The sequence below is a fragment of the Chiloscyllium punctatum genome, chromosome 34, assembly GCF_047496795.1.
Source record: "Chiloscyllium punctatum isolate Juve2018m chromosome 34, sChiPun1.3, whole genome shotgun sequence".
Taxonomy (NCBI): domain Eukaryota; kingdom Metazoa; phylum Chordata; class Chondrichthyes; order Orectolobiformes; family Hemiscylliidae; genus Chiloscyllium; species Chiloscyllium punctatum.
This window is the reverse complement of record NC_092772.1, coordinates 58,910,481-58,982,569: the sequence shown is the minus strand read 5'-3', so window position 1 is coordinate 58,982,569 and position 72,089 is coordinate 58,910,481. Positions and strand designations below refer to the sequence as shown.

At 44.1% G+C, this 72,089-nt stretch overlaps 1 protein-coding gene across 2 annotated transcripts; it reads right to left on the bottom strand.

The window, feature by feature from the left end:
- Window positions 1-25,132: 25,132 nt before the first annotated feature.
- LOC140459027 (uncharacterized) lies at window positions 25,133-42,731 on the bottom strand. Of its 2 annotated transcripts, none has more exons than XM_072553742.1 (10): window positions 42,673-42,731; window positions 39,372-39,587; window positions 37,489-37,599; window positions 31,740-31,877; window positions 31,376-31,519; window positions 29,801-29,950; window positions 29,610-29,714; window positions 27,722-27,859; window positions 26,800-26,934; window positions 25,133-26,701 (listed from the first exon to the last, which is right to left on the bottom strand). In XM_072553742.1, exons 2-10 carry the CDS (start codon window positions 39,418-39,420, stop codon window positions 26,112-26,114), a joined length of 1,560 nt encoding a protein of 519 aa, XP_072409843.1. In that variant the 5' UTR covers window positions 39,421-39,587; window positions 42,673-42,731; the 3' UTR covers window positions 25,133-26,111. The 2 variants fall into 2 exon arrangements, with proteins under 2 accessions (XP_072409843.1, XP_072409842.1); XM_072553741.1 differs by having other exon boundaries at window positions 39,372-39,584; window positions 42,673-42,718.
- Between the last annotated feature and the right edge of the window lie 29,358 nt (window positions 42,732-72,089).

The following is a 72,089-nucleotide window of genomic DNA, read 5'->3' as shown; positions in this document are numbered from 1 at the left end:
TTGTTTTACGAAATGGTTGCTCAGCAAGGAGGGCAAACTTTTGACCATAAAATGTCTTTCTGATAGATTATGTCAGAATCTTTTCAATGTTAGATTTAGAATAATTTTAAGCTGAGAGCAGAGCTTTTTATCTTAAGCACAGAATCATTCTGTGCCTGAGGCTGAAATGTTACTGCAAGGTTTTATTTAAAATGATTAATTAGTCTCGAATTAAACATGCCTTCTTTGCAAGTTTGTGATTCAAATTCAAATAAGACATAAGATCTGACAGTTGGGCAGTCTGTAAGGTCTGTAGAGTGGTCTGCAAGAACAGCAAGTAAGTTGATGCTTCATCAGTCTTACCTTTTACAGAGTTTGTATTTCATAACTGGTAATGGCTACTCAATATCATCATAAAGTCCCAAAATGCAATTAAATTCAATCCATAGAAGATAAGCACTAACAGTTAACTTTTTACTGGCTTCAACAGTCTCAGCACTAAAATGGCCTCTCTCTCTCTCTCTCTCTCTAATGTCCTTTTGAACTCTCAAGTCAGGGTTTTGTAACAGCAAAGATTTTTTTTCTGCGTCCACTCCGCTCACAAGGAGTAATTAGAATCCATTGTAATTGGCAGCATCTGACCGTTAATTACAAAGTATTTGATAGTACCGAGTTTTGTTTCAGAATCAGATTCAAAATCTGTCATTAATTTCACAAGGGAACAGCTGTGAATGTTATCACTTGGTGTCCTGTTCATATAGATTCACTGATGCTGAGGCAAATGTTTGTAATTGCCTTACAACATCCTGTTATCACTTGGTGAGCCCAGATGTCCCTATCTTCTGCATTCCTTGAGAATTCCTCCCTTTTTCTGAGTCTTTCTGCTTGTCTATTTTTTAGTGCAGTAAATGTGTTCTATAATTCAGCACTACATTTTAGTCTAAATGTTTGAAGGCAAGTTATAAGACTATAGACTTTCTCATACAGTTTAACAAAACTGGTTTCACTTTGGGGATCTGACTTGTCCAGCAGTCCCATCAGCTGTGATCATAACATGTGGCATGGTGGCTCAGTGGTTAGGGGAGTGGAGTGGGCCTGGGTCGGATACTCTTGGAGGGTCAGTGTGGACTTGATGTGCTGAATTGTCTGCTTCCCAGCAGGTACTCTGTGAAGTCAAAGGTCTTTACCTTGCTCTGAATTAATTGAATTTCAGAGACATCTGTGTCTTAAGTTGCTAGATAAGTTTAAAATCTATCCTCTTTAACACAGTGAAAAACATGTACAGGGTATTCTTCGTGTGAAAACAGGACTTAGCCACCATGAGGAGTGTACACTGGTCATTCAGACTGATACCATCATCGCGAAATGCACCTGCAGCGTGCAGATTGGCAAGGATGAGTTCAGGTATCTCTTTCCCTTTTGTTAGTTCCCTCAGAAACTGATGCAGACCCAGTCTATCAACTGTGTCCTTCACAATTTGACCAGCTCAGTCAGTAGTGGTTCTGCTGCTAAAGCATTAGCTGATGGACATTGAAGTCCCCCATGCAACAGAGTACACTCTGTGCCCTTGCCACCTTAAATTAACTATACAGAGATCTATATCCTATCAACAAGTCGGCCTTGATTTGCACATGTGCAGTACTAAGGCCAGCCACCTCTGAGTCAGTCCCAAAAGTGAGGAGACTTTCATTCCCTAGTTTACTGGTGGTGGTTTAACTGGTGTGTGGGGGGATGGTGGAGGAGGAGGGGAAGGAGAAAGGGGGGTGGATGGGTGGAGGAGAAGAGGGGGAGGAGAAGGAGAAGGGGGGTGGGGAGGAGGAAGAGAAGGCAAAAGGGGTTGTGGGGGGGTGGAGGAGGAGGAGGAGAAGGAGAAGGCAAAGGGGTTTGTGGGGGGGGGGGGAAAGAGGAGAAGGGGAGTGGGGGGGAGTGGAGGAGGAGAATGGGAGTGGAGAAGGAGGAGAAGGTGGGTGGGGAAGGAGAAGGAGAAGGAGGAGAAGGCGGGTGGGGAATGAGGAGAAGGGGGGTGGGGAAGGAGGGGAAGGAGGAAAAGGGGGGGGGGAGTGGGTGGGGAAGGAGGAAAAGGGGGGGGGGTAGTGGGTGGGGAAGGAGGAGAAGGGGAAGGCCTAACTGCGTTAGTGCTTATTTTTCCCCCCAGCACCCATGCTATGTGTGTGCAGGTGTGAGACACAGTGAAAGACAGTGGTGCACAAATCTTTATTCAAATTTCCACCACCAGGAAGAAAGGAAACACCCGAGTGCCTTTCACATCAAAGAGCAATCCCTAGATTTTTTTTTAAAGCACACTGGATGTGGGGCAGCTGGTCCAGAGACTGTCCCCTTCCCCTCTGACACAGTCAAGGAGGAGAGTCCTTGCAGGACACGCACACTGGCCCAGCTCCCTCAGAGTCAGCTTTCAGAGCGAACAGAGCCTCTGACTCTCATTTATTTTCTTTTTTAGAGTGAACAGGATGTCTGATACCTCCCGTACTTTTTTTTCCCCTTTTTTATCCCCACACTACCACCTAACTGCGGTAGTGCTTATTCTTCCCCCCCAGCACCCATGCTGTGTGTGCGCAGGTGTGAGATATAATGTGCACAAATCTTCATTCAATTTCCACCACCAGGAAGATAGGAAAACATCTGAGTGGCCAGTGACAAGCACTGCCCTTCACATCAAAGGGCAATGCTGTGTGATCAAACAGTGAAGGGGAGGGCAGGGATTGAATCAGAATAGAGTGGGAGGGGGAAATAATGCACTCCACTCCCTGTGGCACCCACCTCTCCCTGAACAATTCCAGGGTGTTGGTGGACACCGCATGCTCCTTCTCCAAGGACACCCGGGCTCTAACGTAACCCCAGAAGAAGGGCAGGCAGACGGCCCTAACGACCCCCTCCACGGCCCGCTGCCTGGACCTGTTTATGGCCAGTTTGGCCAGGCACAGGAGCAGACTCAAGAGGAGGTCTTCAGGCCTGCCCTCCCTCCTCTGTACCGGGTGCCCGAAGATCAGGAGCATGGGCTGAAGTGCAACCAAAAGCAGAGGGAGGTTTTTTTAAGAAAATCAAGAAGGGAGTGTAAACGCCCACACCCAATGTATACATGGTCCACGGACGCCACAGCGCCACAGAACAAGCAGTTGGGCTGGGAGTCCGTGAACCATCGCAATCTGCGGTTGCAGGGGATCGCTGTGTGCAGCACTGTCCACCCCAGATCCCCGAGAGAAAGGGGGAGGACTCCCGCATAGAGAGCCCTCCACTGTGGCTCCCCACCACCCGGTGGCAAATGGGCACACCAAGGCGTGTCCGGACGGTGGATGAGGGAGAAGAGGTGGACGGTGTGCAGCAGCAGTCGATACAGGGCCCGCCTTTTTACATACTTAAAAAAAAGGACAGAATGCCCCTGGTGCTCACCTTCCACCCTACCAACCTTCGCATAAACCAAATCATCTGCCGACATTTCCGCCACCTCCAAACAGACCCCACCACCAGGGATATATTTCCCTCCCCACCCCTTTCCGCTTTCCACAAAGACTGTTCCCTCCGTGACTACCTGGTCAGGTCCACGCCCCCCCTACAACCCACCCTCCCATCCTGGCACTTTCCCCTGCCACCGCAGGAACTGTAAAACCTACGCCCACACCTCCTCCCTCACCTCTATCCAAGGCCCTAAAGGAGCCTTCCACATCCATCAAAGTTTTGCTTACACATCCACTAATATCACTTATTGAATCCGTTGCTCTCGGTGCGGTCTCCTCTACATTGGGGAGACTGGGCGCCTCCTAGTAGAGCACTTTAGGGAACATCTCCGGGACACCCGCACCAATCAACCACACCGCCCCGTGGCCCAACATTTCAACTTCCCCCTCCCACTCTGCCGAGGACATGGAGGTCCTGGGCCTCCTTCATCGCCGCTCCCTCACCACCTGACGCCTGGAGGAAGAACGCCTCATCTTCCGCCTCGGAACACTTCAACCCCAGGGCATCAATGTGGACGTCAACAGTTTCCTCATTTCCCCTTCCCCCACCTCAGCCTAGTTCTAAACTTCCAGCTCAGTAACTGTCCCCATGACTTGTCCAGACTTGTCCTACCTGCCTATCTCCTTTTCCACCTATCCACTCCACCCTCTCCTCCCTGACCTATCACCTTCATCCCCTCCCCCACTCATCCATTGTACTCTATGCTACTTTCTCCCCACCCCCACCCTCCTCTAGCTTATCTCTCCACGCTTCAGGCTCACTGCCTGATGAAGGGCTTTTGCTCGAAACGTCGATTTCAAAGCTCCTTGGTTGCTGCCTGAACTGCTGTGCTCTTCCAGCACCACTAATCCAGACCCTAAAACACACTGTCTGACTAGAGGTGTCAGCTTTATTCTGATAAAACTTAGTTATCTTTGGGCAATGGCTTGAAAGAAAGTCTGGGATTTACAAAGTAATCAATTGAAACCTGCACCTCCATTCTAAGTGATTAAAGACTTAAAATGCCAAGACCACGCACTTATCTATATTAATCTCCACTTGCCATTTCTCAGCCCACTGTTCCAGTTGATCAAGGTCCTACTGCAATTTCTGACAACCTTCCTCAATTCACGATACCGCCTATTTTAGTATTATCTGCAAACTTACTAATCGTGCCTTATACATTCTCATCCAAATCATTGATGTAGATTACAAACAAGAATGAGCCCAACACCAACTTTGAGCTCCACCATGAGTCACAGGCCTCCAGTCTGACAAGCATTCTTTCACTATTATCCTCTGCTTCCTACTATCAAATCAATTGTCAATTATCCAATTTGACAGCTCTCCCTGGATTCGATGCGATCTAACCTTTTCAGAGCAGCTTACCATTTAGAACCTTAACAAAGGGCTTAATGAAATCCATATTGACTACGTCTACCGCCCTGGCCTCATCACCATCCTGGTCACTTCATCAAAGAACTCCAACAAGTTTGTGAGGCATGATCACTCAGACACAAAGCCATGCTGGCTGCTACTAATCAAACCAGTTCCCAAGTCTTCATGTCTTACTCCACAGTAAACACAGAAGAAATATTCATTGAGGACCTTACTCAACCCTTGCAGTTCCACACATACACTTTGGTCTTTGAGGGGTCCTATTTTCTCTATCTCATTATTATTTTTCTTTAATATACTTAAAGAGCTTATATTTCAGATTCACCCCTAGTTTTCTCAGCCAAAGTTTTCTTGTGTGCCCTTTTTGTCCTCCTGATTTCCTCCTTCAGTAAACTCCTGTATCTTCTAAATACCTCTAGGGATTCCCTTGATCCCAAGTGTCTGTACCTGAGCCATGCCTCCTCCTTTTTCTGGTCAAAACCTCAATAGCGCTTGTCACCCAGGGTTCCTTATTCCAGCCAACCTTGCCCTTCACCCTCACAGGAACATTATAGACTCTAGCTATCACACTTTTAAAGACATCTCACTTGGCTGAGGTCCCTATCCTTGCAAACAAACTGCCCCAAGCAACCCCTGCAAGCTCCTGTCTAATTCCATCAAAATTTGCCTTGCCCCATTTAGAACTTGAACCTGTGGACCAGTTTTGTCCCTTTCCATAACTATTTTAAAATTAATAGAACTGTGGTTGTTGGACCCAAAGTGCACCCACTCTGTCATGTCAGTCACCTGTCCTACCCTGTTTCACAAATTTTTCCCTTTCCTGAGTAGGACCCTCTCTATAGACTGCTTGTGGAAACTTTCCTGAACACAATTAACACCCCATCCAAGCCCTTAATGCAATGGTAGTCCCAGTCTGTTGGAAAATTAAAATCCTCTCCCATGACAACCCTGTTGCTCCTGCAAGTTTCCCCAGTCTCCCTGCATATTTGATCCTTTCATTCCCATTGACTAATTGGGGGCTTATAGTACAACCTCAATAACGTCTCCATCCTCTTCCTATCTCTGACCTCCACCCACAAAGCCTCACTGGATAACCCTTCTGTATTTCACCCATGACTACTGCTGTGATGTTCACCTTAATCAAAAAGGCAACATTCCCTCCCGTCTTTTCTGCACCTCTGTTCCCACCTAAAGCGCTCGTACCCTGGCACGTTAAACTGCCAATCCTGTCCTCCCAGTCACACATGTCGATCCACACCCTGAGTCCATTGGCCTTATCTGTCAGCCCTCTTGCATTGAAATTAATGCAATTTAAGTCAACAAGTATTCCAAGCTTGCTGTTGTGTACAGCCTGACCCCTCTTCAAATAGCTATTTCTGATTACTGTATCTCCTTCCAAACTTGCACGTCCTCTCTGCTTTTGAGGATTCTCCTGCACTGCCGGCCTAGTTTAAATCCTCCCTTGTAGCAGTAGCAAACCTGGCAACCAATATATTGGTTCCCCTACGGCTGTCCCCCTTGAACAGGTCACCCATGCCCCAGATGATCCACAAATGATCTAGAAATCTGAATCCCTGCCCACTGCAGCAATTCTTTAGCCATACATTCATCTGCCATATCCTTCTGTTTTAGCCTCACTAGCACATGGCACTGGAAGTAATCTAGAGATTACCATCATCAAGGTCCTGGTTTTTAACTTTTATTCTACCTCTCCATAATCACTCCAGAGGACCTCATTCCTATTTCTCCCACCTTGAGAATGTTCTGCAGCCACTCTGAGACAATCTGGACCCTGGGGAGACAACACACCATCCTAGATTCCTGTTTGCCACCACAGAATCTTCTGTCTGTATCCCTAACTATCGAGTTCCCTATCACTAATTGTTTAAGGGATCGCTTTGGATTCCCTTTGAGGGATTTCTTTTGTGCCTCACTGAGTAAGTGGTCTCTTTGGATCCTCAGTGTCTATGGGATCTCTTTTGAATCCTCATTTTCTAAGGGATTATTTCTGATCCAAACCCCATATTGCTTTATTGTTGATGCTGATATGGCTTTGTCCCTAAGGTTAGCACTCGCCCTAATACAGCAGACCCTACTATAAAAAAGATAAGCGCCTCTAGCCTGAGCTCTGCATGTGGCAGAGTTTCCTCTGTGGTCCATAGCTTTTACAGATGATCGCACCCTTTTCGTGCTTCAAATGGAACTTGGCCTCACACTGAAGGCTGATACCAGAAGCCAGTTATTTCTTGACCATCTGGAACAACGATGACTTCAGCAGGAAACTGAACTGTTGCTGGTTAGCAGCTTGATTCACTGGATTGCAGACTTATGCGGCACTGATAGAAACTATTCCACCCATCGTGCCTGGGTCAGCCCTTCGATAGATCTCTCAAATTAGTCCCCATGAACTCCTCTTTCTCCCACGGCCCTAAAAATGTGCCATTTTTCAATATTCCTCCAATTCCTGTTTTTCAAACTTTCTCTGCAATCTGATTCCACCGCCCTCTCAGTCAGCGACTAAGTCATTTACTCTGGATATGCAATGTTCTCAGAGTTTGTGAAATTTACACTGTACAGTAGTATAGAGGCAATCGGGATAACTCTTGTATATCCTAGGCACTGCTGTGGGACATTTGGACTAAAACCAGAAAAAGAAACAAACTTCAGGCCACAGGCTATCAGAGGCCTGGCGTCAAGATCAACACCACCCTTCAGTTTTTAATCCACACTTCTCAAATGTCCCTATCATGCCACACGCACTGACCTACGTTAGTACCTTATCTGTCAACATCTTGGTTTTATGAATCTCTCCATCTATTTCCAAACCCTCCACTCCTACTCGCTAGCCTTGTAATCTCAACCAACCCTTAATCCTTCCGAGATCTTTGTTCCTCCAATTCTGTTGTCAGACTGGGAGATGATGCATGTCAGTGAGCACAATGGTGACAGGTGAAACGGCGTTGGTATGAGTTTGGACACTGTCTTACCGCTGAATTGGTTCCCAATCAAAACTCTATAAAGAATGATCTTACTCAAAACTATGAACCAGAAATCTGTCCGAGCTGGTGATGACATTACCTTGAAGTAACGGCAGGAAGTAAGATTTCCAGATGATATCCACTCCCAGATATTTCATCAGCTTCTGAAACAGAAAGGAAATGACAAGACCTCCCCTCTGGTTCAACAACTCTTGATAGATCGGAACTGCTTTGAAACAAGATCCTCGTGGACTTGAGCTGATGTTACTCTAAGTAGAAATGTTTCAAAGGCACCAGTCACTGGAATCAATTCTTAAAATTAAGATAACAAGAAATAGAAACAGAAGTAGGTTATTTACCCCCTCCAGCCTGCTCCATCATTCAATTGGATCATGATTAATTCAACATTTCTCAGGTTCACTTCCCTGTGTTTTGTCTGTAAACCTTGATTCTTCCAATGATCAAGAATCTATTTCAGCCTTTGATATAGATAATGACTCTGCCTCCACATCTCACTGTGGCAAGAAGTTCCAAAGACTTACAACTCTCTGAGAGAAGAAATTCCTCCTTATCGGAATTTGATTTTGTACCCCTTTTATTCTGAGACTGTACCTTCTGGTCCTGGACTCTCCCATGAGAGGAAATATGCACTCAGAATTTACCCTGTCAAGCCCCTTAAGAATTCTCTATGTTTCAATCAGATCACCTGTCATTCTTTTCAATTCCAATAAATGTAATCTCAAACCTGTTTAGTCTTTGCTCATAAGACAATCCCTACATACCAGGAATCATCCTGGTGAATCTTTTCTGAACTTTCTTCAATGAAACGGTACTTTTAAAATTTGACAACATCCAAAAGGAAGATGGTGGTCGTGAAAGTGAACTCTAACCATTTTGTTACTTGCCCAGGACCTGCCTGACAGTTCGCCCAGAAAGTGAGTGCCAAGATGCTCTGTTCGGGTGAATTGGCATATTCTTGCGCTGTTCCGTCTGCATTTTTTGTTAGAAAGAGCTGACCGACTGAGTCAAAATGAGGAAGTAAGCCAGTGATAAATTCCCTGACAGTTTGTGGTATAAGCAATTTATTGATCATTTGAACCAAACTCTGAGTTGGGCAGCTGTTCACATGGAGGTGGTCTTGAGGTGGAAATTCAATTGCTGCCCTCCCCAGTCCAGAATCTAAATGCCACGATCCAGGTTGACAATCGCACATGATATTTGAATATTTATTCGTAGAGTGTGGACTTCACCGCTTGTCCACAATTGCCCCGGTGAAGATGCTGTCCATGTGCTGTGCATAGACGACAATGTTTTTGGAGAGGGATTTTCAGGATTTTGAAAGTGATACTGAAGGGCAAGCGATTTATTTCCAAGTCAAAATGGAGAGTGACCCTCTGGCCATAAGAAATGGGAACAGGAGTAGGCCATTTTGGCCACTTAAGCCTGCTGCACCATTCAAAAAGAACATGGCTGATCAGACATATCTCAAATCCACTTTACTGCCATTTCCCTAAGTGACTTGGTGGGGAACATGCAGGGGATGGTGTTTCCATGTTTCTACTGCCCTTATCCTGCCAGACACACATGGTCTTAGGTTTGGCGATACTGCCTAAGGAGCCTTGTTGCAGGATTGAGGGAGTGGATCAGTGCTGAGGGAGTGCCGCGCTGTCGGAGGGTCAGCGCTGAGGGAGTGCCGCGCTGTCGGAGGGTCAGTGCTGAGGGAGTGCCGCACTGTCGGAGGTCCAGTGCTGAGGGAGCGCCGCACTGTCGGAGGGTCAGTGCTGAGGGAGTGCCGCGCTGTCGGAGGGTCAGTGCTGAGGGAGTGCCGCGCTGTCGGAGGGTCAGTGCTGAGGGAGTGCCGCGCTGTTGGAGGGTCAGCGCTGAGGGAGTGGGGACTGTCGGAGGATCAGTGCTGAGGGAGTGCCGCACTGTCGGAGGGTCAGCGCTGAGGGAGTGCCGCGCTGTTGGAGGGTCAGTGCTGAGGGAGCACCACACTGTCAGAGGGTCAGTGCTGAGGGAGTGGGCACTGTCGAAGGATCAGTGCTGAGGGAGTGCCGCACTGTCGGAGGGTCAGTGCTGAGGGAGTGGGCACTGTCAGAGGGTCAGTGCTGAGGGAGTGCCGCGCTGTCGGAGGGTCAGTGCTGAGAGAGTGCCGCGCTGTCGGAGGGTCAGCGCTGAGGGAGTGCCGCGCTGTCGGAGGGTCAGCGCTGAGGGAGTGCTGCGCTGTCGGAGGGTCAGCGCTGAGGGAGTGCCGCGCTGTCGGAGGGTCAGCGCTGAGGGAGTGCCGCGCTGTCGGAGGGTCAGCGCTGAGGGAGTGCCGCGCTGTCGGAGGGTCAGCGCTGAGGGAGTGCCGCGCTGTCGGAGGGTCAGCGCTGAGGGAGTGCCGCGCTGTTGGAGGGTCAGCGCTGAGGGAGCACCACACTGTCGGAGGGTCAGTGCTGAGGGAGTGGGCACTGTCGGAGGATCAGTGCTGAGGGAGTGCTGCACTGTCGGAGGATCAGTGCTGAGGGAGTGCCGCGCTGTCGGAGGATCAGTGCTGAGTGAGTGCCGCGCTGTCGGCGGGTCAGTGCTGAGGGAGTGGGCACTGTCGGAGGATCAGTGCTGAGCGAGTGCCGCGCTGTCGGAGGGTCAGTGCTGAGGGAGCACCACACTGTCGGAGGGTCAGTGCTGAGGGAGTGGGCACTGTCAGAGGGTCAGCACTGAGGGAGTGCCGCGCTGTCGGAGGGTCAGCGCTGAGGGAGTGCCGCGCTGTCGGAGGGTCTGTGCTGAGTGAGTGCCACGCTGTCGGAGAGTTGGTGCTGAGGGAGTGCCGCACTGTCGGAGGGTCAGTGCTGAGGGAGTGCCGCACTGTCGGAGGGTCTGTGCTGAGTGAGTGCCACGCTGTCGGAGAGTTGGTGCTGAGGGAGTGCCGCGCTGTCGGAGGGTCAGTGCTTGAGGGAGAGCCGCACTGTTGCAGGATTCACAATGTTCCCCATCACACAAGCCAAGATAGGTACAAGTACATGTGTTGGTTGTAATCATTGACACCTACTTCACAACAAGGAAGTTGAAGTATAAAAAAAATCATATAAAACCTTGGGTAAATCTCAAAACAAGAATTTGTGTAAACACACCTGTGCATGTCCCTGGTGAAAGTGAAGGGATTTTGCCTGAACTGTTGATTTTCCTGCTCCTCAGATGCTGCCTGACCTGCTGTGCATTCCAGCGCCACACTCAACTGTGTGTGTCCCTGCTCAATCCTATTGAGCGAGTAGAGTAGCTTTTATTTGTCATTTCTACCATGTACGACTGATATAGTAAAAACAGGACTGTGTTCCCCCATGACCAAGGGTGCTACATGGACAGCACAAACTACACAATCATGCACAGCATAAAATATGTAAGAAATGCAAAACGTGCAAGTTACAGCATACCAGAAGAAGAATAAATAAGACATTTTTCTCACAGCAGTTCAAAGTCATGCAAAGAACTTCAGATGGGAAAAGTCTGATCAGACTGGGTTAAGGATCCCGATGGCTTGGAGGAAGAAACTATTGCACGGTCTGGCCATGAGAGACCGAATGCTCCAGTATCTTCTGCCATATGGCAGGAGGGAGAAGAGTTTGAATGAGAGGTATGTGGTGTCTTCCACAATGCTCTTAGCCTTCCGGATGCAGTGTGTGGTGTAAGTGTCTGCAACGGTGGGAAGAAAGACCCAGATGATCTTCTCACCTGTCCTACTATTCATTGTCGGGTCTTATGATCCAGATGGTGCAGTTCACGAACTAACAGTGATGTATCAGCTCCGGCTACTCTCATTGAACCCTCTTTAGAATGTGGTGAGGATGGGGGCTGGGAGGTGAGCTTTCCTCAGCCTGTGCAGAAAGTAGAGACGCTGCTGGGCTTTCTTGGCTATGGAGCTGCCAATGAGGGTCCAGGTGAGATGCTCCGCCAGGTGTCCACCAAGATATTTGCTGCTGGTCACGATTTCCATGGGGGAGCCATTGATGTCCAGCAGAGAATGATTGTTCCATGCCTTCCTGAAGTCAACAACCATCTCTTTCATCTTGTCCACTTTCAGAGACAGGTTCTTGACTCTGCACCAGTCCATTAGTCACTGCACCTCTTCTCTATGTACTGACTCAACATTTGTGCTGATAAGACTCACTACAGTCATATCATTAGCAAATCTGATGATGTGATTCCAGCTATGCATCACTGCACAATCGTGTGTCCATAAGGTGAAGAGCAGTGGACTAAGCACACTGCCCTGGGGGGCCCCCGTGATCAATATGCTCGTTTCAGAAATGCTGTTTGCAATCTAGATTGACTGAGGTCTCCCAGTCAGGAAGTCCAGAACCCAGTTACAAATGGAGGTACTTAGGCCCAACAGACTCAGCTTTTCAATCAGGTGCTGAGGAATGATAGTGTTAAATGCAGCATTGAAGTCTCTGAACAGTAGTCTGATGTAGATGTCCTCCTTCTCCAGGTGGTTGAGGACCAGATGGAGGGTGATGGAAATGGCATCATCTATTGAGCAGTTGGGTCAGTACAAGAACTGCAGGGTGAAATGAGGGTGAAGGTTCATAAGCACTCACAATTGGTCTGATTCTTTAAGACTTCATTCTTAATTTCTTCATACGGCTGAGTACAGAGCATCTGGCAACACAGAGGTTGTATATGTTCGTATTCCTCAGAGGAGCTGCACATATTGCTTAAAACAAAGACATTTTAATACTTTTCATAAAGAAAGGTACAGGCTATGATCGCGTAGTACATTCAGACAATTACCAATCAATATATGATGTTGCTTTATTTGACAGTTACTTGGTCTAATGATATTTCCTGGGAACCAATTTTGTTTTCCAACACTCAGGCCACCCTTATCTCACTCACCGAGTCTTTGCATCTGCACCTGAAGGTCAGTTAGGATGGCCAGAAATGTCTTATCTAGTCTAGTTATTTCTATGCTGTAAATGGAGCACTGTTTGTTAATCTCTATTGAGACAGACTGTGGTGGGCTTTTGCCCGAAACATCGATTTCGAAGCTCCTTGGATGCTGCCCGAACTGCTGTGCTCTTCCAGCACCACTAATCCAGAATCTGGTTTCCAGCATCTGCAGTCATTGTTTTTACCTCACAGACTGTGGTTAGTCAATTATGCAGCTATTGGCAGAATTAAAAGCCATTTTATGCAGTTTTTAGCAGAATTGTCAGTTTGCAGCCTCGAAGCCATTTTGTCATATCTTTTGCATCGAGAAGCCATTTTATTGCTATCTAAGTTATTAGGAACATCTGTTAAGCGGTTGTTCCTGACAACAATTAGTTACCTCAGCCTGTATTCAGGTTTCAGCTCCTCAGGAAGGCAGCAGGGTCTTAATATGACTCATCATGAGCCTGTCGTAGCACCTCATGATGATAGGTGTAAGTGCAAAAGGGCGGTAGCCATTGAGACAGGGCGCTGAAGACTTCTTCAGCATGGAGACAATGGCAGCAGCCGTGAAAGACATTGGAACTATGGTGCGCCTCAGGGAGATGTTGAAGATATCCCTGAGAACATCCACCAGTATGTCAGAGCATCCTCTGAGCACTCTGCCAGGGATGTTATCTGGTCCAGCAGCCTTATGTGGGTTGACTCTTCATGGCGTTTTCCTCACATCAGCTGTATTAAGACACAACACCTGGTCATTGGGAGAGGGGGTGGACTTCCTCACTGCCATGTAATTCTGTGCCTCGAACCGTACATCAAAGTTGTTCAACTCATCTGGGAGGGATGCACCACCAGCACATGCAGGCAATGATGTTCTGTGGCTGGTGAAGACCTGGATGCCCTTCCATATTTTCTGCTTATCGTCGCTGTCCTGAAGGTGGCTGTGTATTCTCTGTGCATATGCACTCTTTTTGCTTCTTTGAGGGTCAGGTTGTCCCTTGCTCTTGTCAGGGCCGCCTTGTCATCCGCTCTGAACCATGGGTCATCAGCAGCGCACACACTTTTGCGGTCCTCCACGGCTTCTGGTTGGAGTGAGAAGTAATGGTCTTGGACACAGTGACATCTTCAATACACTTGCTAATGTAACAAATCACTGACGCCATGTGCTCCTCCAAATTGATGGAATCGCCATTGGTTGTTGCCTCCCTGAACACGTGCCAGTCAGTCCACTCAAAACAGTCTTGAAGAGCAGAAATGGCTTCTGTCAGTCAGGTTTTCACCTGCTTCAGAACTATTTTGACACGTCTGATAAGTAGTCTGTGTGCTGGGATTATCATAACAGAAATTAGTTAACAATTTGTCTTGGTACTCCCAGGGTCAATTAAATAGTGATTCATTTTCTTAATAGGAGAAAGTGAGGACTGCAGATGCTGGAGATCAGAGTTGAAAATGTGTTGCTGGAAAAGGGCATTCCTGAAGAAGGGCTCATGCCCGAAACGTCGATTCTCCTGCTCCTTGGATGCTGCCTGACCTGCTGCGCTTTTCCAGCAACACATTTTCAGCTCATTTTCTTAATAGCACACTTCTGCACAATAATACTTTTGCCCATTTTACTGCCCTGACTGTATCATCCAGATTAGAATTCTCATCACGATGTGGTACTTTTCCCAAGATTGATGTGAGCTGTGAAATTGTTTTCCTGCCCACACCCAAAACTCAAATAACTTAAAAATTGCAAAGAGCAATGGATCTGAAGTAGATCCATCTGAGAAGGGGAGCAGCCGCAAGTTGTGGTCTACATAAGCACCAACGACATAGGTAGGAAGAAAGGTGGGGATCTAAGACATGAATTCAGAGAGGTATGGTGGAAGTTTAGAGCTAAAATACATAGAGTTGTTATCTCTGGTTTGTTGCCCATGCCATGCGCTATTGAAGTGAGGAACTACTACAAAACCTATCAACACACTAAAACAGTAGCTGATGAACTTGAAAGACCCAATGCATCCAACAAACAAAAGTAATGTAATTTGCAAAATACCTTGCACGAACTACATTGGACAAACAGACAGAAAACTAGCCACTGGGATATATGAATTTCAATTAGCCACAAAAAAATGACCCACTCTCGTTACTATCTTCAGATATAGATGAGGAAGGACACCACTTTGACTGGGCCAACACATCCATCATAGGAGAAGTCAAACAGAGACATGCGCTAGAATTCCTAGAAGCATGGCACTCCAACCAAAACTCCCATCAACAAACACATTGACTTGGATCCCATTTACAACCCTGAGAAAAGGAATAGGAAATGACATCACCACAGGAAATGGCATCACCAACCCAAGGAAACCTAAACACATAAATAAAAAGTGGGCCGTACCACCAATGCATCACCGGCAGCTCACTGATGATGTTACCTGGTATGGTGATGAAACATCTGAAAATGAACCTCAGTTCAGTGCGCAAACTTACACCCAGAACCTCAACCTGAGCTACAAATCTTGTCAAAACCTGCCTTCAGGATGTTGGTTTCAAATGTGTGTACTCCAAGGCCAGAAGCATCCGGAATAAGGTGGGTGGACTTGCAGCATGTGTTGGTACCTGGGATTTTGATATTGTGGCCACTTCAGAGACGTGGCTAGAGGAGGGAATGGTTGTTGCAGATTCTGGAATTTAGATGTTTCAGTAAGAACAGAGAAGATGGTAAAGTTGGGGGGGGGATGGTGTGGCCTTGTTAATCAAGGATAGTATTACAGCAGCCGAGACTCATCCACTGAGGTCGCTTGGGCTGAGGTTAGAAACCGGAAAGGAGAGGTCACAATGTTGGGAGTTTTCTATGGGTGTCTGAATTGTTCCAGGGATGTAGAGGAAATGATAGCAAAGATGATTCTTTATAGGAGCAAGAGTAACAGGGTAGTTGTTATAGGTGACTTTAACTTCCCCAATATTGACTAGGAATATTATAGTTCAAGTCATTTAGATGGGTCAGTTTTTGTTCAATATGCGCAGGGGGGTCTTCTGACATAGAATGTAGACGGGCTAACAAGGGGCGATTCTATATTGGATTTGGTACTGGGGAATGAACCTGGTCAGGTGATAAATTTGGAGGTAGGTGAACACTCTGGCGATAGTGACCACAATTTGGTTATGTTTACAATAGCAATGGGCGGGGATAGGTATATACCGCTGAGAAAGAGGTATACCTGGGAGAAAGGCAATTATGATGTGATTAGGCAAGAGTTAGGAGCATAGAATGGGGAAGGAAACTGCAGGGGATGGACACACTTGAAATGTAGAGCTTACTCAAAGAACAGCTACTGCGGGTCCTTGATAAGTATGCACCTACCAGGCAGGGAGATAGTTATCGAGAGAGGGGTAATGGTTTACGAAAGAAAGTTGAAGCTCTTGTCAAGAGGAAGAAGAAGGCTTATGTGAGGATGAGGCATGAAGGCTCAGTTAGGGGGCTTAAGAGTTATAAGTTAGCTAGAAAAGATCTAAAGAGAGGGCTAAGAAGAGGAAGGGATATGTGTAATTGTTGGCGGATAGGATCACAGATATATCAGGAATAAAAGAATGACTACAGTAAGATGAGAGCCAATCAAACATAGTGGTGGGGAGCTGTGTGTGGATTCTGAGGACATGGGGAAGTGCTTAATGAATACTTTTCATCAGTATTCACATTGGAAAAGGGCAATGTTAGTGAGATTACGGAGATACAGGCTACAAGATTAGTTGGGATTGCACTTGACAAAGAGGAGGTTTTAGCAATTTTGGAAGATCTGTAAATAGATGCGACCCCTGGGCCAGGTGGGATTTGACCTTGGATTCTCTGGGAAGCCAGGGTAGAGATTACAGGGCCTTTGGCTTTGATCTTTATATCGTCATTGTCGATAGGAGTAGGGCCAGAAGACTGGAGGACAGCAAATGTTGTTCCCCTGTTTAAGAAGGGGAGTCGGGACAACCCTGGTAATTATAGACCAGTGAGCTTTACTTCGGTTGTGGGTGAACTATTGGAAAAGGTTATAAGAAATAGTAATTATAATCATCTGGAAAGGAATAATTTGATTAGGGATAGTCAACACAGTTTTGTGAAGGGTAAGTCGTGCCTCACAAACCATTGAGTTCTTCAAGAAGGTGATAAAACAGGTGGTTGAAGGTAAAGCGATTGATGTGGTGTATGTGGATTTCAGTAAAGCATTTGATAAGGTTCCACATGGTAGACTAATGCACAAAATACCGAGTTTCGGGATTGAAGGTGATTTAGCAGTTTGGATCAGAAACTGGCTAGCTGAAAGAAGACAGAGGGTGGTAGTAGATGGAAAATGTTCATCGTGGAGTTCAGTTACCAGTGGTGTGTCGCAAGGATCTGCTTTGGGTCCAGTGCTGATCGTCATTTTTGTAAATTATCTGGATGTCGGCGTAGAAAGATGGGTTCGTAAGTTTGCAGAGACATTAAGGTCGGTGGAGTTGTGGATAATGACGAAGGATATTGTAGGTTACAGAGAGACCTAGATAAGCTGCAGAGTTGGGCTAAGAGGTGGCAGATGGGGTTTAATGTGGAAAAGTGTAATTATTCACTTTGGAAGGAGTAACAGGAATGCACACTGTTGGGGTAATGGTAAAATTCTTGGCAGTGAAGATGAACAGAGAGATCTTGGTGTCCAGGTGCATAAATCCCTGAAAGTTGCCACCCAGATTGATAGGGTTGTTAAGAAGGCATATGATGTGTTGGCATTTATTGGTAGGAGGTTTGTGTTTCAGAGCCACGAGGTTATGCTTCAGCTGGACAAAACAATGTTAAGGCTGCACCTGGAGTATTGCATACAGTTCTGGTCACCACAATACAGGAAGGATGTGGAAGCTTTGGAAAGGATTCACAGGAGATTTACTAGGATGTTGCCTGGTATGGAAGGAAGGTCTTATGAGGAAAACCTGAGGAAACTGAGGCTGTTTTCGTTGGAGAGAAAGTTGAGAGGTGACTTAATTGGGATATGAAATAATCAGAGGGTTAGATAGGGTGGATAGTGAAAGCTTTTTTCCTCAGATGGTGAAAGTTAACATGAGGGGATATAGCTTTAAATTGAGGGGTGATAGATTTAGGACAGATATCAGGGTAGTTTCTTTACTCAGAGTAGTAAGGGCATGGTACAGCCTGCCTGCAACAGTAGTAGACTCGCTGATTTTAAGGGCATCTAAATGGTCATTGGACATACCTACGAATAATAATGGAACGGTGTAGGTTAGATGGTCATCAGATTAATTTCATAGGTTGGCACAACATCGAGGGCTGAACGCTGTAACATTCTATGTTCTGCATCTCTATGACTGTATGACTTGATCATGTATTTCCCAGAGTTTTCTGGCAAGTTAGGGAAGTGATTGCTGGGCCCCTTGCTGAGATATTTGTATCATCAATAGCCACAAGTGGGGAGCTTGAAGACTGGAGGGTGGCTAATGTGGTGCCATTGGTTAAGAAACATGGTACGGAAAAGCCAGGGAACTATGGACTGCTGAGCCTGACATCAGTGGTGAGTAAGTTATTGGAAGGGCTTCTGAGGGACACGATCTGCATATATATGAAAAGGCAAGGACTGATTAGGGACAATGAGGATAGCTTTGTGCGTGCGAAATTGTGCACCGCTAGCTCAATTGAGTTTTTTGAAGAAGTGACAAGATTCATAACGGCAGAGCGGTGGACATGTGGCCTTCAGTAAAGTGTTCGACAAAGGTGATTAGCAAAGTTGAATCATATGGAATCCATAGGGAGCTAGCCATTTGGATTCAAAACTGGCTGTAAGGTAGAAGACATGTCTCATTGGATAGCACTGCTGCCTCACAGCACCAGGGTCCCAGGATTCCAGCCTCGGGTGGCTGTCTGTGTGGAGTTTGCACATTCTCCCCATGTCTGCGTGGTTTTCGTCCGGGTCCCCCAGTTTTCTCCCGCAGTCAAAGATGTGCAGGTCAGATGAATTGGCCATGCTAAATTGCCCGTAGTGTTAGGTGCTTTAGTCAGAGGGAAATGGGTCTGGGTGGGTTACTTTTCGGAGGGTTGGTGTGGACTGGTTGGGCTGAAGGGCCTGTTTCCACACTATAGGGAATCTAATCTAATTAAGACAGAGGGTGGTGGTACAGGGTTGTTTTTCAGACTGGAGGCCTGTGACCTTCGGTGTGCTTCAAGGATAGGTGCTGGGTCCATTCTTTTTATCATTTATATAAATTATTTGGTTATTACATTTGCAGATGACACTAAAATTGAAGGCGTAGTGGGCACTGAAGGTTATTTCAGAGTAAAATGGTATCTTGATCCGATAGGCTGAGGACTGGCAGAAGGAGATTAAATTAGGTGAATGTGAAGTGTTGCATTTTGACTAGGCAAATGAAGGCAGGACTTCTACATTTAGTAGTGGGATCCTGGAGAGTGTTGCCAGGCAAAGAGACCTTAGGGTGCAGGTTCACAATTCCTTGAAGGTAGAGCATCGCATTGTTTTGGCCACTTTTGGAATACTGCATCCACTTTTGGTCTCCCTTCTAGCGGAAGGGTGTTGTGAAACTTGAAAGGGTGCAGAAAAGATTTATATGGATATTGCTGGGGTTGGAGGATTTGAGCTGGAGGGGGAAGCTGAACAGGGTGTGGCTATTTCCCTGGAGCATCAGAAACTGAAGGGTGACTTCATGGAGATTTATAAATTCATGAGGGTCAAAAATATGGTGAAAAGCCAAGGTCCTTTTTCCCCAAGGTCAGGGAGTCCAAGACCAGTTTTAAGGTGAGAGAGGGAAGATTTAAAAGGGACCTAAGGGGCAACTTAATTCCGCAGAGGGTGGTATATGTATAGAATGAGCTGCCAGAGGAAGTGGTGGAGGTTGGTATAATTACATTTAAAAAGCATCTGGATGGGTACATGAATAGGAAAGGTTTAGTGGGGTATGGGCCAAATGCTGGCAAATGGGGATAGATTAATTTAAGATGTCTAGTCAGCATTGATGAGTGAGACCAAACAATCTGTTTCCGTGCTGTACAAATCTGTGACTCTATGATTGGCAGACTGAGATAGTGATGCACGGTTGCAGGGTCAGTACTGATGGGTGATGCATTATGGGGGGTCAGTACTGATGCAGTGCTGCACTGTCAGACAGTCAGTTCTGAGGGAGTGTTGCAGGCTCAAATACTGTTTTATGTGCATAACTGTGAAGATATCTGTCTTGGGAGCAAAAACAAAAAGGCAGATATTGATCTGAATGGCAATAGATTGGAAAAGTGAGACCTGGGTGTGCCTGTACACCAGTCACTGTGAGTAAGCATTACACATTGCAGCAGGTGGTGCAGAGGCAAATGGAACATTGGCTTTCGTAGCAAGAAGATTCCTGTACAATGATACAGCAGAGAAGGTGGGCATTTTTCCCCTTTCATTCCTTTGCTGTCTCATTGAAAGTCCTCTCCTCACACCCTCATCTTTTCTTTCCTCAAGGTAAAAACAAGGACTGCAGATGCTGGAAACCTGACTCTAGATAGAGTGGTGCTGGAAAAGCACAGCAGGTCAGGCAGCATCCGAGGAGCAGGAGAATCGATGTTTTGGGCAAAAGCCCTTCATCAGGGGTAGAGGCAGGGTGCCTGCAGAGTGGAGAGATAAATGAGCGAGGGGTGGGGTGGGGAGAAAGTAGTATAGAGTACAATAGGTGAATGGGGGTGGGGATGGAGATGATAAGTCAGAGAGGAGGGTGGGGGAAGGTAGCAAAGAGTACATTGGGTGAATGGGAGATGAAGGTGAAAGGTCAGAGAGGAGGGTGAAGTGGATAGGTGGAAAAGAAGATAGGCAGGTAGGACAGGTCATGAGGGCGGTGCTGAGCTGGAAGGCTGGAGCTGGGGTGAGGTGGGGGAAGGGGAAATGAGGGAACTGGTGAAATCCGCATTGAAGCCCTGGGGTTGAAGTGTTCTGAGGTGGAAGATGAGGTGTTCTTCCTCCAGGCGTCAGGTGGTGAGGGAACGGTGGTGGAGGAGGCCCAGGACCTGCATGTTTATTCCCCTTCATGTAAGCATGCAACTGTCTTTTGAAATTCTTGCTGAATCTTCCTCCTTGCTGTTTTTGTTATTGCATTCCAGATGACAACAAATCCCTGCATTAAATAATTTCCCCCTCATATCATTTGGCTGTTCTGCTGGCCATCTTCAAAATGTGTTTTTTTTTGGTTTCCGACTTTCCTTCCTCTAGAAATAGTTCCTTGTTTTCTCTGTTAAGATCTGCCATGATTTCTAAAATGTCAATGATCTCACTTTTTAACAACCTGTCCACTAAGGAGAATAATTCTAACATCCCCTGTCTCTCCACATGAACCAAACTCCCCCCATCCCTGGTACCATTCTGTTCAAACATCTTTCCAACTTCTCTAAGGACATGATCTCCTTCCAGACATAGAATCAGTCACAAAGTTCCATCTGCGATCGATCATAAAATTTATCCAGTATCTGGCAAAAAAGAACTTTGCTTGTGTGCTCTTGAGTGTAAAATGCCACACTTTGTTTGGAACTATGAATTGAAACAAATGTTGGACTTCTAAGCTGAAAAAAGGAGCATTTTCTAACTTGAACATCATGTTTTCTGTTGAGCTGTGTGGTACAATGTCACTTTTTGTAGCAGAAAGAAGGAGAATTCAAGGATGATTTTCACTTTGAGTTCAGACAATTCTGCCTGAAAACATCCCTCTGTTTAAGCTGCAGAGTGCTTACATGTTCCCAGGGCCAGGACAGCACCAGAGAGAAAGAAGCACTCAGAGTCTCTCTCGCTCTCTCCCCTTTTCTCCCTGAGTGGAAAAGGCAGGAAAACAAAGAAAGCTGAATTTGTAGAATTCTCAAACGAATATCATCTTGGTCCAAATGGTCAACCGTCAAATCGACGAATCATCTTTGCGACATGGCCAATGGCATGTCATCATTGCAAAAATCAAAATGACTGTGAGAAAGTCATTCCCATGCTGTGCTCTGAAAACTCATGTTCGATGTAAACATCGTGTTATCTAAATTGGAAGTTCCCTTTCCACATTCCGGTCTCTTGCATCCTAGTCCTGATGAATGCAGGATAGAATGCTTCAGCATTTATGCAACTATTGAGCAATGATTATGCCCGTCCTACTCAACAATCTTTTAAATAAGGGTCTGTCGGTGTGATAGAGTTGTGGGTGAAGACACACAAGAAGTGTGGGCCAGTTGGTCTGAATGTCCAATTTCCACACTGTGTAACCTCCATAGTTTACAGCAGGGGCCTCAAGATTAATTGTGTGACATCTTGCCTCAAGCAATGGCATTATACAAGATGACAGAGGAACTTCATTTGGCAACATTTCGCCAAAAGCAGTAAATTCAACATACACATTGTGTACATGTTGTATACAATCTCTCTCGCTCTCACTCTCGCTCGCGCTCCCGCTCTCACTCATTCTCACTCTCGCACACGCACACACTCCCACACTCTCACTCAGCGTTCCTTCCAAGGCAGCTGGCATATAGAAGTACATATGTTTGTCTTAACTCTACAGGGACTTGGTGAGCACACACCTAGAGTACAGTGTACTGTTTTGACATCCTTATCCGAATCTCTTTACCTACCTGAGACCATGATACATTGAAAGGTCACAAGACTGATAACTGGGATGAGCAGGTTGCCATATTAGAAGACATTGAGTAGACTGGGCCTGTATTCTCTGGGAGTTTCGAACAATGTGGGGTGATGACATTGAAACATATAAAATTCTTAGAGTTTCACCAGCTGAACAGTTTAAAGTAAGACAGGAGTGCTTTCCAGTGTCCAACAGACATCTTCACCTTCCTCCAGCACTCTCCATCCACTGGGACCTTTCCCTCTGGCCTCTTACCTACATTTGACCTGTTCATTGAGAATTGTCGACATGATATTGGTCACTTTAATTTCCCTCCCAGCCAACTCACCCATTCAACCCTATTTGACCCTGAACTGACTGCACTCTGTGTTCTCAGATCCAACCCTGGCTTTCGAATTGTGTTGACCCACAGGGTGCTGCTGTTGTTGACTGGCACACTGACCTCTACATTGCAAGCGCTAAATGCCAGTTCTCAGACATCTCTCTCCATTTCCCCTTCGACAATGACCCCAACGTAGAACATCAATGTATTGTGTCCTTAATGGTCACTAATCTCATTTTATCTGGTAATCTCCTCCCCAACTGCCTCCCAGCTCAGAGCCCACCCAACCAAGTCAGTTCTATCACCTTCCCAAAATCCACAAGCAGAGCTGACTGGGCAGTCATTGCCTATGCCTGTTCCTGCCCCACGGAACTCATCTCTTTCTAACTCAACCGGACTTATTCTCCCCTTGTTCAATCCCTTCCCACTTCCATCCACAATTCCTCTGACGTCAGTTTCAGAATTTTCACTTGTCTGACTCCAGTTGCCTCCTCTTTACTATGAGCATGCAATCCTTTTGCATGCCCGTCGTCCATCAGGATGGCCTCCGAGATCTCTGCTTCTTCCTGGAAAAAAAAGGCCTTCTCCTGAAAAAATTCTCTTTTTTAACTCCTTTCACTTTCTTCAGGTCAGAGGGATGGCCATGGACACCTGCATGTGTCCAGGTTTTTTCCTCTCACTTAGTGGGGTGTGTGGAACACTCCTTGCTCCAGTTGTATTCTGGCCCTTACCCACATCTCTTTCTCTGAGACATTGATGACATTGTTGGCACTGCTTCCCTTTCTCGCCTGGCATTGGCAAAGATGATCAATTTTGGTTACACTTTCCACCCTACCTAACCTCTCCTGTTCCACCTCTGACTCCTCCCTTCCCTTTGTCGACATCTCTGCTTCTATTTCTGGGGATAGGTTGGCTATCATTACACCAGGATCAGTCACCCTCAGGGGTCAGTCAGGCTTTCAGTCAGTGTCACCCCCAGGAGTCAGCAGGGAGCTCGGTTAGGGTCACTCCCTGGATCAGCAGGGTCCAAGATCAGGGTCAGCCCCAGGCGTCAGCAGGGAGCTCAGTCTGGGTCACCCCCAGGGGTTAGCAAAGAGCTCAGGGTCACCCCCAGGAATCAACTGGGAGCTCAGTCAGAGTCAGTGTCACCCCCCCAGGGGTCAGCAGGGAGCTCAGTCAGGATCACCCCCCAGGGGTCAGCTGGGAGCTCAGTAAAGGTCACCCCCCCCCCCCAGGTGTCAGCTGGGAGCTCAGTCAGTGTCACCCCCAGGGGTCAGCTGGGACTCCAATCTGGGCCCTCAGGAGAGGTAGAGGACTTGGTTGTATGGGAGCTGAGTCTTCAGGAGAGAGGGGGCAGCAGTTGGTGAATTAGGAACCTGTGGGATAAATGAACCTTCCTCTCTTTTTAGAAACAGCTTTGTAGCTGTTCTGCATCTCCTCCGCAAGTAACAATCCTGTGTCAATGTCACACCAACTTGGCTACTAACTTGGCTAGCCCGCCATCGGATATCTGAATTACCCCTTTTCTCTCAAACCTGATGGGTTTATTATATTCCTTGAGATTTCAGTTCAAAATTAGGAATGTCTTTATCAGCCACTGGCATTAATCTCTCTCACACACTCTGTCTCTGCATCATTGCACTGACTCACATTCTCCATTTGTTCTTATCTTTCTGCTTCAATCACTATAATCTGTGACACCCACTTCTCTTTCAGCTTCTGCTGGTGCATTTCTATATCCTTATATTGATTTGTTGGCTGTGGGCATTGCTGTCTGGTCCAGCATTTATTGTCCATTCCTAATTGCCCCATTGACAAGGTGGTGGTGAGCTGCCATTTTGAATCACTGCAGTCCATGTGCTGCAGGTAGACCCACAATGCCCTTTGGAAGGGAATTTCCATTTTCCGATCCAACAACACTGAAGGCTACATTTGGGGTGGTGAGTGGCTTGGAGGAGAACTTGAAAGGAATGATGTTCTCAAGTCCCTGTTGTCCTTTGTGTTTTGCTGTCTAAGAATCTTTGATGAATTTCTGCAATTCATCATGTCGATAGTACACACTGCTGCTACTGAGTGTCGGTATTGGAGGCAGTGGATGTTTGTGAATTTGGTGCCAATCAAGTGAGCTGTTCTGTCCTGAATGGTATCAGGCTTCTTGAGTGTTATTGGAGTGGCACTCATCCAAGCAAAAGTGGAGTATTCCATCACATTCCTGACTTGTGCCTTGTTGATGGTGGATAGGCTTTGGGGAGTCAGAAGGTGAATTCCTCACTGCAGGAAGCCTACAGAGTAACCTCCTGCCTCACTGTAACCTACAGGGGTAGGGAAAAATGATGCATATTCAGGCTCATTTGCAGAGCTCATTGTTTGTGGAATTTGCCAAGATGCAAATGCATGTCTGTGAATTGTTTGTGCTTTCAAATCTTGCCTGAGATAAATAATCACGTGGCCCATTTGTACAACCACTCTCATATCTTCTGACTGAAGTTCAGCATTGATCAGTTTATTGCGGAATATTCAATTAGAGTCCAGCGAAGTTTAATGATCAGCTTTCTGAAAGTGATTTGCATTCAATAATTGTGTTACTTTAACACCTTGCATTCTGAACTGAAATTATCCTGAACTGTAAATCTCCAGGAAATCTCCAATGGGAATGATAAACAGAGCTGGTACACAGTTCATAGAATGAACGCACCACCACTACACCACCAACTTTCCCTCCCTACCCCCAATCCACACCTCCATTCCTTTCACGAACCTCCAATATTTACAGCCCTGTGTCAGTACTGTCCCTCTGACAGTGTGGCACTCTCTCTCTGTTGACTCTCTGATGGTGCGACATTTTCTCCACACTGTTCCTCTTACAGTGTGCTGTACTTCACTGTTGGTATCAGCCAACATATTCTGTTCAACTTCCTGCAGTGCTACTCAAACCCACCATCCACTGAATCAGAGGCTTCAGTCACCAACTGAACCATGGTCAACACAGGAGAATATCTGTAAATATTGTCAGAGGAACAGAGGAATGACAGACCTGGATTAAAGCCAAGGTACAAACACTATGGAAGGCTAAGTACAGATAATCTGCAGGGATTCCAATCAACTGAAAGATGGAGACCCCAAAATAAAGTTTTGTTTGAAACGAGAGAAGAAAGACATCCCCATGTTATATTAGTGATTCCAACAAATGATTCATTGAGTCTTCAAGCAGCCATAACTTGCTAGCTCAAGTGTGCTATGCAGCAAGTCCCACTCATCCCAAACCCTGTGATTTTTTTCATGATAAAACGTTTCTCCAATTCTCCCTGTGTCAAGTTGAATCTGCATCCCTTGCCCTTTCAGGCAGCATGTTCCAATTACACAACAACTTGCTGTGTTTCAGGAAAACCAAAATCTTCCCCTCTCTGACAGGATCATCTGCTAATCTCCCACAACACAGCAGAGTTCCCTCACAGCCCTGACTAAAACAAGCCCTGTACAAGGACAACTAATGGCAGGAGCAGAAAGGTCGCTGTCTGTACTGTGCTGCCCCCTGAATCTGTGGGCATTGCTGTCTGTACTGTGCTGCCCCCTGAATCTGTGGGCATTGCTGTCTGTACTGTGCTACCCCCTGAATCTGTGGGCATTGCTGTCTGTACTGTGCTGCCCCCTGAATCTGTGGGCATTGCTGTCTGTACTGTGCTGCCCCCTGAATCTGTGGGCATTGCTGTCTGTACTGTGCTGCCCCCTGAATCTGTGGGCATTACTGTCTGTACTGTGCTGCCCCCTGAATCTGTGGGCATTGCTGCCTGTATTGTGTTGCCCCCTGAATCTGTAGGCATTGCTGTTTGTACTGTGCTGCCCACTGACTCTGTGGGCATTGCTGTCTGTACTGTGCTGTGCCCTGAATCTGTGGGTGTGCTGCCACCTGAATTCCTACGGTTGCAGCCGTTGTCTTGGCAACAGTAGAAGTCTTGTTTTGGTTGGAGGTTGTAAAACTTCATGAAGTCTGAGTTTCTGCAGAAGCTCTCAGATGCACAGCCTTGAACGATTACATTGTGCTCTGGGGAATCTGAAAAGAGGTAAAGTCGGCGTGAGGAGAATGATACGTTGATGATGCGTCAGTGTTACGTTGGGAGACAATGGATACGGTAAAACCCAAGAACTCACCTGTAGCTGAGTAGTGAAGACAGCGTGTCTGATGGCCGACACATTTCACCAAGTTCCTGCGATCTACGCAGCTTGTGTTGCTAAATGGCATGCATCCGTAACACTCCAGCCCATTCAAGGTGGTGTTTGTTTTTCCTGAGCAACACACAAGAAAGGCACATGTCAGTTTCACTGTGCAATTTCCTCAATGGGTTCTTGTATCAAAAGTCCTAAGGGAGCATCCTTTGTTGGAATCATAAGGAAGTCATATTCATATTGGATAATAGCCTTCAGCTCCATTTTGACAGCTAAGGGGAGTGCTCAGGTGGATAAGGTCAGATGATGTAGCCATATTTGCATCAGCCACAACTGCATCATTGAGAACAGTTCTGGTCTCTGTCATCAAAGCATGTAGAGGCACTGGAGAAGGTGAACTTGAGATTTAGAAGATTGCCTTCAGAAGCTATTGGATTTATCTGTAGAAATCTGGTTTGCAAGCTCTGGTTTGGAGCAAGCTAAGAGGGAATTCTGTTTATTTTCTCACATCAATGAAAGGTGTTGATAGGGTAGAGAAGATGTGGGAGACACCAGACCCAAGGACCATCAATATCAGAGACACAATAATCCAAGCAGGACTTTAGGAGAGTGGTCCTAATTGAGGGACTAGGAGAATGTGGGCTTGTCACCTTTGAAAGTGGTATCATGCCAGTTTAAGTTGGAAGCTCGATTAAATCCATGGGGGAGAAAAGAATCTAAGACTATAGCAATGGGGTGAGCTGAGGGGGGGGATGGAGGATGTCCATGTGGAGCATGAAAGCACCAGCGTGCAGCAGATGAACTGAATGGCCTCTATCTTTGCTACAGATACTTTCGTACATTTTGACATGGACGTAGCATGCAACCTGTGTGTGTGTGTGTGTGTGTGTGTGTGTTTATGACCTACCTGGGATTACTGTGTCATTGCAGAGCTCTGATTGGCAGCAGGACTCAGATGTTTCCACTGAGAATGTCCCAGTATTAAAGGACAGATTGCCAGTACAGTTCCCACAACCACGAACGCCAAACTGTCTGATCGTCCCATCTGTACAAACAGAGTCAGGCATTTAACTGAGACAAAACTCAGAGGAAGGATCATGCAGGCAGATGTCTGCCCTATTGTTCTGGCTGAAGTTCGTTCCTGGAATATTGTACTTCCAATATTAAAGGCTTCCCTCCATGAGTCCCACCACTCATCCTTATCTCTGTAAACTCCCACAGCCTCTCTACCCCTCCATACCTGTGTAACCTCATTCAGGCACTACATGCCTCCCTATTTCTGTAACATTCCCCAGTCCTAGACTCCTCCCTATCTGTCACTTCCTCCAGCCCCTAAACTTCTCTCTATCCCTGTAACTTCCTTTGAAGATCTGAAACCTGAGTACAGGTGGAGGTGACTCGTTGTTATCAGGGGTAACCATTTAACAGATGCTGTTAATAACCTAGGTGGCAACAAGATGGCTTCTCAATACAAATAATATAACAAAATGGCTTCTCGGCTGCAAACTGACAATTTTGCTAAAGCTGCATAAAATGGCTTTTCAGTTACTAACTGCTAATTCTGCTATAGCTGCATAAGTGATTAACCACAGTCTGCTTCAATAGAGATTAGCAGACAATGTGCCTTTTAAGGCATAGAAATAAGTATATTGGTCATCCTAACAGACCTTCAGATGCAGATGCAATGGTGTGGTTAGTAAGATAAGGGTGGCCTGAGTGTTGGAAAATAAAGTTGGTTCCCAGGAAGTAACTGTCAAATAAAGCAGTATCGTGTAGTGATTGGTAATTGTTTGAATATACTATGTGATCATGGCCTGTACCCTTCATTAAGAAAAGTAGAGAAATGTCTTTGTTTCAAGCCACGTGTGCAGCTCCTCTGAGGAATACGGAAGTACACAACTTCTGTGTTTCCGGATGCTCTGTACCTAGCCGTATGAAGAAATAAAGAATTAAGTCTTAAAGACCTGGACTGATTGTGAGTGCTTATTGACCAATCACAGAATAGATGACCCACCCACCCCAAACCACCCATGGGGGTCCAGATCTTCACCTCCAGCCCCAGAAAGCCTCAGAGGTCCCTCAGACCCTCCAGTTCTTTCCTTTTAAGTTGTCCCCAGTTCCCATCGCTCCACTTGTGGTAGCCATCTCTTCAGCTGCCTGGGGCCCCAAGGTCTAGGATTCCCTCCAAAAACCTCTGCACCTTCCTCCCTACATCTGTCTCTTACTCTATCTCTGCACCTCCCTCCTCTTTCACCTTTATCTCATTTAAGATGCTCCAAAGGTCCTTCATTTTCCACATTACTCTCTGTGGCCGGTTGTAATATCTCCATTTCTTACTTGGCGTCAAACCAAGTATTAGGTAATCATGTCAAATTCCTTAAAGGTGTTACACTATGTTAAAGGTGTTTTATAAATGCAAGAGATTGGTGTTGGTACAGTCCTTGATTGCTTCAAGTTATCCTCCAAACCACTCACTATCCCAACTTTAAAGTATATCGCCGTTTCTTCACTGTCATTTGGTCAAATTCCTGGAATTTCTCCCTATTGAATTGTGGGTCAACCCATTAACATGTGGACTACAAACGGTTCAAGAAGGCAGTACATCATGACCTTCTCAAAAGGCAACCAGGGATGGGCAGTAAATGCTGGGCCAGTCAGTGACACTCACGTCCCACAAATGAATGAATTAATTTTAAAAAGTGATGTATCCCAGAGTCAAACATATAAAGTATCAATGATTTAGACTGAAAGAATCTTCAGCTATTTGAAGCAGACTTTGTTCCTGGGTTACTTACTAGTGTCTTCTTTGATCAAGATTGCTTTACACTCTGAAGAGATGCATTGTATTGGAGTGGGTTCACAGCTTCCAGATGCACTGTCACAGGATTGACATTTTCGTCCTTCACAGGGAATGAAAACAAAATATTAGACGGAATGAATGATGCTATAGATTTCAGTTTCCCACCTACCCATGCTGCATTCGTACCTGGGAGAGGTCCTTCATTGTTACACAGATTCCCTTCACATAACTGGATGTCAGAAACAGTTTGTACTCCGAAAACCGACGATGATTTGACTAGCTGATGGACACTCTCAGATACACATCCCTTGACGATAACCGAACTGTGTTCTCCAACTGTTGGTGATAGAAAGTTCCAGGTATTTTCAATTGAGCAATTGTATAATAACCTGTTTATTCCACTTGCTTGTTCCTGAAGTAAAATCACAACCAGCAGCAATCCTGGAAAAAGGTCTTTAGACTCAAACATACATTTATATTCTTCTAAAGATAAAACAAGACAAGCTGCAAAGATTGGGACGAGACTTCAGGAGAAATCTGAATCCACACGAGAGACTTCCCCTCCACTTGTCCATGTCTGTGTTACTTCCTCACTTCCTGCAACATTCCCTAGATCTGTGTTTGCATCCAGCCTTTACATCCACCTATCACTGTAATCTCCTCCAACTGCCAAAACCCTCCCCATCGCTGTAATCTTGTCAGCTGCCTCCCTATCTCCGTAATTTCCTCCAGCATCTGTACCCTTCACTATCTCAAACCTGCTCCATCCCTCCATTCCCTTTTTCCTTCAACATTGTCCAGTGTCTCCAACCATCCTTATTTACGTAACTCCTCCAGCCCCTGTACCCCTCCCTACCTCTGTAAATTCCCCCGTCTGTATACCGTTCTCTATCTCTGTAATCTCTGCTAGCCCCATCAAGCCTCCCTATCTCTGTAACTGCCTCCACACCTGACAGTACTCCCTATCTTTGTAGCCTCCTTTAACCACTATTTCATCTCCCAACCCAGCCCCTAACCCCTCCCTAGCTCTGTAATCTTCTCCAGCCCCTCCACCTCTCCCATCTCTGTCACCTCCTCCAGCCCTGACACCCCTCCCTACCTCTGTAAACTGCTCCAGCCCCAGCACACCTCCATGTCTTTGTAACCACCTCCAGACCCAGCATCTCTGTAACCACCTCCAGCCCTTACACCCCTCCCAATCTCTGTAACCTCCTCAGCCTCTACATCCATCTCTATCTCCGTAAGCTCCTCCAGCCTCTACATCCTTCCATCTTTGAAATCTCCTCCAGCACCTACATCCCTCCCTATCTCTGCAACCTCCTCAGCCTCTATATCCATCTCTAACTCCGTAAGCTCTTCCTGCCCCTACAACCACTCAAGATTCCTTTACTCCCCCTTTCTACGTGATGATCATCCGAAATTGCAATTTTCAGTTCTGCCTGTCCCTTTCTGTCTCTCTCTCGCCATCTCTCTGCTCCTTGAAGACACTAATTCAGAATTCCCATTTTGTTCGCTTAAATTACGTGAAAGGGAAGACAGTCATTGTTCATTTGATGGCTGTTTGGAGAAGAATCGCAGAGTGGGTTGTGATTGTAGGATTCACACCATCAGCATAAATATTCCTGAAATAACATTGCATGGCATAACCGGATTTCACGTTTGAATTTCATTTTCATTCTTCCCTCCATAAGAGTGTTTTCCTCCGTGAGGCACTGAGTGACATTTCATCTCTTGTCTTGGGATATCAGTTCAGAAACTTACCAATGGGTAGCTGAATGTCAGTATATCCACAGCGATTCTCGATCCCTGTACATTTCACAATGGTTAAGCTGTTGGCACACTCACTGACAGAATTACTGTTGCACCCATAGCACTCGAGACCATTCACTGATGTATTCTGTTGTACTGAAAGAATAATATCAAACATTAAGGATTACAATGGGACTGCCATGGGGAGGGAGAAACAGAGTTACTCTTGTCATTAATCAGTCACACAGAACAGAATGAGGTGTTTCAGCCCATCATTCCTCTGCGAGCATTTCCCCGACAGCCTTGCAACTTGTTCCTTTTTGAGTGAGTCATTCACTCGAAGGTGCTGCTTGGTCCCACATGTTTCTGACCTTACCTTGATAATTGACATTGTTACACAAGTCAGAATTACAGCAACGGGATCCCTGGAAAAGAGCGATTGAACCAAAGTTGAAGGAAAAGGCTTCGTTGCAGAATCCACAACCTTTAGCAATGTAGCTGGATGCTGTTGAATCTATAAACACACAGAGATTGTTTGTACTGAATCAAGGACAGTCAATCCCTTCCTCTGTTATTCCATACATACATGTTTGTCTATCATTTTATCAAAGTGTATGTTTTCAAACAGACATGCTCAGCAGCGAGTAGGACTCATATTTGGAGTATTGTGTATAATCTGGTCGCTCTGTTAGCGGAAAGTTATTAAACTGGAAAGGGTGCAATAAAGATTGACAAGTGTTACGAAGTTGAAGGCGTGTACTGTACATTTAAGGGAGAGTGAATGCTGTTCTAAAGTGAGAGATTACAAGCCCCTGTGTATGTGACTAGATGGCAGTCTCAGAGAGTACTGGAAAACTGAAAAGATGTAACATTTGGCCATAAAAGTGATACCTGAGTTCTGGTTGCTATTTTGCCAGCAATTTAGATTTAACCAAGCAGTTTTAATTGTGCTCAATCAATTTTGAACTTATCGTTTTGCCAACATCGAGCTAATGAGATGATTCACTGTTGAAGGTATAGAGATGCAACATTTGAAAATTGGTCAGAGAGCAACTACCACTGAGCCAGAAATGTAGGGGAGGCTAATAATCAAGCTCTCCAAAAAAACACTCTGTATCAAGGGTACCTTTTCATACACAGTAAAAATGAAGAAGATGAGCTTGGGAGATTTTCAACTGGAAGAAAAAAGACACAGGAGATGACAGCAGCTGTGTGCTTTGGAAATTAAGTTGGTGTGATTTTAAAAAGGTATTTTGTTGGAATAGTATATCGTTTAAGACTTGGAGGCAGATAATAAGCAGTTTAAGAGCAAGTGGGGCTTTGAATTGTGAATATTACTTTAATGTTTACTACTAGAGTTTTTTTAAAAAATGCTATTTTCTTTAAATCGTGGAATTTGGGAGTTCTCTGTCCTAAATGTTTGAACAGATTAGGAGGCGAGGTGAGTTTTTCTAGCTGTCTGGTTTAAGTAACAGAGGGGTTAATCTTCTAGTTGTAACAGTTTGGGAGCCTGGGTTGGAGATTTGGATAGATTTGGACAGGTTCAGACAGATTCAGACTGAAGTTTTGAACAGATTTGGAGTACAAAAGATCCGTGCAGATTTAAATACTTGCCAATTAGTACCCCCAGATCTTTAAATAAAACATGGGTGAGAAAATTTGTTTAATTCAGTTACTTGTGGTTAGTTAAATTAGAAGTGAGGGCATTGATTGTTGAGATTGGGGTGTGAAGATGCTGCCCAGATTTGTCAAGGAAGTTTAGAAAGTTGGAGGAAACACCTACTTTGAGAATTAACAAATAGATTAGAATTGTTTTAACCAGGAACAAAAGAAAAGCTGAAATTGTAATGAGGTTGGTCAGCACTTAGGTGTATCAGAGAAACAGACAAGTACAATAAATTTAGAAAAACGTAAATTGCAATTGAGGGAAATGGAATTAGAAGATAAAGAAAGGGAAAGAAGAGCCACATTAGAGTCATAGAGATGTACAGAATGGAAACAGACCCTTCAGTCCAACCCGTCCATGCCGACCAGATATCCCAACCAAATCTAGTCCCACCTGCCAGCACCCGGCCCATATCCCTCCAAACCCTTCCTATTCATATACCCATCCAAATGCCTCTTAAATGTTGTAATTGTACCAGCCTCCACCACCTCCTCTAGCAGCTCATTCCATACACATACCACCCTCTGTGTGAAAAAGTTGCCCCTTAGGTCTCTCTTATATCTTTCCCCTCTCACCCTAAATCTATGCCCTCTAGTTCTAGACTCCTTGATCCCAGGGAAAAAACTTTGTATATTTACCCTATCCATGCCCCTCACAATTTTGTAAACCTCTATAAGGTCACTGCTCAGCCTCTGACACTCCAGGGATAACAGCCCCAGCCTGTTCAGCCTCTCCCTATAGCTCAAATCCTCCAATCCTGGCAACATCCTTGTAAATCTTTTGTGAACCATTTCAAGTTTCACAACATCTTTCCGATAGGAAGGAGACCAGAATTACGCGCAATATTCCAACGGTGCCTAACCAATGTCCTGTAAGGTGACCTCCCAACTCCTGCAATCATTACTCTGACCAATAAAAGAAAGCATACCAAATGCCTTCTTCACTATCCTATCTCCATGCAACTTCACTTTCAAGGAGTTACGAACCTGCACTCCAAGGTCTCTTTGTTCAGCAACACTCCCTAGGACCTTACCATTAAGTGTATAAGTCCTGCTAAGATTTGCTTTCCCAAAATGCAGTACCTTACATTTATCTGAATTAAACTCCATCTGCCACTTCTCAGCCCATTGGCCCATCTGGTCAAGATCCTGTTTTAATCTGAGGTAACCTTCTTCGCTGTCCACTACACCTCCAATTCTGGTGTCATCTGCAAATGTACTAACTGTACTTCTTATAGAAAAGGAGAGAAGATTCTTAGCTGAGTAAAAAGAGAGGAGAAAGAGAGCGGATAAAGAAGGGGAAAGAAGGTTTTTTTTAGCTGAGCAAAGAGAGAGAGGAAAGTGAAAAGGAGAGGCAATTTGAACTTCACAAGTTGTGAATTAATCAGCAAAGTCAAGTTAACAGGATGGAGATGAAGAGAGAAAGTTAAAACATTGCCACCTTTTGATGAGAAAGATGTCAAAGCCCTTTTTATTTCATTTGAAAAATTGGCTAGGAACTTGGAGTGACCAGAGAACTTGTAGTAATGCTAATTCTGACTAACCTGGTAGGCAGAGTTAGTGAGGTATTTGCAGCGCTATCGGATGAGGAGTCAAGGGATTATCCAGATGTCAAAAAAGCTATTTTGAGTGCTTACGAATTGGTAACAGAAGCATAAAGAAGGAACCAGGTCAGACTTATGCTGAGTTTGAAAGAATTAAACATAGTAATTTTGATAGATGGGTGCGGCTCTTAAAAATAGACCAAACCTATGAGACTCTAAGAGAGGTTATTCTACTGGAGGAATTTAAAAACTTACTTCCCGAAATGATAAGAATTCAAGTGGATGAACAAAGTTCAAGAAGTGAGAAGAGAAGCAGAGATGGCAAATGAATATGCATTGGTGCATAAGACGAAATTTAGCTTATGGCAGGAATATCACCCAGTGAGGGCTAGAAGTTAGGCAAAGAGGAAATCCTGCACTACAAAACAAAGAGTAGATTACACTGGGAATAGTGTATCACAGGTGAAAAAGGAAACCCAAGAGAGTAAGAAGAAGCTGAAAGGCCTTAATGTGTTTTCACTGGAATAGAGTGGGATACAGAAAATTACCATGCCGATGGATTAAGAAGGGCCCTGGGAAAAAGTGATTTTACTCCAAGAACAAAATCACAATACTGGTCGTTGGAGAAAGGCACTGTGGAAAAAGCTGCATTAAAAGTGGCTAAATCAGTGGGATTAATCAAAGTAGTAAAGGAAACTCCAAGGAAAGTCAAAGAGTTGCAGGAGAGTGCCTAAGCAGGGGCTGAGTGTTGAGTTAGTGCCCGATCTCTATAAGAACTTCACCTCCGTGGGTAAAGTTTACTCAGGAAGAATAGGGGGAGAAGGGAAAGAAGTTACAATTTTGAGAGATGTAGGAGCTATCGGTCTCTGATAGTAAGAGACAAATGTATTTGCACTCTTTCTGACATGTTATCCAACTGAATGGTAATCTGTGGAATAGAAATGTAGCTTTTCCCTGTGTAAGATCAGGTTGGAGAACCAAATCAAGACTCAGGAAGTAACAGAGTAATTGACACAGTGTCAGTTCCAGAAATATGGTTTGTTTTCGGGGACAATTTAGCAGGATCCAAGATGGGAACGAATCCCCTTTTTGTGGAAAAGCCAAAGGGAGGCCAGGGAACTGAGGAGTTAAAAGAAAAATACCCTGGAATTTTTCCAGATCCTGCAGTAACAAGCTCCTGCTGTCATTAGTCACAGCAAGAAGCAAATGCTAAGGAGAAAGATGGAGTAGAAGTACAATAAGCTGACACGGTGTTTGACCTGATGGTGCAGGAAAACCTGAACAGGTAGAGGTTCAGGCAGAAGTCCTGACAGGGGAATGGACTTACAACAGAAAGACAAAACAATGAAATACACAATATATATTCATGCATACTCAGAAAAGGCATCAGAATGTATTCCTGAGAGTTATTATCTTAAACATAGAATCCTCAGGTGAAAATGGAGCCCATGGCAGGTTAGTGCAGAGGAGAATAGGGCAGAAGTGCACCAGACTGTGTTGCCGGTTGTATACAGACAGGGAGTGTTATGGTAGCACATAAATTATCAGTAGGACATCATCTACATGTGAGGAAGTCCTTGAGGAGTGGAATATGATAGTGACCTATCCGTCTTGGGACCAAGAACTGAATTGAAAGGCTTGTTGCAGTGGTAGGAGGACATATGCAGGAATAAGATGGGGAGGACTCATACCATTACGCATGAGGTGGAAATAGGGAATGCTGCTCTGATAAAACAATACCCCTATTAATCCTATCAAAGCCACATAGTTCCAGAAGGAATTGGATATGATGCTCAACAAAGATATAATTGAACTGAATCAGAGTGAGTGGAGTTCGCCAATCGTGTTAACCATTCTCAACCTGACGGGACTCAATGATTTTATGTGAACTATTGGAAGGTCAATGGCATAAGAAAATCAGACCTCAATCCAATACCAAGATTGGAGGACTGTACAGAGAAACTTGGACAAGCCACTTACATCACTAAGTTGGACTTACGGCATGGTATCTTTATCCGAGAAAGCGACAGAAGTTTCTGCGTTTGAAACTTCAGATGGGCTATATCTTTGGAATGAAGACACACAAGCCACATTCTAAACACTCGTGAAGGGAGTTGTGGTCAGATTAATAAATTGTGCAGTTTATCTGGATGGCGTAGTGATCTTTAGGTAGGCATAGAAAGATGACATGATACAGTTGGCAGAGCTCTTTGAACGATTATGACAAGGAAAACTTGTAATAAACCTAACGAAAACAGAATTCAGGAAGGCAGAGGTGACATTCTTGGAGTGTAACATCGGTCATGGAAGGTTGATCCCAAGGAATGCGAAGCCAAAGGCCTTCGAGGAATTTCCATGACTGTCCTCAGAAAGAGGTGCTTTGATTTTTGGGACTAAGTGGATTCTACTTCAGCAGCGTGGTCATACCACAAACAGGTTAACTAAAGAAGAACACAAAACTTTGGACGGAGGCGTTTGAGAATTTAAAAGAATTGAGAATTAACCACCACACCAGTTTTAACTCTATCAAATGTTTTTAAATCCTTCAAAGTTGCAAACTATGCTACCAATAGAGGAGTTGGAGCTATACTGCTGCAGAGGATAATGATGGAATTGAGCGACGTATTGGCCTACTTTTCAAAGAAACTCAACACCAACCAGAGAAAATACTTTTATCATCGACAAAGAATTGTTGAGTTTCATTCTGGCCTTACAACATTTTAATGTTTATGTGATGACAAATAGGTTGGAGACTGTCGTGTACACTGACCACAATCCTCTGACATTCTTGGAAAGACTTAAAGACAAAAATATGACAGTATTTCATTGGAGTCTTATGTTATATTATAGACTTCTAATTTACAAATTATACATGTTGCGGACTTAGAAATTTTAATTATTCAGATGCACGCTCACCAATTGTTACTGTGTCTAAGAAGGTTGTGCATTGCAGGCCTGGACGGCATGTGATCTGCCGTGCACAATTTCCGGTTGGACTAAGACAAGTGTAACAGGTCAGAGTGGAGGCTGTGAAAAGATGCAAGCAAAGAGAAAATGATCAATCAGGGTTGGAGTCACATGGAACGGAACTCATGTGTGAGACTAAGGAACAAGCACCTTGGGAGTGTCCAGGATTTTTCAGATCACTTCCAAACACCAGAGGTTCACTCCCTTCCATAGCTCAGAGAAACATGGCAGCCAATTGATGCACAGCAAGATACAGCAATGAGATAAATGATTAGCTGTGTGATACACCATCCAACCCCTCCATGCTCTGTCTGAAGGCAGGTTTTGATTATTAATTGAAGATAAATATTGTTCCAGGCTAGCATGGAGAACTCACTTCATTCTCAAATAATTATTGTGTGGTTGTGCACATTAATTTCAGAGTTCAGTTGGGGACTTAGTTACTTTCTCTGAGTAAGGATACTTGGGAGCATTACTCCCTCAGTGCTGCCTGGTTTTTATCTGTTCAGTTCTCTGGAAGTCGAACATTGAGCCGGGACTTTGTGACTTCAGAAATGAGAGTGTTACCCACTGAGCTAGAGCTGAGATTTGGAACATTTTCAGATTCATGGTGCAGTTTGCCATTGACTGGAAACTGAACTGGGTGAGCTGTATAAGTTCAGTGGCCGCAAGAGCAGGTCAGAGGCTGGGGATCCTGGAGCGAGTAACTCGCCTCCTAACTCACCAAAGCCTGACCACCATCGACAAGGCATGATTAAGAAGTGCGATTGAATATGCCCCATTTGCCTGAAGGGGTGCAGCTCCAACAACACACAAGAGGCTTGACGCCATCCACTTGATCGGCACCGCATCCGCAAACATTCACCATTCACTCCCTCCACAATGAATACACAGTGACTGTTCTGTGAACCATCCACAAGGTACACTGCAGCAACTCACCAAGGCTCTTTACTCAGCACCTTCCTAATGATCCCGATCACAGAAAGGACCAGAGCAACAGATATGTGGGAACACCAATTTGTTATCTCTATACCATGCTTCACATTGCCGTTCCTTCACTGCTGCTGGGTCAAAATCCTGGCATTCCCTTTCTAGCAGCACTGTGGGTGCATCCACACCACACAGATCTGCAGCATGGCCATGGCACATTGGCCCATTGGTTAGTAGTGCTGTCTCACTGCGCCAGGGAGCTGGGTTCAATTCCACCCTCAGACAACTCCCTGTGTGGAGTTTATATGTTCTCCCTGTGTCTGCATGGGTTTCCTGCCACAGTCCAAAGATGTACAGAGTACGTGGACTGACCATACTAAACTGCCCATAGTGTTCAGGGATGTATAGATTAGATGTGATAGCCATGGGAAATCTAGAGTTAGACAAAAAGGTAGGGAGGTGGGTCTAGGTGGGATGCTTTTCAGAAGGTCAGTGTGGACTTGTTGGGCCATATTTCCACACTGTAGGGATTCTGTGAAAAATACCCAGTATCACCTTGTCAAGAGTCATGAGGGTTAGGTATGTCATCATCTCCAAAGAATGTGTTAAAAAATTCACCACCTGTGTCTGGAATGAAGTCAGATGATAGGACAGGACTGCTCTCTCATTCGAGAGAAAAAGAGTTGACTGCTGGTGGTTTAACTCGTGGCTCCCCACACCTCAGGAGAGGGCAAAGCTTGGAAAGGAGAGTCCTTCATGGTAACCTCAGCCAGTGTGGGAATTGAATGCACACTGCTGGCATCACTAACTGTATTGTTATGACAGTGCTCCTCACTAATATCTCCATTGACATGATCAGCCTGAAAGAGATGAACAAGTGAAATATTGAACAGACATCTCACCTCCAGTAACTAGAGCAAAAACGTTGAGAATACTGAAGAGGAACTTCATCTTGCTTTGATCATCAATGTTCCTTGTGTCGATCAGTGAGTCAAACCCCTTCTCTTCAGGGCTCTGTAGCTGGTGTCTGACACTCAATAATTATATACATGAGGTTGAGGAGGCACATCTAGAATTTCTTCTGTTCTTGAATTACAGTGAAAGCAGTTTCAATTCTGCTGAAATAGAAAATTAATATGATGGGTGTTCATGGCTCATCTCTCCATGAAAAACTTTCTCTCACTTCCACACCAACTTCATCCTCTTGCACTGAGATCCATGAGTGAGGATCAGTGAGTGAGGATCCCCAGTGAGAATCAGCACTGGGATCAGTGGGTGAAGACCACCATTGAGGATCAGTGGGTGAGGAGCCCCAGTGAAGGTCAACACTAGGATTAGTGATTGAGCATTCCCAGTTCGAATCTGTACTGAGCCCTCTAATTTTGAATTACCCAGTCCTGAGAAAAAGACCTTGATTATTCACCCTATCTGTACTCCTCATGATCTAATAAACATTACCCCTAAAACTCCAACACTCCAGACAAAATGGCCCCAGCCTATGCAGCTCAAACACTCCAACCCCAGCAACATACTTGTAATTTCTTTCAAATTTAACAACACCTTTCCTCTAGCAGGAGGACAGAGTTGAACGCTATATTCCAAAAGTGCCCTAACCAATGTCCTATACAGCTGCAACAGGACATCCCAACTCTTATATTCATTGCACTGATGAATAAAGGAAAGTGTACCAAATGCCTTCTTCACTCCCTTGTCTACATGTAACCCACTTTCAAGGAACTGTGAACCTGCACTCTATGGTCTCTTCGTTTGGCAGTAACCCAGCATTAACTGTAAATTCTGCCCTGATTCTCCTTACCAAAATGCAACATCCAATACCAAATCCAAATCAAACTCCGGCTGCCACTCCTTGGCCCATTAACCCTACTGTTGTACTCTGAGGTAACTGTTGGTGTTCTCTGCAAACCTACTAACCATTCCTCCGATATTCAAATGCATGTCATGTATATTAATGATAAAAAGCAGTGCACCCAGCACCAATCCTTTCATCACACCACTAGTCATATACCTCCAATCCAAAAAACAGCCCACCATCACCATCCTCTGTCTCCTACCTTCAAATTAATTTTTTTATCCAAATGGCTCTCCCCAGTGATAGAACCTTGCCAACCAATCCAACATGGAGAACCTTGTTGAATGCCTTGCTGTGAAGTCCATATAGACAACATCCACCACTCTGCCTTCCTCAATCATATTTGACACTTCTTCAAAAAGTTCAATCTAGTTAGTGAGACATGATTTCCCATGCAGAAAGCTATGTTAAATATCCCTAATCAGACCCTCATAAATCCTGCCCTTCAGAATCCCCTCCAACAACTTAGCCACCACTAACGTCAAGCTCACCGATCTGTAGCTCCTTGGCTTTATCTGACCATCTTTCTTAAATAATGGCACTTTGTAAAGACTGATTCTACAATCACAAATATAGCCACGCCAGTCTTCACCTCTAGTAGAACCTGTGACCATTTAACCAGACATTTATTTTGATTGGTTCTGATTTGAATATTGTGAAGCAATTGAACTATTCCAAACCAGATGATGGTGGTCTTTCCAGGGTGTGAACTCCCCTGGAGATCAACCTATGGGTTCACTTGCTCCATTTAGATCTGCAGGTCGCTATGATGCGTGTCTTGTTCACATGAATTCATTATAACGCGATTGATGAACTGTTTCTAAAGCGCAAACCTTTAAAATGTGTGTTGGCTGTAGCACAATTACATTGTCAATACTTTAAGCGCTGTTTCTAAAGCGCAACCATCACATTATAGAAGAACTACTGTAGTGGGATTTTTTGCTGTCTCAACCCCACAACCCAGCAGCAACTACAATGGCTTACCAGCCTGGATTCTGAAGAAAATTTTAACCATTTGGCTGGTTCATAACCAAGAGAGATGGTGATGTATCCTCAGTGAATGAGTAGGAAACACGGAGTACATCGAGGATGATCTTTTTATGAGGAAGCGTTATGTTTAACCCCTTGAATGGGCATGATGCACGCTGACCAGTGAGTTATAGATCATGTGGATTAGTGAGATGCATGCACAGAAGCAGAAATGGAGTGAGTGTTTCCCTGTGAGTGGGAGCAGACAGACAGAAAATGGTAAAACTTACCTATGCAGTGCTGAAGATCATTGACTTTGTACATTGATGACTTATCTATATGCCACAGTTATATTCGTTCACTTAATCTGTCAATATTAAGTGGCACGGTGGTTAGCACTGCTGCCACACAGCGCCAGAGACTTGGGTTCAGTCCCCGCCTCAGGAGAATGACTGTATGGAGTTAGTACATTCTCCCCTTGTCTGCGTAGGTTTCCTCCCACAGTCCAAAGATGTGCAGGTCAGGTGAATTGCCCATGCTAAATTGCCTGTAGTGTTAGGTGAAGGGGTAAATGTATGGGTGAGTGGCGGGTCGGGTGTGGACTTGTTGGGCCGAAGGGCCTGTTTCCTCACTGTAAGTAATCTAATATCTCTTCATAATTCAGTGCTTCCTTTAATACAGCTACAATATTGACCACCTTTGTGTAATTTGCAAATTTGGATTAGTGGTGTCATCTAAATTGTGAACAAATATGGTGAAAATTTGAGACTTGAACCCAGTACCTAACACAACAACACTGGTTACATCCTATGGCTCTCTGACAACACTTTTGCTTTGAGTCATAACGTTCTGGATTCAAGTCCATAGTAGGGTCTGAGTGCAAATAAAACACTATTAAGTGCGTTACAGTTTGACTAAGCAGTTAAACAGAAACTCTGTCCAGACACCCTTTCTTTAATGATAGACTAGCAACCGCACTCCTTCCCCTACTGCACCCCCCACCCCCCCACCCCCCCCCCCCCCCCCCCCGGCATAGAAAACGAAATAAATGTGAGATTCACTTGTCTGTAATGACTTGGTTTCACAGTGGCATGCACACTTTCCCAGCCTGAAGGAACAGTTCCCAGGTTAAGAGCTTTAGCAATTGAAAAGTAAAGGTAAAGTCACTGAAATTCTACAGGACCATAAGGCTACTCTCTCATTGGAGAGAGAGGAACAACTGCTGGTGGTTTAACTTGAGCATCACCACTGGGGAGAGGTTGAGAAGGTACAGATTTCAAGGTTAATTTTTAGAAGATTATAGTTACACAAGTCAGTCTGTAACGCGTAATGAGCAACACACTGAATAAAAACAAACCTCTCACCTTCATTAATAAAAGCACAAATGCCAGAGAGTAGGTTTCATCTCCAGTTTCCTTCTTGCAGGTCAGTGAAATAAACCTCTTTTAAAAGCTCTACAGACTGTTTCTATCAGTCAGTGTAAATATAATATAGATAACCACCTCCAACACCCAGAACCCTCCTACTTTCCTGATATTTTGTCAAGATGGCTCTGTCAGTCATTACAAATTTCGTTTCTTTTTCTTTCTTAGCCTCAAACTATTATTGTACAGTAGTAATGCACATTATTACGTGTGTGTGTGTGTGTGTGTGTGTGTACTGACTCCATAAAAAAGACTCCATTGTGTAAAAACTTCATTCAATATTTCCACCACCAGGAAAAATGCCCAAGTGGCCAATGTACCATTAACAAACAAAACCCGAGAAGTGCAATGTTACATGAAGAAAGTGAAGAGGAAGGATAGGGATTAAATTAAAATTGAATTGGAGAGCAACAAATATGTGTGGCAAAAAATTGTCGACTGCTTTCATTCTGAATTATCTATAGTGCAGGGGATAAATGTCAAATCACCTTCATTTTTAAAGATTATTTGTTGCTATTTCCTGTTGCCTTTGCAGATTGGTGTCATTTGCTTGCATCAAGCTAATTTCTGACCTGTAACTGCCAAAAGGTTAATATGTGTTTCACTGACATTTATTCCCCTCATCAACTAAGCCCTGATATTCCCTCATGAGTCACAGTCTCTAAAGCTTTCTATGAAGAAAATTTTCTTGAGCAGTACGACTGCTCTATTGCTGAGATAAATTTCTACCTTTTATAGAAATGTTGGAAAAGAAGGAGTCAACTCAAGCCCTTGAGCTTGTTCTGTTATTAAAAAAAAATCACAACTGATCAGTAACCTGACTTCAATGACCAACTATTGCCCCATGTTTCTTAATGTGGGCGGCATGGTGGCACAGTGGTTATCACTGCTGCCTCGCAGCGCCGGAGACCCGGGTTCAATTCCCGCCTCAGGCGACTGACTGTGTGGAGTTTGCACGTTCTCCCCGTGTCTGCGTGGGTTTCCTCCGGGTGCTCCGGTTTCCTCCCACAGTCCAAAGATGTGCAGGTCAGGTGAATTGGCCATGCTAAATTGCCCATAGTGTTAGGTAAGGGGTAGATGTAGATATAGATGTAGGGGTATGGGTGGGTTACGCTTCAGCGGGGCGGTGTGGACTTGTTGGGCTGAAAGGCCTGTTTCCACACTGTAAGTAATCTAATCTTAACAATTTTGTTGCCAAACGCTTATCATCTTGGAATTAAGTTAGCAAATAAGATAAACCAGCAACTGCTTTCTGCAAAGCATTTCAAAATTTGTATACTCTTTGTCTGAAAATTCTTCATTTCAGTTCAAATGAAACAATTCTTCAACACAAGATTGTAAGGCTTTGTATGATTTGATGATTTTGGTGATTTCATGAATTCAACTTGAAACATATGGATTGTGAATAGATTGATACATCTGGGAACCGGCAGACAAGGGAGGCGCAGTAGTAGTTATCACCCTCAGAACATGCAGCCCTCCACTCCCTCCGTTCCAACCCCAACCTCACTATCAAACCGGCAGACAAGGGAGGCGCAGTAGTAGTTTGGCGCACCGACCCCCAGGACAGAACCCCACTGGTCCTCACCTACCACCCCACCAACCTCCACATACATTGTATCATCCTTCGTCATTTCCGCCACCTCCAAACGGACCCCACCACCAGAGATATGTTTCCCTCCCCTCACCTATCAGCGTTCCAAAAAGACCACTCCCTCCGCGACTCCCTCGTCAGGTCCACGCCCCTCACCAACCCAACCTCCACTCCCGGCACCTTCCCCTGCAGCCGCAAGAAATGCAAAACTTGCGCCCACACCTCCCCCCTTACTTCCCTCTAAGGCCCCAAGGGATCCTTCCATATCCGCCACAAATTCACCTGCACCTCCACACATATCATTTACTGAATCCACTGCACCCGATGTGGCCTCCTCTATATTGGGGAGACAGGCTGCCTACTTGCGGAACGTTTCAGGGAACACCTCTGGGACACCCGGTCCAACCAACCCAACCACCCTGTGTCTCAACATTTCAACTCCCCCTCCCACTCCGCCAAGGACATGCAGGTCCTTGGACTCCTCCATCGCCAGACCATAGAAACACGATGGCTGGAGGAAGAGCGCCTCATCTTCCACCTAGGAACCCTCTAACCACAAGGGATGAACCTAGATTTCTCCAGTTTCCTCATTTCCCCTCCCCTCACCTTGTCTCAGTCAAATCCCTCGAACCTCAGCACCGCCTTCCTAACCTGCAATCTTCTTCCTGACCTCTCCGCCCCCCACCCCTACTCCGGCCTATCACCCTCACCTTGACCTCCTTCCACCTATTGCATTTCCAACGCCCCTCCCCTCCTCCCTACCTTTTATCTTCGCCTGCTGGACACACTTTCCTCATTCCTGAAGAAGGGCTCATGCCCGAAACGTCGATTCTCCTGCTCTTTGGATGCTGCCTGACCTGCTGCGCTTTTCCAGCAACACATTTTCAGCTCTACATTTGGGACTGTCAACATTAGAGAGGAAAAGGTTGTTAGATAATTTAACCAAAGTAGTCAAATCACGAGAATCTGACCAGAAGTGATGAAACAAGATTTCCCCTTTGGAAATCTATGCTGACAATTTAGGGTGTCATTGTGGCTCAATGTTTAGCACTGCTGCCTCACAGCAACAGGTACCCAGGTTCCAGCCTCAGGCAACTGTCTGTGTGGAGCTTGTACATTCTCCTCGTGTCTGTATGGGTTTTCTCTGGGTGGCGTGGTTTCCTCCCACAGTCCAAAGATGCACAGTTTAGGTGAACTGACCACGTTAATTTGCCCATAGTGTTCAAGGATGTCTAGGTTAGGTGCATTCGTCAGAGGAAATGTATAGTAATAGGGTAGGGGAATGGGTCTAGGTGGGTTATTCTTTGGAGGATCGGTGTGGACTTGTTGGGCCAAATGGCCTGTTTCCACACTGTAAGGGTTCTATTCATTACTGAAATTTGCATTTCTAGTCTAATTCATTTGACTTACATCATCCTGACCATCATCACAGGAAAAGTAAGAAGGTCAATCCTGAAGCCATCTCAGCTGGAAGGGGGTCTTTAGTATCAATCTGAACCATATTGGTTAATCAGGTATGAGGCAACCATCCTGCTAAAAAAATCTAGTTGAGCATTTCGGAGCAAAAATCCACACCTCCAAACAGACCAGTTTATTTTGAACTACCTCCAGTTAGTGTCGATTTTTACTCTTAAGCAAATCAACCCACAACTTTTTGTTGCAATGAATTTCTCTCGCATTTTCCTTGATTTTAATCTCAAATTTACTAAAGCTTTTTTTACCTTTATCATGATACTTTGTGTAACCAAGTTTATTGACTATAACTACTTGTGTTGGGGGTAAATTTTAGGTACAAAATGAGTTAGTGTAGATGAATTCCATATTAATGTCTAACTAGAATTCAAATGAAGTATGATGTGGACATACGGAATGGTCACCAGCCGTCTCGTATCTTTTCTGAGGTCATATTCGCCGGCCAGGTCCGAGTACTGCTCAAACGACAGAGAGAAACAATAAAACTGCCAGCAGCGTATAGTACAGGTAAAACCAAGGTAAAACCAGGGATAAAATCGATGGTAAAACCACTGATAAAACCAGACTAAAACAACCTCTCGACAATTTAAAATTGCCTCCCTGTCAAAAGCCAGTGTTGGACTGGGGTGGACAAAGTTAAAAATCACGCGACACCAGGTTATAGTCTAGCAGGGTTATTTGTAAGTACAAGCTTTTGGAGCGTTGCTCCTTCAACATATAGCTAGTGGGGCAAGGTTGTAGGACACAGAATTTATAGCAAAAGATCAAAGTAGGCAGATTCACTTTCAATTGTTCTTTTTCAAGAAAAGTGGTCAGTAAAGAAAAATTACAACACAGAAGTGGAGTTTGGATGATAAATTATACAAGAATGTAATGTGGCTAAACCAGCATCAGCCCTGAAGCCTTATTTGTACCACTCCAAGAAAAACACTCTTTGTTAAAACAATAAAGTTGAGTCAAGGTTGGGAATGAACACAGGCTTTGGAGAGAAGTAGGGTGGCACCTCGGCAGGTGGTGAAACTGGGGGTTACAGATATACTAACACTTCTGGAATGTGTGAAAAACAAGTTACTTGCCTGAACCAGATCATTTTGGAATTAAGGTAATGTGCTGTCCATGTAACTTCCAATAGGTATAAATATCCAGTGTTTCTCACTGGTTGGCAGAGTACTACATCAGAATTCTCTCTGCAGAGGCTCAACAAGTGATTGTTAAACTTGAACCTGAGATTCCTGAGATTATTTTGTAAAATAATCCACCTCAAAGTTGTCTGAACAAGTAAAGAATTTAAGTTTTATGGTACGGTTTTACATTATAATCAAGATATTACTGATTATTTCTCATTGGAGTCATAGAGTCATAAAGATATACAGAATGGAAACAGACCCTGTGGTCCAACTCATCCATGCTGATCAGATATCCTTAGTTAATTTAGTCCCATTTGCCAGCATTTGACCCATTTCCCTCTGAACCATTCATATTCATGTACCCATCCAGATGACTTTTAAATGTTGTAATTGTACCAGCCACCTCCACTGCTCTGGCAGCTCATTCCATATACACACCACCCACTGCATGAAAATTTGCCCCTTATATACATCTTTACCCTCTCACCTTAAACCTATGCCCCCTAGTTTTGGGGTCTTCTATCCTGTGAACAAGACTTCATCTATTCAACCTGTCTACATCCCTCATGATTTTATAAATTACTACAGGTGACTCTGAAGCTCCAGGAAAATAGTCCCAGCCTATTCAGCCTCTACCTGTCGCTCAAATCCTCTAACCATGACAAAATTCTTGTAAGGTTTTTTTTGTGACTTGAAGTTTAACAACATATTCCATATAGCAGAGAGACCAGAATTGAAGGCAGTATTCCAAATGTAGCCTAACCAATGTCCTGTACAGCTGCAACATGACATCCCACCTCCTATACTCAACGCACTGACCAGTGAAGGCAAGTGTATCAAACACCTTCACTACCTGTCCATCTGTGACTCCACCTTCACGGAACTGTAAACCTGCACCCCAAGGCCTCTTTGTTCAGTAATACATGCCAGGACCCTTTCATTAACTGTGTCAGTCCCACCTGATTTGCCTCACCAAAATGCAACACCTCATGTTTATCCAAATCATGCTATTCCAACTGCAACACTTAAGCCCATCAGACCACCTGATCAAGGACCTATTATACTTTAAATAACATTTTTCACCATCCATTACACCACCGATTTTGGTGTCATCTGCAAACTTGCTAATATTTCGTCCTATATCCAAATCCCAGTTATTTTTATCAGTGTGAAAAAGCAGTGGACCTATCACCGTGTGTCACTTCGCCAGTAACAGGCAACTAGTCCATCACCACCCCCTGTTGCTTACCTTCAAACCAGTTTTATATCTAAATGGTTAGCTCTCCCTAATCAAACCTTGTTAGCCAATCCAACATTGCCAAATGCCTTGCTGAAGTCCATACAGACGATATCTACTACTCTGCCTTTATCAATCTTCTGTGTCAGTTGTTTAAAATACTAAATCAAGTCAGTGAGACATGATTTCCCATGCATAAAGCCATGTTGACTATCCTTAATCAGTCCTTGCTTTCCAAATATGTTTAGATCCTCTCCCTTGAAATTCCTTCTGACATCAGGCTCACAGTCTATAGTTCCCTGGATTATCCTTCCCACATTTTAAAGTAATGGCACCACATTAGCCACCCTCTGGTCTTCTTGCACCTCAGCCATTGCTTTTGATGATATTAATATCTCAGCAAGGGGGTCAGCAATCAGTTCCCTAGCTTCCTACAGAGGTCTGAGATACACCTGATCCAGTTCTGGGGATTCATCCACTTTTATGCATTTTAAGATTTGCAGCACCTCCTCCTCTGCAATATGAACACTTCTCAAGATTTCCCTGCTTATTTCTCTAAGTTCTCCACAGTAAACACTAGCATTAAATACTTTCTCATTGACATCAATGACACTCTACTCCTATGTTTTAACTCATGCCCTCAACACATCTGCCTTGTTCCTCAGACTCTTATACTAAAATAAATCATCCAATTGTTCTAACTCCTTTGTGCCTTAACAAGCCAAAAATGTTTACAACTTCATGACTCACTTGTCTCTTCTAATTGCGGCAATTCAGTTTTCCTTGCTGGATCCAACACACACTCTCACTCTCTCTCACATGCACATCTCATACACACACACACGCATATACACATTCACACACACGCACACATCACATACGCACATGCACACAGCAAACCAAAAACAGTCTCCATGTCCCAGCAATCTAAAGACCTCCCTCCCGCACAATCTCTCCAGCCACACATCCATCAGGACTAATCTATTCCAATACTTGCTTCCACGTGGCACCAGAAGTAATCCAGAGATGACGACATTTTAAGTCCTGATCTTTCATCTACTTCCTAGCTCCCTGAATTCTGCTTTCAGGACCTCATTCCTTTACCTCCCTACTTCATTGATACCAATATGTGTCATGACCTCTGTCTATTTGTTCTCTCCTGCAGCCGTTCATTGATATCCCTGACCATGGTACCCGGGAGTCAACATATCATCCTGGAGTGTCTTTTTTTTATGGCCACAGAAACATCCGTCCAGTCCGCTTGCAAATGACTTTTTTCCAAATCTGGCCCTGCTGTTTGTTTTCCTCCCCTCTGGTACAATAGACCCACCCAAGCTGCCATGAAGTTGGTTACCACTGCTTTCTCCTGTATAGTCACCTCCCCCAACAGTATCGAGAATGATTTATCTGTTAGAAAAGGGGATGGCCAAAGGGGGACTTGCACTACCTGCCTTACCCAATACTGCCTGGTGGTCATCCATGTCCTGTCTGCCTGTTCAATGCATAGCCGAGTTGTAACCACTTCACCGAACCTGTTACCCAAGACATGCTCAGCATTGCAGATGTCCCACTATGTGAATTCACCCCCAGCTCCACAATGTGGTTTGTCACCACTGTGATGAAGCTGCTCCTTCAACAAGGTTATGCTGTCCTTGGCTTTTTTTTTTCAGAGAGGTCGTACATGATGCAGACTCCAAAAAGTCCAGAGTTGAAGGGTTTTAGGGTCAATTTGATAACAGCTAACAAATACTGTCTCAGACAGAAGGCTTTCGAGTTTTAAGAAAGAACACTTGCACAATAAAAGGAAAGCGGCCAATTCTCCCAGCTCAACTTTTCTCTGGTTTGGTTTTTAGCAGTAGTTTGAAAAATGCTGCTGCACCCAAAGAAGCAAGACCAGGCTGGTACTTTCTCTGACTTCTATCCTGTAAGACCATGTGTTTGATTTTCCCTTTACCAAGGGGTCTTTATGCGGATTGTTGCAAATATTTGAATCAGCATCATTAAATTGGGATGATCTATTTGGTTTTTGGAGAAGTTATTCTGTTTCTGTTTTCTGTTGTTTGTCTTTCATTCAGTAATTGTGTAAATAAGTTCGGTTTTGTTTAAAACTAAGTGGGCCCACCATCGGCATTTCTCCTGGAATATCCAGTTTACATCTGTTTAAAACAGGTATAAATGTTTTGAGGGTTCTGGCCTGGTCCATAGCACCACCTTCAACTGGACGCACCAGAGACATGTTATGCTCTTGAGTAACTTTCTTTTTGAAAACAACAATGATGCTAAGGTCAGGGTCATTAACTTCCCTCACACTAACTGTACCTCACTTATATTTCCTTGCTTCATTACACTGGTCCTGGCTTGCACTTATTCCTATTGAGACTTGTTAATCCTTTTCTCCCAAAAGCTGACAGATTTTTTTTCCCAAATCACGAATGAATCAGTGTACCAGTTTCCTGTGGTGTCACTGTTTTGATTTGTTCTGCCAATCAGCAGACCCTTGAAAATACAGTCGGGAAGTTAAGTCTCCCTTCCCTCTGGTCAGTTGAAGCTGAAGAAAAAAAGTTGTACAAGCTACAAACCCTGAAAAAGGACATTACAAATTCTGAAAAAAAAACACAAAGCGCTACTTCCTATTTTCACTCACTCCGACGATTCCTCACTCTGGATCTTGCTTTTTACAGCGCCCCATGCAATACATAATGATTCGAGGTAAAATCAAAATCTAGTCCATATGTTTTATCAGCTGGGGTCTAAAAATCAATTATTTGGGAATTTTTCATATTTCTTTTAAAGTCTTGATAACTTTTGTGACAGATCTAGAAAAAGCAGGGCTTTCTATCCAATGTGCTGATCCCAGTGCGTGAAGACATGATCCTTTCTATTTAATGTATTAATGATGTTGAGCACTTTGATTAACTCTCTCTCATATCTCATGATAACATCTTTAGTCTCCCAAAATATATGAATGATCTCTCTCTGCTGGTACTGTTTTTGTGTATCTCTGCTGAACCAAGGCCTTACCATGTTTTATATAATGTATTGTCCCCAGAACTGAACAAGGTGGTGTAAATACCTCACTAGCTGGACCCACCAACCTTGTTTGCATCAACGCCAGCCATTGCATTTGTTTAGCCACTTTCTCAAATAAAATTGGAAAAGACTTCTACATATTTCTCATCAAATTTAAGTAATGCTCGGACATATTTAAACAGATCTCCACCAGGCCATAGTCTATGATAGGACTGCACAGGAAATTTCAATGGGTGAAGAAAAGTCAGGAGACCTTGACAGCCTGAAAGCTGGGTTATCCACCGCCTCAGTATTAGCAACACCCAATTATGCAAATGTGTTCAAGGTGGCTATTGTTGCAAGTGATGTGGGTGTTGCATATACTTCCAATCCTCAAACCGCTGCACTTCTCCCTTCCCTACATTCCCAAATACCTTCTAGGTATGTTTCTTTGACATTCTCCAATTGTTGCCTCACGTTTCAACAGTATCCATTTTCATGGATTATAGGACATTTTTTGGCTCTTTGAAAATTTGGGTGAACTGAGTTCCTTCCATTTGTGGTTGGTAAATCTCAAAATGTCATCATGCACATCCGGCAAGTGATTAGCAAGGCAAAAATGCTTTAAAAAGAATGACTTTTTAATTGCAATATGAAGTGGGGTTAGTTTTGCTGCAGTGGTATATGACATTGGTGAGACCACATCTCGATGGACGAATGGCCTCACTGATTCTATATCTTATGGAGTACTGTGTATAGTTTTGACCTGTTTTCACAAGAGATGCTATAACTTCCTGAGAGCCATTTTAGGGAAAGTTAACTGCGCATAAAGGAGGTGACAGTGGAAGTTTATACAAAGATAATTATCCTTCTTTTCTTTCCTTGTGCCAAAGGCAAGGTTTCCTCCAGATTGCAAACTTCCCCATGTTTTATCGGGTATATATATATTGGCTGCATGGACATTGCTCTTTGTGATGCACACTCTGACTACACCAATTCCCTGAACTGGAACAGTTGGCACTCAATCAGTGTCATTGTCACCTCATTTGGAGAAGTGCCTGAGATATACTTCATCTGACCCTGGCAATGTATCCACTTATAAGCCTCGTAGGCCAGTGAGAACCTCCTCTCTATGTTAATTCCTTTAATTGTATTATAGACCTTCTCCCTGGTTTCTATACCACATTATCCCTCTAACTAGACAATACCAATTGAAAGTATTCATTTAGAACCCTACCTACATCCTCTAGCTTCACACACAAATTATAACTACCATACTTAATGATACCAGACCGAACCCCCTTAAAATATATTAAGAAGGTAGATTCTTCCCTAACTTTTTCCTATATTAAAGGTAAATATAAGGTGTTGTGTTGCAGGTATAATTTGATTAGTCAAACTGCTTGATGTTACGCAAAACACACTTTCTTCACACACTAAGTTAAAATACAACAGAGAAAATAAAGAGAATTGGCTGAAATGCAACTCCATCGGAAAACTTATCAGAAGAGTAGATTAGTTAGTGATTAAATAGTAACTGTTCAAATATAGAAATGTTCCATGCATACACCCTTGGCAAATAACAAATTCAGAAAACAGATTGTCTCACATTCAACTCCAACAGTCCAGGAGGAAAAAATATCAAGAGAAAAGTCAGACAGGGAATGTAGCAAGAAGAGATGTACTTCAGCAACAGACCTAGATATAACTGCTGTTGAAAATGTAAGTTAAAAATCCTAGTTCTGAGAGAGCTTGACCATACCCATTCAGTTTGCTTGTATTGTTCCAACATAATAATAAAAAAACAAGTCCTCACAAGCTGTTTGCTTTATTGGCTTTGATAGACTGCTTGGTACTTGTGCGTTAAAACCTCTCTTCGAACAAAAAGGGGCAAAATAGCCTCTTCAAGCCATAGTATCATCAAACCACCCCCCCCCCCCCCTTAAGAAAACCATCAATGCTTTTCTTTCATTTATGGGACTTGGGTGATGCTGGCTGGCCAGCGTTGATAGCCCATCCCTATTTGCCCTTGAGAAGATGGTGGTATGCTGCTTTCATGAATGACTGCAGTCCACTTGCTTTAGGTTGACCCACAATGCCGGGAGGGAGGGAATTCCAGGATTTTGCCGTTGTCTTTTACGGCTTCACATGGTCCGTCAGGTTTCATTTCTTTGTTGTGACTTTTTGGAGGTTGAGACAACCGATTGGCTTGCTAGGCCATTTTAGAGGGCAGTTGAGAGTCAACCACATTGCTGTGGCTCCAGACCAGATACAGATTACAGAGTTCCTTCCCTAAGGGATATTAGTGAACCAGATGGGTTTTTCTGACAATTGACAATGGTTTCATGGTCATCAGTCAACTCTTAATTCCAGATGTTTTTTATTGAATTCAAATTCCACCATCTGCCATGGTGGTATTTGAACCCAGCTCCATAGGTTATTATTCTGGGTTTCTGGTCCATATTACAAGAAAAAACCTTCATCTAACTCAGTTCGTACACTACAATACATGTACATTATATTGACTCTAAGCACACAAACATTCAGTGATACAGTCCACTGCAGTCTTTTTTCTTTCCCTGCCATTGAACACTACTCAAAGCTCCATCTTCCTTCGTCACAGTTATATTTTATCATCCTGCTCCCTGTATAATTTTCTTATTGAATGGCTGCAATAATAAGCTAAATCTAAACATCTGGAATTTTTGTGCTTAAATTTTTCAATTAACTTTATCATATACAATTGTCTCAGATATATTACTGATAATATAAATGGTGAAATGCTGCAACGTCAACACTAAGTCAAGGTCTCCTTCTCAATTGAGGAATATTTCTGTTGATGTTTATTCAGTTTTCTAGGAAAATACCCAATAGGTCTTTCTGTCTTCTCGTCATCTTCCTACAAGAGTACAACACTGACACCCACATCACTTGTATCAATGGCTACCTTGAATGGCTTTGCACAATTAGTTGTGGCTAACACTGGGGCAGTGGTTTACTCAGCTCTCAGGGGGTCAAATACCTTCTGACAGTCCACTACTCACTGAAATTTTCTGCATTTCTTCAATAATTCAGTTCGTGGAGCAACAACGCAGCTTTTAATTCATCATCTTTCTGTTCTAATTCAGCTAAATTCTCTGAAAGAAAAATAACCACTTTGTCCTTCACCTCCTCTTGTTTCTTTTTCTCAACATTTGATCAAACATGGTCTCTGATAATTGAACATTAACTTCCTTATCTTTATTCTTTGATTTCTCCTCCGGTTTTAATCTGTGACTCACCATACAGTCAGAAGACATTCGAAGATATACTTCCAGTTGACTGATTTTCCACTGGCCTTTGAACTACTGAAGGCATTGTTCCCACCTGCGATCCAGCCAAATCATTATCAAGACTAAACTGTATTCCTGCCATGAGAGCTTCTCTATTACTGCAACTACCACTACACTACTTTTCACCAGACTCTCCAAAATCACTTTACATAATGGAACACTGACTCACTGTGAATTCCACATATTATCACCTTTCCTAGCAATACTCATTCTGAATTACATACCTCCTCATCTGTTGCCATCAATGATTGACTTGCAACTGTATATCATAACATCTTAATTTCTTTACCAGCTACTTCTGGCACACATGTTACCCTCACAAGTAAATTCTTTAAAGAGATCTGGCACTTTCTTTTCAACCAAACCTTGATGAGATTGTACATTCTCTTGCTTCTCTTTAGCCTCTGCTCTGCTTTTCTTTACCACTTCAACAAAACTCACTCACTTATCTTGCGTTCCCAAAACTATCTTTCAATTGTTTTTTTCTAAACAACCAACACCACTACTTCATATGTCCTACTTTATCAGAGTCAAAACACCTGAGCTTTTTAAACTGCTTTTTCCCCCTCATGGGTTTCCTTTTTACCTTGTGGTGAGCTATTTTTACTATCTTCAATGAGACCTCCTTTTCTCTTATTGTCTGGGACTGGAGAGTGGCAAATGTTGTGCCCCTGTTCAAAAAGGGGAATAGGGATAACCCCGGGAATTACAGGCCAGTTAGTCTTACTTCGGTGGTAGGCAAAGTAATGGAAAGGGTACTGAGGAATAGGATTTATGAGTATCTGGAAAGACACTGCTTGATAAGGGACAGCCAGCACGGATTTGTAAAGGGGTAGGTCTTGCCTTACAAGTCGTTTGAATTCTTTGAGGAGGTGACCAAGCATGTGGATGAGGGTAGAGCAGTGGATGTAGTGTACATGGAGTTTAGTAAGGCATTTGATAAGGTTCCCCATGGTAGGCTTATGCGGAAAGTCAGGAGGCATGGGATAGTGGGAAATTTGACCAGTTGAATAGAGAACAGGCTAACCGGTCGAAGTCAGAGAGTGGTGGTGGATGGTAAATATTCAGCCTGGAGCCCAGTTACAAGTGGAGTTCCGCAGGGATCAGTTCTGGGTCCTCTGCTGTTTGTAATTTTTATTAATGACTTGGAAGAGGGAGTCGAAGGGTGGGTCAGTAAATTTGCAGACGATACGAAGATTGGTGGAGTTGTGGATAGTGAGGAGGGCTATTGTCGGCTGCAAAGAGACTTAGATCTGATGCAGAGCTGGGCTGAGGAATGGCAGATGGAGTTCAACCCTGTCAAGTGTGAGGTTGTCTATTTTGGAAGGATAAATAAGAATGCGGAATACAGGGTTAACGGTAGGGTTCTTAGTAAGGTGGAGGAGCAGAGGGATCTTGGGGTCTATGTTCATAGATCTTTGAAAGTTGCCACTCGGGTGGATAGAGTTTGTAAGAAGGCCTGTGGTGTATTAGTGTTCATTAGCAGAGGGATTGAATTCAAGAGTCATGAGGTGATGTTGCAGCTGTACAGGACCTTGGTAAGGCCACATTTGGAGTACTGTGTGCAGTTCTGGTCGCCTCATTTTAGGAAAGATGTGGAAGCTTTGGAGAGGGTGCAGAGGAGATTTACCAGGATGTTGCCTGGAATGGAGAATAGGTCGTACGAGGATAGGTTGAGAGTGCTAGGCCTTTTCTCATTGGAATGGCGAAGGATGAAGGGTGACTTGATAGAGGTTTATAAGATGATCACTTCCCACTCCTCTGCCCTTGAACCCTGCCCCTCCAATCGCCACCAGGACAGAACCCCACTGGTCCTCACCTACCACCCACCAACCTCCATACATCATATCATCCTTCGTCATTTCTGCCACCTCCAAACAGACCCTACCACCCTCCCCTCCCCTCCCCTATCAGCATTCCGGAAAGACCACTCTCTCCGCGACTCCCTCATCAGGTCCAAACCCCCACCAACTCAACCTCCACTCCCGGCACCTTCCCCTGCAACCGCAAGAAATGCAAAACTTGCGCCCACACCTCCCCCCTCACTTTCCTCCAAGCCCCAAGGGATCCTTCATTATCCATCACAAATTCACCTGCACCTCCACACACATCATTTACTGCATCCGCTGCACCCGATGTGGCCTCCTATACATTGGGGAGACAGGCCGCCTACTTGCGGAACGTTTCAGAGAACACCTCTGGGACACCCACACCAACCAACCCAACTGCACCATGGCTGAACACTTTAACTCCCCCTCCCACTCCACCAAGGACATGCAGGTCCTTGGCCCCCTCCATTGCCAGACCATGGCAACACGAAGCCTAAAGGAAGAGCGCCTCATCTTCCGCCTAGGAACCCTCCAACCACAAGGGATGAATGCAGATTTCTCCAGCTTCCTCATTTCCCATCTTCCCACCTTATCTCAGTCCCAACCCTCAAACTCAGCACTGCCTTTTGACCTGCAATCTTCTTCCTGACCTCTCCGTCCCCACCCCCTCTCTGGCCTATCACCCTCACCTTAACCTCCTTCCATCTATCGCATTCCCAACACCACTCCCCCAAGTCCCTCCTCCCTACCTTTTATCTTAGCCTGCTTGGCACACCTTCCTCATTCCTGAAGAAGGGCTTGTGCCATGCTCCTTGGATACTGCCTGACCTACTGCGCTTTTCCAACAACACATTTTTCAAAACCATTACTACGCAAGGCACACTCTATTCAAACCAACCAAATACAACACGCAAAGGAAAAAAACAACATTAACATTTAGCATTCACTGCCTTTGAGTGCAACAATCCTAGGCCTAACCAATAATTAATGATTTTGGTGCCAACAAGAGCCTCCAATTTGTTATGGGCCAAAGTAAAACCCTTGAAACACATTAAAAAGATAGCTTAGATCCAAACTTTTTAAAAGGCAAGTGTAAGGTATTGCATTCCAGTTGCAATTTAATTGGTCAATCTACTTGACATTAAGCAAATCACACTTTACTCATACACTATAATTAAAATACAACAAAAGAAAGAAGCAATTGGAATAACATGACTCCATTGGAAAACTTAACAGAATAATATATTACTTAACTACTGAACACTAACTGTTCCAATACAGCAACATGCCATAAACACACCCTGAGCAAAGGCAAATTTAGTTAAAAAAAAAGTCTCTCAGGCAATTCTCCAGTCTGGAGGAAAGACATCAAGAGACAAGAGAGAGAGTAGCAGGGAACGATGTACTGCAGCTTCCAAACCCAGCTTCAAGATCCCAGCAATTCCTCCTGAAAAACTTAACTGAAAAACCTGGTTCTGGAGAGCTTGAGCCAACCCATTCAGGCCACTTCTACTGTTCCAATTTCAAAGAAAAACCCCCAAGGCCTCACAAGCTATTTATTCGATGGAAATAGACAGCTCATTACCTCTGTCTTAAAAACTCCCTTTAAAAACTGCTCAAAATACACCTCTTAAAGCCACAGCAACATCACATAATAGGGGGAGGTGATGGTCTGGTGGTATTAATGCAATCTAGAATGCAATCTAGAGACCAAGGTAATGATCTGGGGATTTGGGTTTGAATTGTGCCAGGGCAGATGTTAGGATTTGAATTCAACAAAATGTCTGGAATTTGTGCTCAAGTGATGACCATGAATCCATTGTTGATTGTCAAGAAGAAAAGCCATCTGGATAAATAATGCCCATCAGGGAAGGAAACTACCATCCTCACCTGATCTGGTCTGAATGTGATTCTAGACCTTTACCTTAGGAATGGGCAATAAATGATGGCCTCACTAGTGATGCCCACATCCCGTAAGTGAACAGAAAAACAAGCATCCAGACATATGTTCATCAATTCCAAAAGACCATGTGACTGCAGACAAGTGCCAGCAGGAGCCCTTCAATGATAATGGATGGAATGTTGATGGTGTTGAGTTGACAACAGACCAGACAGCTTTTAGTTTTTGCTTTTGAGTTGTGTTCAAAAGGGAGAACCATTTCCCCTGGCAGGAGATTCAGGATTTTAGTTCAGGGGAAGCAGTCGCTACAAAGTGTTTTAGATTTTGGATCTTCCAAGCTGAGAAAGTTTGCATGCCATTCTGAATCTATTTGTGCCTTTAAATCATCGAGCTCATTGCAAATACTGCATTCATTCATGTTGTCTTTTGGACCTCATTCTGTTTTCAAAGCACACTCAATGATCAACTTTCATTCTCCTGTCGTCTAGTTTCCCTCCCAGCTTTTCTCGGGTCTCTTCCCAACTTTAATTCCTTCCTATTAGGGTTTCCCCTTCCACACTTGTCAGTTATCCGCCTGACACGCCAGGTAAAGCCATCCCCAGCAACACTCGCAAATCTCCCTGTGAGGATAGAAGGCCACGTCCCATTATCACCCTTGTACAGGTCCCACCTGCCTTAGAATGTTCCCAATGCATTAGAAATCTGATGCTTTCCCTTCTCCACCAGTTCTCCATGTACAGTCCATCGATGATCCTATTCTGATGCTGTCTGTCTTGTGATACCAAGAGCAAACCTAAGATTACTGCTCTTGAGATCTTGTCTTTTAAGTTCATTCCAAAATCCCCAAATTCACCTTTCAGGATCTCATCTCTCTTGCTCTCTATGTTATTAGTTGCAGTGTGGACCGTGAGTTCTGGCTGATCCCCTTCCCCTAGAAGGACGTCCTGCAGCCATTCTGTGACAGCCCTGATCTGAGCATTAAGGGGCAACACTTCATGTTGGAGTTATATTCCATGCCACACAAATCCAAGCAGAGACCTTGGTCACTTCACTTAACTCAGTTCAAACTGATACATTTATCAGCACAATAGATCAAAACATTTCCCTGGATGAGATGAAACAGAGGACAAAGGAGTGATTGATGAAACTGACCATAGCCTCTCAATTTTCTTTGGACGTGGGGGAGGAAGCAAGTTTTGGGGTGCTCCAAATGTTTAACCGTGTTTATAAAAGTGGGGGGGAAATATTCCCAGAAGGGTTTTATGGTATTACAGTGACATCAGCAGCTAGGTGCTGAGATTGAGAAGAGAGATGGGATAGTCTGTACCAGACAATATATTGCTTTTCTGCAGTAGCGTTAAAACATTGAAAACACAGAAATAGGTTTCCTTAATGACTATAAACTGCAGGTGAAATACTATTGAACTGCAAAATGTAGAGAGGTTTATTTCTGCACGTTTAAAGTTGAGTGAGATGAAGTGGCATGTGTTTTAGCAACATAAGGTTGGTGGCCCTTACTGGAAGTGAGGTGGATTATTTGCAAAATGGTCAGGCACCACGTGATGTCAAACCAAGGTAAATCTGTCTAGCAGTAGCCTTTGGGTTTTCTATTAACTTTGTGATTTTCACAGGCCTCAAAGACAGGTCAGCCAGACATCCAGAAGCCTGCAGGTAAGAAATACCTCTCCCTATCATGGGGCGTAGATGTCACTGGCTGGACCAGCATTTATTGCCCATCTCAAGTTGTCTCTTGAGGAGGTGGTGGTAAGCTACCTTTTTGAACCGCTACAGTCGATCTGCTGTGGATTGATCAACAATGCCCCGATGGAGCAAACTCTAGGATTTTGACCCAGCGACAGTGAAGGAGCAGTGATCTATTTCCAAGTCAGGATGTCGAGTGGGTTGGAGGGGAACTTGCACAGCCTGGTGTTCCCACATTTCTGCTGCCCTTGTCCTTCGAAATGGAAGTGGTCATGGGTTCACAATCTGCTGTCTAATGGATTTCCAAGGAGTAGGAAACAAGTTTATTTCTTGCTCTGCTCCAACTTCTTTTACATTACGCATTTCCAGTCTTCTGCCATCACGTGACTTTGTGCCGTCATGGCACTGTGACCTTCTCAGACTCCTGTTGCTTACCTATCCCTCCCTGGGGGCCGTCAGAATCACCCTGTTAGCCTTCAAAGCACTGAACTGTGAATCTTCCCTCTGTTCTTCCAATTTGTGATTTCTCTAAATTGGCCCAGCTATCCTTCCCCTCTCTGTAGCAATCTGGAGTCGTGCGCGTGCGTGGATTTCAAATATGGGTGCCCCTGTGTGAGCTGGTGCTAACTGCATTTTTTTTAACTTAGTTAAGTAAAATGAAAGCAGTTTATTTATTTGTTCCACTCAAGAAAACTTGTCCCGTTGGCACTATTATGACCACTTCGCAGAAATCGTTAAGTATTCACTGATGTCGTCTGGAGAGATGTTTAAAGAAAAACCTAGTTGAAATCATATAAAGCAGGGAAACTGTTCATCTTTTCTTCACCTGGTCACAACATGTGTTTTCGATATAATGTCAAAGTGAATGTACGTTGTAAATGTATTCTCTTGGGTACAATCCGTGAACACTGATTGAACAAATACCTGTACCATTAACCCACTGCCTACAGTGATTATGTTGTCCAAGATAATGAGGAGTTATCATCCGCAATGAAGTGATGATCTATGGGAACAAATTGAAGAAGTTGGGACTGCTGTCATTTGTGACTAGGCTTGGAGGAGATCTGATCGAGGTTGACAAATTATTAGTGGGGGCTGGACAATGTAGAGAGGGCGAAGATGTTCCTGCTTAAACAGGCAACAAGAACGTGAGATTTAATATGGGATGCAAATGAAGCAAAGGTGAAGTGCGAAAAGAAAACTTGTTTTCACACACTGACTTGTTAGGGTGTGGCAGACACTGCCTGGAAATGTGGTGGAGGCAGGATGAATGGAGCCATTCAAGAGAGGCATTGGATGGCCTACATAATACATTGTGGAAATTTACCAAGGACCCATAGACAGCACCTTCCAAACCCATGACCACTTCCATCTTGAAGGACAAGGACTGCAAATGCATGGAACATGACTATTTAAGGCTGTCACCATCTTGACATGGAAATATCATCATTCCTTCACTGTCGCTGGGTCAAAATCCTGGAATTTCCCCTCAAAGGGAATTGTGGTCTATTTACAGCACATAGACTGCAACAGCTGAAGAAGGCAGCACCCCTCCACCTTATTAAGGGCAATTAGGGACAGAAAATAAACACTGGCCCAGCCAGCGATCTTCACAACCCATGACTGATTTTTTTTAAAAATGATTCTGAAATGTGATCTGACTTTCTCCAGGTTTTGCGGTTATTTTTACGATATTCAAAAAGCACAGATCATTCCCTTCAGATGTCTGATTGTTTCTGATCCAATCACTTCCAACCACAAGCTGCTCAGCCACCTCGGAAACAATCACATCATAGTCATCAATAGCTGGTCACCAGTCCCTCAGACCAATCAGCTACTTATTGCTGGCTGAATTTCCATTGATGCACATCCCTTGTCTCCATTTCATCTGCAACAAGACTTGCTCCTACTGCTTGACCAAACAGCACTTACAATGAGTGTCAGGTGACTTTCAAAAAACTGCAGCAGTGATCCACACAATACTTCCTTTTGCACCAGTCCTTTTTTCTCATTTCAGTTCACAGTCAAAAATGCATGAGAGCATAGGGATAGAAAACAAAAATATGTCGTTGTCAAATTTATCATCTCTAGAATCACAGAGTTTTACAACATAGGAACAGGCCCTTCAGCCTGCCATGTCAATGCCAACCAAAAAGCACCAAACTACACTATTCTGTGATGTTGCTGCTCTTTTCACAAGGTTAGGTTGTCCTTCGGTTTACTTTCAGAGAGGTTGTAGTTGCAGAAGTTCCAATGTGTCTGGTTTGGATGGGTTTTATGACCAATTTGATCATCGCTCACCGTGCCTCAGAGAAAAGGCTTTCACATTTTAAAAAGACACTTGTTCAATGAAAGGGGAGTAGCCAGTTCCCCAGCTCAGTTTTTCCCGTTTTGATTTGATTTGGTTCTAGCAAGTAGTCAGCTTTTGAAGGTGCTGGTCAAAAAAAAACAGCTATGTGGAAGAAGGTGTTCCATGCTGAATCTCTCTGTCATCTCTCTCCCTGTGTTTGATTTTACCTTTTAGTTAAGAGGTGTTCATGGGGATTGTTGCAGGAATTTGGAACAGCATCATTAAGTAGGAACAGTCTGCTGGGTTTTCGGATAGGTTAGGTTGTTCTATATCCTGTTCTCTTTTGTTTGTGTTTCCTTCGGTACCTTGTAAATCAATTCTATTTTGTTTTCAGCTGAGGGGTTTTGACCAGCTGGATCACTCCACTGTACACCTGCTGAAAACAACCTGCAAAGTTAGGGTCTGAGCTACTTTCTTGAAATGGTTTGAGGGGGTCTGCCCTGGGCCATAACAAATCCCATTCATCTGCACTTGTTCCAGAACCTGCAATGTCCTGGCATTTTAACTGCTCATTCACATATTTCTTCAACAGTGTGAGAGTACCTGCCTCCACCACACTTTCAGGCATCAAGTTCCCTAGATCAACCATCCTCTGGGTAAAAACAAATCACAAATCTCCTCTGAACCACGTGCTCCTCACCTTCAATTTGTTCCGTTTGGCCGTAGACATTTCTGCCATTTGGAAGAGATTCTCATGATCTACTCCATGTCTGCCTTCCATCATGCTGAATACCTCAATCAGATCCCACCCTCTTACTCCTCTGCTCCAAGGAAAACAATCCCAGTCGATCCAATCTATAGGTGACTGTAACGAGATCTGCCATGTGACCTCATAGAATAGGAGTTCCCTGATTGGGGCTGTTAATCAGGCCCACTCAGGGAGCCCTGGCTGACAGATATAAACAGGGCTTTCAGAGTTCTCCTCGCTCTTGAGAGCTGATTCTAGGAGAGCTGGATCAGCGACAAAGACTTCCCACATGTAAATAAAGGGTGATTGGTGATGTAGAGTTGTTTCAATGGTGACAAGAATGCGATTTTAAATGAAGTTAAGATGACTGGCAGAGGGATGTGACTTTGGTTTCACACTCAAGGAGATGCTGAGAGACTGCTTGGTATGTGGGATTAATGATGTGGGCTATCAAAGAATCCCAGCTCCGATGTCTGTACCGGAGCTTGGGTCTTTACTTGGTCTGGTAAATTATTCCGGAATTTTCATATGTAACCTGGTCTCCATCCTGGCATCTTTCCATCTCCTCTTAAAAAAGGGTCAGCATTGTTAGTGGTTGTACAGCCAGGTCTACACCTTCAGGGCAGTGAAGAAGCTTCACTTGATGAGGAGATGATGGCCTCGTGGTCTTGTCACTGGACTGTTCGTCTTGTGGGAACAGGGGTTTGAATCTTACCATGGTGGAATTTGTTTCAGTTCCCAAAATTTGGATTTAAGAGTCTAATAATGACCATGAATCTATCATCTGGTTTGACCTACATTCGACACCAGACTCACAGCAATGACTTATAACTAGCCTCTTGGCAATTAGCAATGGCACAGCTACTGATGCCCTCACTCCTTGAATGAATGAAAATAAAGCTATCATTCTGTCAGGTCGCCAGCAAGAGCTGGCATTGACATGCAATGCTCCCCTGTATTGGGGTAGTATTAGCTCATAACTGGCCCAAAAGAGAGGAATGCCCATTAAATGATGCACCCAGCACTTTGATTAATGCAGAATATAAAGATGCCCAGATAGACAAGGAAGGTTTGGTGTCATATTTGGAGTCAGGAAGTTTCACCAATACCTTTACAAATATAAATTTATAATAATAATCAACCACAAATCCCTGCTAGGTCAACTTGAAGAAGATAAAGCAGTGCTGCCCATAGCTTCAGGCCAAGTTTAGCAGTGGGCTCTCACACCAAGTGCAAATAATTACAAGTTGGAACACCATCTGGGAGGCCAAATAGCAAATGAGGGGACATCGAGCCACCTCCCACTGGCAGATTCACCACCGGTGGTATCGCCACTGGAAGAGGCTGTGTTGGTTTTCAATTTTCTGGACACACTTCCAATCACAGTTGACAATATCAGACTTTAGATTCAGAAAGATCCCCAGATACTGGCTGAACTGCAGGCATAGCTGCTCTGGTGGGGCAGTTTCTAGAGGGCCATTGGGAGCGAATTTACTGCCAACAGCTCTCCCTATCTCATGTGAATGGCTGGGTAAACCCTGGACTCAGTTCCATGCCAACTATGCAGTCCTTTGATGGTCATTGTGGGCACCCACACAAAGTGACTGGGCATGCATGAAGTTCATTATCAAACATGGGGGCGACAATAGAAAAGCTGTGCGCATCTTTTGCAATATATGGATTTCCAGAAGTGTTGGTCACAGATAGTGGTCCATTATTTACCAGCTGGTAATTTGAATATTCAACAGAAAAGGACAGTTCCATATCATCCATCATCCAATGGTTTAGCAGAAAGAGCAGTCCCAAATTTGACAACTAGTTTGAAGAAACAGCCTACATCTTCACAAGAAACCAAAGTGTCCCGGTTCCTCTCTAGATTATAGGACCAACCTCCTACAACTACACAGATATCTCCAGCAGAGTTATTAATGGGGAGAAGACTGTACCAGGTTATCCTGGACCAGGAGGGGTGAAACAGCATCAGAAAAGTGACATAGACAGTTCACATCAGGGGGTGAAACCTGGTGTGGGAGCCACAGGAATGGCCTTGCAATGGTAAGGGACATGGTCAATGTCAGGCCAGGTCCAGTGACGTGTAAAGTTCAGGTAGGTGTGACGGTCCTAACCAAGCACATCGACGATATGAAAGTGGCGAACTCACAAGCAAGTGAGTGAGCAGAACGTGCCCAGCTCCTCGACAGCCTTTCTGACTGTTCTGGAACCTGTGGGATCTCCCTCTGCATCAAGCTTTGAAGGCAGCTCAGAATCTGAGATGGACATGGCAGATGTTGCCACTTGACAAGGAGAACGAATTTCTTCTAAGATGCTCTGGGTGCAGGAGGTGAGCTACTGTGCATTACATATCACCCTATCTGTCCATCTATGTTAAGGAGCACTTTGATGCAGAAAGGGTGGAAGATATTTGGAATTCTCTTCCACAGATGGTGGTGGATATTGAATCAGTGGTTTGTTTTACATCTGAGAGAGATATTTTCTTTGTGAAGCAAAGGTATCAAGGGACTGGGGCCAAATGCCAAAGATGTGTGATGTTAAGCCGCAGATCAGCCGTGATCTCTTTAGATACCAGAACAGGGATGAGCGGCCGAATGGGCTACATCTGTTCCCATGCTTCATACGTATGGATGGAACAAGGAAATGTGCAGTGTCAGAGTGAAGAGTGGAATGTCATTGAAACTCATTCATTCTGTGCACCATGAACATTGCGCGCTGTATTCCTACACATGGTCACTAAATTCATAGTGTTGGAGAATCAAAGTTCATATCTTAGCAGGGAAAACTTCAGCAACAGAATGAAATACACCTGTTTATGTCCTCAGATTCAGTGTAAACTGCACAGAAACCAGTAACATCGGAATGGAATGCACAGAAAGGACCATGGTTAGTACATCGATTTAAAATTGTAAGCGAAACTATTTCTATAAGAGCGCAATATTTGAGTTTGTTCCCAACAGATGTTTAATTAAGGAAATATCCTCGACAGTGTAATGTTTACTTTGTATTCAGCAAGTTATGACTTTAACTCAGTGCTGTTTGTTCACATGAATGTGATGAATAACAATGCTCAGGGGATAACCATGTCAGTGCAGAGCTGTCCCCTGTATATAAGAACCCACCATAAACCCTTGAAATAGAGAGTGTATCAGTGCAGTGGGCTCTTGGAACACAGAAACTGCTTCTCACAGAAATGGGATATTTAGTCATCTTTTATATACAGGCTATTTACTTCCCTGTGTGTGCGGTTGTTGGAATCACTGGTAAGTCATTATTACAACTGTCAATGTTTTGCTGCTGTACTTAATATTATTTCAGACTGTTTTGTGTTTTTTATTTGTTTGTGGAATCTCCTCAGTTTCTGTCTTTGCAAGAGACTGAGGTATAGCTTTGTTTACACAGAGATTGATAAACATATGGAATGGGTGCCAGAGGAAGTGGCTGAGGCAGTTACATTAACAAAATTTAAAAGGCTTTTGAACAAATACATGGGAGAGGAAAGGTTGAAAAGGATATGGGTCAAGCGCTGGGAAATGGGGTTAGCGTGCATGGACGTTTTCAAAGTTTGTGAAAAGATCTGTAGCTCCAAAATTGGACATTTTGGTCAGCATGGACTAATTTGGGCCACAGGGCCTGTCTCTGTGCTGGAGGACTCCATGACACAATAACTGTATCACATTTGTACTGGTTATTGTTAACCTGATCCCGGAACAGTTATTTACTGGATTATTCTCTGTTCTGGATGTATTGGAATCAGGTCGTTGTGCCAAGAGGAGGAACCAGACCATCAGAAGCTGTTGAACCTTCAGACTATAATCATTCATGATCATTCATGCCCCCACCTCCATCTTGATTTCATGTTCTTGTCTTCAGTCAGAGCTGACCTTTAACCCTTATACTGGACCAATAGTATTTTTTTTCCTTCACTACTCATTTGCTGTTTTTATTGTGACAACTTGGATGTCCATTTTTGGGACATTGCATCAGTGTGCTCCACAGCTGCTGGAATTATAAATGAGTCTGTGTATCTGTCATCTATAAATGGCAGCTGTGACGTTGGTGTATCATTTATTGAACAACGGCATCATCTAGCATTGCACTTATTCCTGCCCACACGGGAAGATTTTCCACTCTTCTGAGTTGTCTGTAGAGGAGACAATCATATATGTCCAACCCATGATGGCAGCAGTGTCATAGAATCTCTGCAGAGTAAAAACAGGCCAGTCAGCCCAAAAAGTCCACATCGACTTTCAAAACAGCCTCCATACAGACTTACCCTCCTGCCCTATCCCTGTTACATTGCATTTGCCACGGTTAATCCACCTAATTTACACATCGCTGAGCACTATGCACAATTTAGCATGGCAAATCCACCTACAAAGCTTTACACTATGGGAGGTAGCCTTGTACCTAGAGGAATATGGATTAGTGGTGACTGGGCGCCTCCTAGCAGAGCGCTTTAGGGAACATCTCCGAGACACCCGCACCAATCAACCAAACCGCCCCGTGGCCCAACATTTCAACTCCCCCTCCCACTCTGCCGAGGACATGGAGGTCCTGGGCCTCCTTCACCGCCACTCCCTCACCACCAGACGCCTGGAGGAAGAACGCCTCATCTTCCGCCTCGGAACACTTCAACCCCAGGGCATCAATGTGGACTTCAACAGCTTCCTCATTTCCTCCTCCCCCACCTCATCCTAGTTTCAAACTTCCAGCTCAGTTACTGTCTCCTTGACTTGTCCGACCTGCCTATCTTCTTTTCCACCTATCCACTCCACCCTCTCCTCCATGACCTATCACCTTCATCCCCTCCCCCACTCACCCATTGTACTCTATGCTACTCTCTCCCCACCCCCACCCTCCTCTAGCTTATCTCTCCATGCTTCAGGCTCACTGCCTTTATTCCTGATGAAGGGCTTTTGCCCGAAACGTTGATTTCGCTGCTCGTTGGATGCTGCCTGAACTGCTGTGCTCTTCCAGCACCACTAATCCAGTATTTGATTTTCAGCATCTGCAGTCATTGTTTTTACCTTGTACCTAGAGGAAACCTACCAGACTCAGGGAGAATATGCAAACTACACACAGACCATCGCCTGAGGCTGGAATTGAGCCCAGGCCCCTGGCACTGAGACAGCAGTGCTAACCACTGAGCCATCATGCCACCCCCAGATTCAAACCGAAATTGCTGTGGCCACAATGCAGAGTACAAGCGAATAGACTGTATATAATCACAGCATCACACACAAAAGGGTCGCTGAACAAGTGGAGTGTTGAATGATGTGTAGAAACATTCAGATATTCACAGAGGCTGTACATTGAACAAACTGACCCCAAGAATGTAATTAATGAACAGAGAGCTAGTGAACAGATAAAAATGCAGCAGATTAACAATGCCTTGAATTTGTACAGAGACAGCAGGAAGCAATTAATGACAGTGCCGAAAAGATACAGTAAGGAGCAACAGTGAAATAGTCATGAAAGGGGACGTTTAAATAAGCAAACAGCGGGGCAGCACAGTGGCACAGTGGTTAGCACTGCCGCCTCACAGCACCAGAGACCCGGGTTCAATTCTCATCTCAGGCGACTGTCTGTGTGGAGTTTGCACATTCTCCCCGTGTCTGCGTGGGCTTCCTCCAGGTGCTCCAGTTTCTTCCCACAGTCCAAAGATGTGCTGGTTAGATGAATTGGCCAGGCTAAATTACCCCTAGTGTTAGGTCTAGGGGAATGGGTCTGGGTGGGTTGCTCTTCAGAGAGTCAGCGTGGACTTGTTGGGCCAAAGGGCCTGTTTCTACACTGTAAGTAATCTAAATTTAAAAAAAAAACAAGACCTGAGAGAGTTCTAACTGTACTACAAATGAGACAGAGTGTTTATCGCATGCAAATATCACTTGGGAATTCTGAATTTAAAGTAGCAGTACAATAGATTTGTGGTCTCTGATCTGAGAAGATTATTTTCTTTAAATGTCAGAAGTTCACTTGGAAAATTGAAATACATACTTTATTTCCAGCAGCATTAAGAGTTAGGCTGAGTGCCTTGCAAGACACAATGGAGTTAATTTTCAGAGTATTTACTATGTTAATTTTTCTGACTTTGGGATTTGCCAGCCTCAATTGGCTGGATACCTGGTTTGTGATGCAACGTGATGCAGGCAACATGAGATCAACCCCTGCACTGGCTGAGGTTGCTATGAAGGATTCTTCTCTCCTCTCCCTTCGCCTGTGGTGTAAAGCACCACCAGTCATCTCCCTCTCATGAGAGAGCAGCCCCATGATCTGTTTGGACTGTGGTGACTTGACTTTATTACGACAGGCAGAAAAAAAATCAAATAATTGGGGCCTGTAGTAATTTGACTTCAGGAGTATACAATTTGGGTTCAGAAGCACAGTTTCATCTGAGAGGAAAACAAATTTGTTGACTTGTAAAATCTCCAAATTTTGAGTTTGTCGGAGTAGATTTCAGAACTGAAAATGAATCTGGGATCCCAGAACTGGACAAAAAATCTCCAGACCAACTGTAAAAAGTCACTTTCATAAGAAACTTAAGGTTGAAATCATACATCACTGGGATTGACTATTGTTAAGGATATTGCAAGGAATCATTCTTTTTTGCTGTTTGTTACGGCATAGAGATGTTTGCTCCTTTCCTGTGATGTTATTGCGATAAAGCATGCTACAATCTCAACAACAAACGTTCTGTAACTGAGCACCATGAAGAAAAACTGCAGAAATAAATCTTGTGATCTATCAAGTCAGGTTTCCCTTTCAGATCTGATATGTACAGTATTGCCATCAGTAAAATCATGGCCAAATGAAATTGTGACACTTTCAGGATAATTATAATTAAGGGAAAATGCAAAGGTGATAGAACGAAAAGTTTTGCAAAGAGATTTATTGCATAAGGGGACTATTTTTCATTATCAGGAGCTGAGCATGCATTGGTGAGTTTTCTTTGACTTTTTTTAAATAAATTATGAGATGTTCTACTTTAAAATCCATGTATTTAACAAAAATGTGATTATTTAATTCGTATCTTTAACGTAAATTTAAAAAGTCTGTGAAGTGTGGCATGGTGGCTCAGTGGTTAGCACTGCTGCCTCACAGCAACAGGGTACCAGGTTACACTCCAGCCTCGGGTGACTGCCTGTGTGAAGTTTGCACATTCTCCCCGTGTCTGCGTGGGTTTCCTCCCTCAGTCCAAAAATGTGCAGGTCAGGTGAATTGGCCATGCTAAATTGCCCGTAGTGTTAGGTGCATCATTCAGAGGGAAATGGGTCTGGGTAGGTTACTCTTCAGAGGGTCTGTATGGATTTTTGGGCCGAAGGGCCTGTTTCCACACTGTAGGGAATCTAATCGGCAAATTGATCAAACACTGATGTGTCCAGTGAGGTGTTCTGCCGTCTAGTCATCTCAATCAAAGTCTGGTTGTATTAGACTACATTCACTCAAAAATGGCTGATTCTCAGCCAAACTTTCAAACTGAAATGAATCTTCTGTTGCTTCAGGTTGAATACTTTAACAAATCATCTACTTCTGCTTCCAGCAGTTTCTCCAGATCATTTTTCTTGTCTCCCTCACATTTGCACTCACTGGCTCAGTTTCGGGATGCCTATTTCAACACTGAAACCTCAAACTCACTTCTTTTTCATCAGCTATTTCCTTTTGTTTTGTTTTTACTCAGGTTCTGGATACTTCATTGTCCCAAAACAACAAAATTTTTGTGATTCCCGAAGTCCCCAAGTCATCTGCAGCATCATTACAGAGTTTAAAGTAGATGTTATAACAGCAGATTCCCATTCCATAAAGGTCATGACCCCTTTTCATGTGGCACTTTCCCTCAACACTTTTAGTGAATCCAGTGCAGTCAATGAATTATTCATAATTTTTTTAACATTTCTTTGTGACAAAGAGCTGTACAGGTCAATGAATATCTTTTCACTAAACAGAAAAACCAAGAAATATGGATGCTGAAAATCAGAAACAAAATCAGAAAGTGCTAGAAAAACTCAGTAGGTCTGGCAGCATCTGTGGAGAGAAAGCAGACTAATGTTTCAAGTCTGTTGTGAAGAAGGGTCACTGGACCAAAATGTCATACTGTTTTCTCCCCACAAATTATGCCAGACGTGCTGAGTCTTTCCAGCAATTCCTGATTTTGATTTTTTGAATATGTTTTCACTATTTGATGAGGCAACAATGCTAAAGGTCTCATACTTGATCCTGTCAAACTGCTGAATTTATTCTAAATCCAGACTTGAATCCAGGCTTTCTCTCTATTCCAGTTAACCTGGTTGCAATTGTCATCCTGAGTCGAGGAAGATGTGGTCTCTCTAAATGTATTACTCACTATCTGGTGGGAATGGCAATGGCTGATCTCCTGGTTGTTATCTTTGATGTCATATTGAACTGGACAATTCCAATGTATTTTGGAGAAACATTCCTAGCTATTACTCCAGTATGTAGCCTCATCCTCACCCTGATGTTTGCAACCACGGGTGCCTCTGTTTGGCTCACAGTCGCTTTCACCTTTGATCGATTTGTGGCCATTTGTTGTCAGAAGCTGAAAAAATATTGTACCCAGAAAACGGCGGCTGTGGTTGTGGGAACAGTGAGTCTGCTGAGCTGTTTAGAGGCATTGCCCTGGTATTTTACATATGAACCTGAATATTCAATTGATAATGTTCCTTGGTATTGTGTTTTTAAACCAAGCTTCTACACTTCCCCAATGTGGGCTGGATATGAACTGCTTCACCTGATTTTAACTCCATGTCTCCCATTTGTTCTGGTTCTGCTGCTTAACGCTCTGACAGTGAGATCTATTTTAGTGACGAGTCGAGTCCGCACGGCACTGCGGGGTATTGGCAGTGGAGAAAATCACAAGGACCCAGAGATGGAGAACCGGAGAAAATCCATCATTTTACTCTTCAGTTTACCTGCCAATTTCATACTGTTATGGATGATATATGTTGTGTTTAACCTTTATCAGAGAATTGCTCCTGATCATTATGATTCCTCCTACACAGATACATTATACAGCATTGAATCATTGGGAGAAATGCTGCAGATTCTCAGCACCTGCACCAACACATTTATTTATGCGGTAACGCAGAC

What these genes read in the sequence shown, in the direction of transcription:
- LOC140459027 (XM_072553742.1), bottom strand. Translation starts at nt 39,420, where the DNA reads ATGAAGTTCCTCTTCAGTATTCTCAACGTTTTTGCTCTAGTTACTGGA. An exon ending in TTTTGCTCTAGTTACTGGAG is followed by an intron (nt 37,600 to 39,371) that starts GTGAGATGTCTG and finishes ATCTTTTCACAG; the next exon opens with CCTCCACTCTGACCTGTTAC. An exon ending in CAATGACACAGTAATCCCAG is followed by an intron (nt 26,935 to 27,721) that starts GTAGGTCATAAA and finishes TGTGTTGCTCAG; the next exon opens with GAAAAACAAACACCACCTTG.